This window comes from Theobroma cacao, chromosome 1, assembly GCF_000208745.1.
Source record: "Theobroma cacao cultivar B97-61/B2 chromosome 1, Criollo_cocoa_genome_V2, whole genome shotgun sequence".
In the NCBI taxonomy this organism is placed as follows: Eukaryota; Viridiplantae; Streptophyta; class Magnoliopsida; order Malvales; family Malvaceae; genus Theobroma; species Theobroma cacao.
In genome coordinates this window covers 28439113-28498517 of record NC_030850.1, presented here as the reverse complement: position 1 = coordinate 28498517, position 59405 = coordinate 28439113, and the positions used below count along the sequence as shown (strand labels likewise).

At 34.6% G+C, this 59405-nt stretch overlaps 5 protein-coding genes across 9 annotated transcripts; 2 read left to right on the top strand and 3 right to left on the bottom strand.

Annotated features, from left to right (window-relative positions):
- On the bottom strand, nucleotides 26842–30662 carry LOC18613209. The gene is made up of 2 exons (XM_018115198.1): nucleotides 30198–30662; nucleotides 26842–29467 (listed from the first exon to the last, which is right to left on the bottom strand). The coding sequence occupies exon 2, from the start codon at nucleotides 29358–29360 to the stop codon at nucleotides 27057–27059; it is 2304 nt and encodes a 767-aa protein (XP_017970687.1). The 5' UTR covers nucleotides 29361–29467; nucleotides 30198–30662; the 3' UTR covers nucleotides 26842–27056.
- On the bottom strand, nucleotides 31230–34807 carry LOC18613208 (fructokinase-1). The gene is made up of 5 exons (XM_007050323.2): nucleotides 34035–34807; nucleotides 33689–33939; nucleotides 33295–33586; nucleotides 32450–32602; nucleotides 31230–32036 (listed from the first exon to the last, which is right to left on the bottom strand). Exons 1-5 carry the CDS (start codon nucleotides 34401–34403, stop codon nucleotides 31650–31652), a joined length of 1452 nt encoding a protein of 483 aa, XP_007050385.2. The 5' UTR covers nucleotides 34404–34807; the 3' UTR covers nucleotides 31230–31649.
- On the bottom strand, nucleotides 34990–39720 carry LOC18613207 (iron-sulfur protein NUBPL). Of its 4 annotated transcripts, XR_001928645.1 has the most exons (9): nucleotides 39506–39720; nucleotides 39264–39381; nucleotides 39064–39186; nucleotides 38615–38712; nucleotides 38246–38372; nucleotides 37378–37463; nucleotides 36675–36800; nucleotides 36419–36493; nucleotides 34990–35616 (listed from the first exon to the last, which is right to left on the bottom strand). XR_001928645.1 is itself a non-coding variant. In XM_007050321.2 (8 exons), exons 1-8 carry the CDS (start codon nucleotides 39530–39532, stop codon nucleotides 35473–35475), a joined length of 849 nt encoding a protein of 282 aa, XP_007050383.2. In that variant the 5' UTR covers nucleotides 39533–39717; the 3' UTR covers nucleotides 34990–35472. The 4 variants fall into 4 exon arrangements, 3 of the variants coding, with proteins under 3 accessions (XP_007050383.2, XP_017979658.1, XP_017979665.1); XM_007050321.2 differs by lacking the exon at nucleotides 36419–36493 and having other exon boundaries at nucleotides 39506–39717; XM_018124169.1 differs by lacking the exon at nucleotides 36419–36493 and having other exon boundaries at nucleotides 39064–39145; nucleotides 39506–39711.
- LOC18613206 (probable myosin-binding protein 4) lies at nucleotides 39744–44894 on the top strand. Of its 2 annotated transcripts, none has more exons than XM_018124145.1 (4): nucleotides 39744–40197; nucleotides 41046–42234; nucleotides 42322–43860; nucleotides 44462–44894. In XM_018124145.1, exons 2-3 carry the CDS (start codon nucleotides 41085–41087, stop codon nucleotides 43836–43838), a joined length of 2667 nt encoding a protein of 888 aa, XP_017979634.1. In that variant the 5' UTR covers nucleotides 39744–40197; nucleotides 41046–41084; the 3' UTR covers nucleotides 43839–43860; nucleotides 44462–44894. The 2 variants fall into 2 exon arrangements, with proteins under 2 accessions (XP_017979634.1, XP_017979631.1); XM_018124142.1 differs by having other exon boundaries at nucleotides 40983–42234.
- On the top strand, nucleotides 45105–46930 carry LOC18613205 (cytochrome P450 94A1). Its single transcript, XM_007050319.2, has one exon. It carries the CDS (start codon nucleotides 45261–45263, stop codon nucleotides 46773–46775), a length of 1515 nt encoding a protein of 504 aa, XP_007050381.1. The 5' UTR covers nucleotides 45105–45260; the 3' UTR covers nucleotides 46776–46930.

The window sequence follows — 59405 nt, the reverse complement described above, 5'->3', positions numbered from 1 at the left end:
GGAAACAAAGTAGTAACCTATTGGGAATAAGAAGAACAGTGAATTTTCGTCAGCAGAATACCTGTTATACCTCAATGATTCCAAGAACAAGGAGGGATTTAGTAATATTTTCTTTCAATATGTAGAAAACGGTGTGCTTCTTCTTATGTTGTGTATCCTGGCCTTACCTCAATTGCATGTGCAGATTCAGGGATTAATTGAAAAGAATGAAGGCATCTTCTATATTATTATCAGTCTACAGATCATTTAAACAGTTACCATTTGCTCCTATTGATAAATAAGAGACAAGTTACAATTTATTAATAATTAATGATCAGAGCAAAGGAAATGAAGGGCAGAATCTCCCACCCTTTTTATTCCTTCCCATAAAGGTAGGAAAGTACATGGTGGTAAATGTCATATTAAATTGCAGTTGTAAATTTCCCTCTCCTAATCTACAGCTTACCAGATGCAAACAGCTTTATGCCCTTATCCAGTCACTGTAAAGGACTAAAATTCAGTAGACATGGCCGACTATCATGATAAACTCTACTTTTTGTTGGTACTAGCCCGCTGTTATACATCTGTTATTGAAGCTTTAGCTTATGATTGCATGCATGGACTAAGGTGAAGTAGCTAGCAAGCAAAAATATCGCTCTAAAATGCGTAGTCAAATGGCTCCAAAACCATTGCTCTCATGAAATCTGAAGACAGTGAATCTTATATGTAAATTTCAAAACATGCTCGACTGATACATCAATTTGCAGGTGTTTTCTCTTGTAGCCAAAAGAGAATTCAGTAGAATTGCCCGACACATCCAAGATTGCATACATGGAGGATACATGAAAGAGCCAGCTTTATTTAATGTCATCGATACTGTAAATTCCATGAATGTTAGTAGAAATGACTTTGTGTTTTTTTTTCTTTTCCAGTCCAAAGGTAGCTACACTTAGAAAAGGAAAAAGGCAGCTCTTTTACCACCTTCTTTTTCTGTGAGGAATCAGTGGAAACAAAAGCTTCCTTTTATCTTCTAATCCCAAAATGCAGCCCCGAATAAAAGGTTTATGATCCCAATAAGGCAAAGGCCTATACAAGTGACCTATGAAAGAAGATGGATTTTAACTGCAAATAATTGTGAAGCATCATTGTCAAAGGCGGTGTGTTGCTGTTTCAAATTTATTGACGTACTAAAGATATGATAGTGTTTAAACTGAATCCGCTGATTTAAAACATTTTGGCAGAAAACATGTCTTGGGTGCAGACTATTAGGCACACTTGATTAATTATTTACAGTGGAACATCAAAATGAATTCTGAACTACCATAAGGATGGGATGTATCAGATAAGAAAGCAAAGCAATCCGAGTTAAACAATTATGAGATCCAGCTAAGGAACTCTGTGTTATCACACCTCTGTGGACATTAGTCAGTGTGGATTTCCACCATAAGACATAACATCAAGAAAAGTTGAAGAATCTGCTAGGGACAGCACCGTAATACGGCCAAATCCTGCTTGGCCCAGAAATCTGCATTTTGTGAAGAAAAACTTGCACGATGATTTTTAGTCTCTAGTGGAAAATTTTGGAGTCCTTTCGGGGCCCCTTTGTTGTTTTGAAAAATGCTGGCAGAATAAAGTTCTCAATTTATTAGCTTCCAAAAATCAGTGGATTAATTAAATCTATCACCAATCAATTAAACTCGAAAGCAAAGGGAATCATCACCCCTATGCAGATTAAACATAACATGCATCCCACACTATCCAAAACCAGCCTTAAAGTCAAACCATCTTTTGGAATAGCATTCTGTTTCCACATTTCAAGCATGTTCTACTCAAAAAACTGTTGTCGTTCTGTATATTTTTTGTAGTTGAGCTTTATAATCAATAAGATTTCCATAAAGCATCCGTACCAGTCAAATTCGAAATTGAGCATCTTTTTCTCTTTTTGATTGCAGATCTTCTTCTTCTTCATACATATATATATATATATAGTTAAGCCAACTATCATCAGGAATGGACGCCTTTCACCGTTAACAAATAACCTAGTCTCTTTCTTTTCCATTCAGATATAGCTTTGTTACTAATGTCATGTCTGTACAGGGTTATAGAATCAACTTAGCTTAAACAACCAATCGGTGAAAAAGTATTTCTGGGGCTTTGCTGTCTCACCAAGGAATGGGAGAGTTGAGATAAGATGTCATATAATTGTAACGATCCTAAAGGTTGATATGATTAGACATGAGAAGATTTGCATAATTTTTAATAAATAAAAACCATTGAAGCAGTCCATGACATCCAGCCTATCTTCCCTGAAATGCCAAGATAGTTCCTGAATTTTGGTGATGGGACATGCTATACATACAGAGAAGCATTAAAACAAAACTTTGATATATCCTCATGCATCATGTTATCCAGCACACAAGTCTCTTGCAGGGCTTAGGGAACAAATGCTTGTTGTCCTGCTATGTTGCTACTAGCTAGCATTTACTCTTTAATTGGAAATGCATTGATGGCTGGTGGCTGCTGATACTTCCTTGGTTTCCTCATCTATTTATCCGTCCAAGCGGCAATACGGTTCTACTATTTTTTCGAAAGATCCCATGCCACGGGAGACAATGTCATGGGCTTCCGTGAATTCGCCCTGCCACAGACACGTCTTTGCAGGCCAAATTCACGGAAGTTTATCATATCTGCTGCCATTGATGTAAGATAAGTTTCTACGGCATGCTTTTTGTCCCAAACTTTAACATCGGGTTTATTGATTTTGTTGAACCATATTACTCTGACTAACTAATAATCCCTAGAAACAAAGTAGTGGCACTACAACTATTCTCGTCTTTTTGTTTGTTGTTTGACAATGTAAAGATTTTAATTTAAATAAATGAATCAAACGTTAACTAGATATGGTCAGGTTCGTTGGATTTACATGATGCATTAATATTTGTACTGTATAATATATCTATATCTATATATATATATATATGTATTCAGAGTCTAGCATGTGGTAGCTTGGCAAATTGATGAGAAATTGGGTTTCTTTGTTAGCCAACCAAAAAACAGTACCATAAAAGTATAGTGTACGTAAAAAAGAAAAAAAGAATAGAAGGTGAGGAAGGACTAGCTTGCTGAGTCAGTGGCACATCTCAATCGGGCAGCGTTGGCAAATTTATTGGAGTGGGAGGGAGGGGGGCAGTAACTCCTAACTAGTAAGCGTCTAAGTGAAGCAAACAAGAGGAAGAAATAATTTTGCTCCTCCGTCCTATAAAGCATTTGGAAGATAACACAGGACAAGCAGAATAAAATCTGTTAATGTCAGCTCAACACCTTTTTCAGCCTTTTCGCCATAAAAGCCATCAAGTATAGCAGGGAGTAAGGACGGACTGGATGGTAAACTGGCCCGTTCTCTACAGCTCTGCATGCTCCCTCCGCCTCACCTGCAGGAATTAATATAAAATATATTTGATATCATATGTTTTTTACTTTAATATTATAACAGTTACTATGTTGTTAATTAGTTCAAAAATGTATTCAATCTTTTAAGATATGATTTATATTAAATTGTAAATAAGTTTATATATGACATTCAAATATTGGGGTTGGGCCGGAAGTATCATTTTCCTCTTAATATAAAGGCATATATCCTGGAATTTAAACAAGTTGGAGATTACTTCTTTATACTTTGTTTGTTTGGTTGGGGAAATGGCTAAGTCATTCCCCTCTATTCCTAAGAAATATTTGTTTCTTCCTTTGGTTGTCAAGTGTTCCAAGAAACAGCCATTCCTTAATATCAACTAAGATTAAGGGATAACTAATACCAAGCCCCCATGGTATTTGCTACCATGAATGGGGAATAACTTCTAAAATTAATAAGACAAAAATGCTCCTTATAAGTGAAAATGAAAAAAAAAAATTTAAGACTTTAATTATATATTATAAAAAAACTAATATTTTAAAAATTAATTAAAATTATTAATATTTTAATCATAATAATATTTAAAAAATTAATAAAATATTAATATTTTAAAAATGTTAATGATTAAATTTTAAATAAAATATTAATATTTAAATTATCAATTATAAATATTTTAAAATAAATTATAAATTATAAATTATTGATATTTTAAAAAATAAAATAAATTATTAATAGATAATCATATATTATAATAAATATTTTTAGTTTCAATTATATATTATAAAAAATAATATTTTAAATTAAAAATTTAATTAAAATTATTAATATTTTACTCATAATAATATTTAAATTTTAAATAAAATATTAATATTTAAATTATCAATTATTAATATTTTAAAATAGATTATATGTTATTAATATTTAAAAAATAAAATAAAATAAAAATAGATAATTATACACTATAATAAATATTTTAAGTTTCAATTATAAATTACAAAAAATTAATATTTTAAATTTAAAAATTAATTAAAATTATTAATATTTTAATCATAATAATATTTAAATTATAAATAAAATGTTAATATTTAAATCATCAATTATTAATATTTTAAATAAATTATAAATTATCAATATTTTAAATAAATTATAAATTATTAATATTTTAAAAAATAAAATTAAAATAGATAATTATATATTATAATGAAAGATATTTTTATCTTTTTATCATCTATTCTTTTATTATTCTAAAATTATTTTTGCCAACCAAATATTACAATAAATCATAATAGCAATTCCTACCGTATTCCATTCCATCAATCAAACTACATAATAACATTTTCATTTCTACTTTATTCTATTCTCACAAAATACCTATTCTATTTTATGAACCAAATATGTTTGAGTTTAACTTTCTAGAAGAGATTGCGCTAGTTCTTCCATCTCCTTTCTTGTAGTACTAATAGTACGTTTGGTTCGTGGAATAGATAGGAATGGAATAGAATAACTATTACGTGGGAATAGAATGAGATGAAAATAGAATAGAATATGTATTACATAGTTTGGTATGATAAATGAAATAGAGCATGAATGATTATTATGACGTATTACAGTGTTTGGTTGGTAAAAATAACTTTGGAATAAGAAAAGAATAAAAATAAAAAGACAAAAATACCCTTTATTATATAATGATTATTTAATTTTTATTTTATTTTTTAAATATTAATATTTTATTTATAATCTAATCATTAATATTACAAAATACTAATATTTTATTTATAATTTAAATGTTATAATGATTATTTATTTTTAAACATTAATAATGTATAATTTATTTAAAATATTAAAAATTGATAGTTTAAATATTAATATTTTATTTATACTTTAATCATTAATATTAAATGTTATTGTGATTATTTATTTTTATTTTATTTTATCTTTTAAATATTAATAATTTATATTTTTAAATATTAATAGTTGATTATTTAAGTATTAATATTTTATTTGTAATTTAATCATTAATATTATAAAATACTACTATTTTATTTATAATTTAAATGTTATTATGATTATTTGTTTTTATTTTATTTTTTAAATATTAATAATTTATAATTGATTGAAAATATTAATAATTGGTAATTTAATTTATAATTTAAATATTATTATGATTAAAATATTAATACTTTTAATTAATTTTTAAATTCAAAATATTTTATAATATATAATTAATAACTTAACCTTTTTATTATAATAAGATTTATTTTTCTCTATTTTCATTTTTCATTTTTTAATTTAAATTTCACTTAATAATTTAAAAATTAATATTTTAAAATACTAATTTTTTATTTATAATTTAAATATGTTATAATTAAAATATAAAAATATTAATATTTTTAAATTTTAATTTAAAATATTAATTTTATAAATTTAAATTTGTAATTTTTAAAAATAAATAATGACATTTTAGTCCAAAATGTATAAATTTTATTCCCATAAGTGTGGAATAGCTAATACCATGGGGGATGGTGGTATTAGCTATTTCAAGCTTTTGCCTAATTTTAAAGAATAGCCATTCCTTTTGGAATGGCTATTCCTTCCCCAAGAACAAACCAAACAAGGGGATAAAATTTTGTAAGGAATAGAGGGGGAATGGCTTAGCCATTCCACCTACCAAACATGACCTAAGGGTTACAACTGTCTAAAATGTGTAAACAATTACAGACAAATAACTTGTTGGACATTTTCAACAACAATAATAGAAGAGTGAAAGGAAAAAAGTTCTTTAAACAATTATGATTGTTCAAGAGTTATATTTGTTCAAACAATTAAGTTTGTTCAAATAATTATGTTAAAAAGAAAAAAATTATATTTATTAGAAAATAGATAATTGTATCTATTGGAAATAAACAATTATCTCTGTTGGGAAGAGAAATCTTTACTTATATATAAGACTCTTTGGTTTCTTGAAGATATATGGAAGAAGATAAAAGAAAAACAATTCGCAATCATTTTTTCCACTTTTTTCACTTTTTTTTTTTTATATTGCTTCTATAGTGTTTGACTGTAGAAAAACTTTATAGGAGTTTAATAATCTTATTATATTTTGGTAAGTACTTAGTGGATTGATTTTGTTAGTGCAAAATGTAGCCAATCAATAAGTTTTATTATATTTTGGAGGTTTATACGTCGATAACTCTTTTAAATATTATAAATAGAGGTGAATAAAATTTTAAGGACAATAACATCAAAATACGCTTTTGAAGTCATTTTCTTATTTTTCAATTTGTGTTCCTATATAGCTAAGATATTTGCCTTTTTGGATAAAAAATAGATAGGTTTGGACCTCAAGCTCCCACAAAATTTGACTTTGCAATTATGCATTTCCAAAACCACATGGGATGTTGCATGTCAGCCTTTTCATTAGTCTCATTTGCATTCACCTCATTTTCATAGCAAGAAAATCCAAGAGGGCCTGGAGATGATAAGCAATTATTGCATTTGCATGGCAGCATCTGTTTCTTTCATTTTCTTTTACACTTGGGGGAAGCAATTAAAAAGGCAACAGAGATAGGAAATAGACAAAATCAATTTTTAGAAAAGTTTTACATGAAAGCTTTAATCAAACTGTGAATATCGATTTGACAAAATATACATCCAGAGAGGAAGAAGATAATTTTGCAGGAAATGCTCAAGAAAATGTTTCTTGTTATTATTACAAGTTTGTAGGAGGCGTTTCGGATGCCTAATATAATATAATATATATATATATATATATATATATTCATGCAAAGAGTATTTAAAAAAAGAACAAAATACTCAGTAGAAATAGGCAAATAAGGCACGAGTGCCGACAGCTTAATTTCCTGAAAATAGCTTAGTCAAGTAGTCTCTAAAAGGAAAAAAAGGCTTCCTGTGTCCGCTACATTTGTTTTATTTTTTGAAGGTAATACTATTTTGTTGGATATATAAATGACATGAAGCATATGAAGGTATAAATATATATATTGACATTTATTCTTTAGACAAAAGTTTTGATATTTCTGTTTTCTTTTCACTACAGCATGAAGCATTGTTAATTATTTATATGTATGAACACGTCACATAGTATTTATAAGTAAAAAAAAAAAGTAATTCTCATGATATCATAATTGTATGTGCCAATATTGTAAAAGTTTATTTAACTAATTATTAATCATGAAAAAGAAAACACCACAATTTACAATTGAAGAAGGTAAAACTGCCATTGATTGATGTTCTAATTAAGTAAAATGCTTCATTAGTTGACTGGGAACAAAGGCTTAGCAAATGAAGAAGTAGATATAAATGACTTTGGGTTCAAAGCCTGGCTTATATATATTAGTTGACTGGGAACAAAGGCTTAGCAAATGAAGTTATTTGAACTTCTATTGATTTTATTCAAAAGAATCTCTTTTTAACCTTTGTATGGCAAAGGGAGACATCTGATTATTTACATGTGAAATGGGAGGAATTTTGTCCATCGTCATGGCCCACTTAGTATACATCTTCTACACGTACTTGACCCAATTTGAAATGCCCCATGGTCATGTGATTGGCCTCCAACTAAAGCCCACCAACATTCCTTTCTTTTGTTTTCAATTTGGGCTTTTTTTTTTCACCCTATAAGATACAATGTTTTGAAAAATAATTTTTTAAAAATTTAATTATTTTTAATTAAGAGAAAATATTTTTAGACAAAATTTTGTCCATATTGAAGCACACGTATTGAAGAAAATGTTGTTATTCGTTAAGTTAAAAAACAAATTATTACACGCCATACTTAAAATGTTTAACTTCAAGAGTTTATGTTTTATTGAAATACAAAGATTGAAACCAAGTTACACGTCATGTTTAAAAAATAATATTATTACAAGTCATGTTCAAAAAAATGTTCTTAAATGTCATGTTTAAAGTGTTTAACTCCAAGAGTTTATGTCTTAGTGAAATATAAAGAATAAGACCAAGTTGCAAGCCATGTTGAAAGAAAAGTTATACATGTTGAAAAAAAAAGTTATTACACATCATGTTTAAGGTATTTAACTCTAAGAGTTTATATTTTAATGAAATACAAAGATAGATATCAAGTTATATGTTATATTTAAAAAATATCATTGTTACACATCATATTTAAAACAAATTATTACATGCTATTTTGAAAAAATAAAATTGTTACATGCCATGTTTAAGGTATTTAACTCCAAGAGTTTATGTCTTAATAAAATACAAAAATAGAAATCAAGTTACACGCCATATTTAAAGTATTTAACTCCGAGAGTTTATGTTCTAGTGAAACACAAAGATAGAAATTAAGTTACATACTATGTTTAAACCATGTCATATTCAATAGATTTGTTACACGCTAAGTGCATTAGAATTGTTATATATAGACATGGATTGTAACAACTTTGGATAGTATTCTAATTTACAGATTTTATTTATATAACTTCAACCCATCAACTTTAAGGTTCTTTAAATATAAACCAATAAACCCAAAAACATACATTGATGTCATATATGCTTTTTGGTCTGTAGATTGATAACGATATGACGAGAAATAGATAGAGAGATGGTGATGGTGGTAAAATTAGAGAGAGTTAGATGACGGGAGAGAGAAATCGGGAGCATAATAGATAGATGTGGAAGAGAAAAATTGATAAAATTAAAGAGAGCTGAATGGTGAAAGAGATAAATTGGAAGCACCACAGATGGATGCTAGAGAGAGAAATCAGGAGGGAAAATTATGGTAAATGATTTAATTTGTTTGAAATGGCGTTAAAGGAATTTTTGTCAAGTCATGGTAAAATTAGGTAAAACCAGTTAACTTTATATTAAGGGTTATTTTTGAAATGGCTTTATGAGGTTGATCATTTCTCACAATTTCTTCTTTTAATTTTTTTATTATGAGCACATTTTTAATATACACTTCGATGAAATTTCTAAAGCTTTTTCATAAGTTCAATTAATCTCTATTAAAATTATTTACTTTATGTTTTTATTTGTCTCCAGGCCATGTAAATCAAGGAAAAAAAAGTTAATTTTAATTCTTGCTTAATTAATTAGAGAGAAGGAGAATCAAGTATTCCTTACTATTATGTTCCTAATTTTATTTTGTTATAAATAAAATCTATTTAATTGCATTGAAATATATTAAATCTTATGTCAAAAAGAAAAAAAATTAAATAAATCGAATCAGAAAGAGCTTAGAAAAAGAAGCCAGTTTGGGAAGTTTCCAATTAATTTTAAAGTATATTGTGCAAAATTTTAAAAAGAAATGTAATAACATGATTTTTATCATTAATCTACTACATAATGAATCTTATGTACATGAAGGTGTTGAGTCTTGACACCTCTCTTGGTCTTTTAATGTTTTGAGAGGGGTATTTTTGGTTTTACACATAAAAACTACATGAATACTCCCTCTTTTCTTTCTTTCTTTCTCATGAATCCCAATGAATGGTTTTGGAATCATCGATTACATTGGCAATAGCTAAGCGGTAGCTAGCAAAATAGTCCCATTTTGATGACGACGTTCCCTACAGGTCCATGATTTGGAGATATATGGACATATAGCCCAACAGAGCTTGGAAGTCCCATTTTAGATACACCAACAAACAATAATCGTAACCTCCTACCTCAAAATACTTGTTCCACAATGCCCTAGCTTTGATATTTTTTCCTAGGGTTAGGTATTTCACTTACAGTTTGTTGGTTGATTTTTCCATTCATTTTATGCTTTGATTTTTTCATTTCTTTGCTGGATTGTTGGTGTTCATTCTTTACTTGATTCTCTATTTTCGTTGTTTGGGTTTTTACATTCCTGCATGCTTTACTGGGTATCATAATAGTGTAGCTAGGTTATTGGTTTTCATTCTTTGCTTCATTCTTGATTTTCGTCCTTTGGGAATTTACGTACTTGCATGCTTTACTGGGTATGATAATAGTGTAGTCAATAGTGTAATTAATTAACATATTTAAGATATGATATCTAAGTTTTAATTATATTATTTTTTCTTTGGTTTTGCATGTAAACAACTATTCAATCAGATCCTGATCGCATTAGATTCACAAGAAAAATGACTTTTGCGCGTAGGCATATGAATTCATGTGCAGAGACATCAATCCTTTTGTGGATTGTAAGTCAATTTTCTTTACTTTTTGCATTTTTATTATTTTTTTATTCACAATGAGAAAAATATGTTTCCTTAATAAATTAATTTGGTTGGTGTAGAAATGCTTCTTTCAATAGTTCTTCACCTTTGTGGCAAAAGTTGACTACCTTACCCTACGCCATAGTTTCATCTCTGTTGGTACATCATTACTTTATTCTAATTAATCATTTTTCCATAGCTTTTGTTGGTTTTCTTTTTTTTTTTAAAATGAATATATTCTTTTTTAATGCAAATGGGTAAATCGAATCACAATTTTAGTTTCTAGAAACATCTATCAACGGCCAAAGCTCACCAACTTATTCATCGGCTCGAAGCAAGCCATAATTTTTTTACTCTGAAAATTTGCATTTGGATGTTGAGTGATTGACAAGGAATGTTATCGTCATGGTTAGGTTTTGTCCTCTCATGTACATTATTTTGTTTTGGCTCTCTATCAGTACTTTGTTTCATTTATTTGTTGATGAAAGCTTATAAATTTGAGTGGGTTTTATGGTTGTAATTCGAGGGAAATTTGTCAACGTGAGGAGATTGGTTAGCATGTAGATGGGGAGACTCCTATGAGAAATGAACATAATCCATCCATAGCATATGCATATGGTTACTTTTGTAGATTTTGTTAGCTTATTGTTTTTTATAAAAGAGAACTTATATGATCTTGTAAAATGATGCACTTGATGGAAGGAATCCTTGGGTTTTACTCAGAGTTATTTTTACTAGACATTGACTAATGAAAAATGTAGAACAAAAATTTGTTGAGGAAATTTAGGTGGCAAAGAGCTAGAAATATTTGAAACCTCATCTCATAAGTTGGTATCGCTTTTTAGGTTGATTGTAGCTCCTAAAATTGTTTTAAATTTTATCTCTCAATGTCAGCTTTTGAGGATTCTAATTTTTATGTTTTTATGAGATATTTCTCCCTCGACTATTTATATGTGAACTTTACATTCTTAGGTTGAGCGCGTTTTATTTTTGTTTTGTCATTTAGTAGGTTTTAGTTAAATTATTTAAATTAATTAATTTAAGTGAGTTAATCTAATCATAGTTAATTTTATACTTAATTTGGTGTTACTGTGATTAAGATAGGTTTTTATTGATTTATTCGTACTTTTGTAGGTGTTTAATGAAGGAAAACTTATAATGAAAGAATGAGAGTAATTTTGAGGTGCAGGCTTTTATTGTACATGTCTCGATATTTTGATCATAACTCTCTCTACATAGCTCCAAATGAGATGATTCTTAAACCATTGGAAAGTTAAGAGAACAATATAAAACTTTCATGTTTACCACGTTTCCCATTTTGACCTGAAAGATAGTCAAAAATCTTTTTGAATTTGAAGCATTGTAGCAATCCTAAAGCAATTACGATTTCTCCTAATTAATTGGTCGAGTCCACGCCCTTGGTGGAGGTAGGTAGCGTCTCACGTAGTCTGATGAGGAAATCCTTATTGGAATTGACTTCTTTCTTCACCAACTTGGTTTAACTTCAAAGCCCTATAAAAACAACCTTTCGGAAGACTTTTAAAAGAAGAGAAAAAAACACCAGATTAAGAGCTAAGAATCAAGTCACAAAGTCATTGAAGCTAAGAAGAAATCAAGGGTATCAAGAAGATTTGGAAGATCAAGATTACAATTCTTGGGTTCTTTTTATCTTTTGTTATTCTTTTATTTTCTTTGTTTGATTTTATTGTTTAAATCTAATTTGATGATGATGTGTGGCTTGATGAGGAACTAACTTATTTATCTAAGATTATGATTGAACTCAATACGTAATCTGATTTATTTATCTTTCTTTTGCTTATGTTTAATGATTTTAAGTTATTTATTTTATTGTGTTCCTAATACTTCTAATTACCTGATCACCAATTAGATTGAATTAGAAATCTAAATTAAACCTTGACGAAGGAGATTTAGGTAGACATTGAATAGAATAGCGTATGATTGAATACACTTAGTTGATTAGGTGGTTTGATTCGCATATAGGGTAAACATACACCTATAAGCCATAAGTAGCTAGGATTAGAGCCTGAATTTAATGAATCTTTTTTTAATTTAATTTGCATAAACATAAAGTAAATTAATTGAGAAAGATATTTTTATGAGAAACTCGACAGAGACTTGTAAATAATCTAGGACTCTAAGTTAGCAACTTAATCTATTAAACTGAGTTAAGAGAGAGAGAGAGAGAGAATATTTAGATAAAGTATTAAGGGATATCATAATTTTAGGTCTAGTAGTCACTCAAATTTAATAAAATAATTTTGCTAATAGATTTTATATTAGTTTTAGTTATTAGTTTTAATTTTTCTTAGTAATTAGGTTATTTGGATAAGATTAGGGTGTTATAATTTTAGTAGTTAGCAATTAAGAATTAATTCAATTCTCCGTGAGAACGAATTCTACTTTCTAGTATATTTCTTATTAACGATACGTGAACTTGCATGAGAAATCAACAATAGTCAAATGGTCCAACTAATGAAGAGATGAAGAATCGTATCCATCATAGATAATCTCATGCATGAATCATGAGCTTCAACATTGTGAGCAAATAACTCCCTTTCTAATGCTTGCACCATCAAATCATCACTTTTGTAAGTCATAGAATTAGGTGCACAATGGAGTCCTAAAAAATTCTTACTTAATTGAGTGGTGATCTCAAACATTCAACCCATCACATATGTACTAAATGCTCCGTCATATGTCCTAAGCTTATTTGATCACCTCTATAGTTCACACTAGCATTGCAATAGAAAACTCTAACAAGCCTTTCATACACGGGTATCTTCAAACGACAATAATCATACCATCCAATTGCTCTAAAATTATCTAAGTGTGGATGTTGATTAGTATGAATTTTCTAGAATGAAGATCAACTTTAAGGAGTAGGAAATCGACTATGAAAAACTAGAGTCGAATATGAGACTTAGAAAATCGACTATTGCACTGTTCAGAGGATTTTCTAGGTTTTGAAGTGATTTTGAATTTGAAGTAATCCAATTTATAGTGAAGAAAAATTGAGGGATTTTAATTGGCACAATGAACTTTGAAAAATCAGAGAGAATGAACTTGAAAAAGATTCGATGAATTTTGAATTGAATGTTCGGTTCAAAGAAATTAAATCATGCCTCTTAAAGTCGACTATATATGAATTATACTCAACTATGGAGATATTATTAAATGCTTTGAAACTTTTAAACCCAAGGGTAGTTGCCTTTTTAAATGAAGTACTTGACTATGGCTTGTTTAAGACATTAAAGCATGACTCGACTTTTTGAAGAAGCTTTGAAAATGTTGAAACTTCTTCAATACTTGACTATTGATGAACAATACTCGATCCTTAAGCCTACAAAACATTTAATTTTGATGTATACTCGACTATGAATGAGTGATACTCGACCTTTAAGTCCAGAGAACTTCAATATGCTCACATAATCAAGTCATAGTTGAACTTTAACCAATAAAAGTCGTTCATTGCACTTCCAAAGCTGAAAAATCTTGAATTTTTTATTTTGAGAACATGTGAAAATGTCCAAGAATCAATTTTCAAAAAAATTTAACAAAACTCAAGGCTTATTTTTTAAGATTCAAAAGCATATTGTTGAACTTGTGCAAGTGTATTTTTAAAATCATGAGGAATGATTGGGAGGTTTAGTATTGGATGACTTTTGTGTGAATAATGTATGCATGTAAGATATGAACAATGGATAATACAACATGATTTAATATAGTAACATACACACACACACACACACATTCAATCAATCAAAGAACATATCAAGTCAATATCAACAAATAAAAGAATTAATCGAATAATCAAATAAATCAATAAAATATACATGTAAATCAATCCAGGCATGTTCATAATTCCTAGTTCTCCCTTAATCTTATAAAAAGCTTTCTTATTTAATGGTTTGGTAAAAATATTAGCTATTTGATCTTGTGTACTAATATATTCAATCACTACATCTTTTTTTCTTAGACATGATCCCTAACAAAGTGATGTCTAATTTCGATGTGCTTAGTCCTAAAATGATAAATAGGATTTTTGGTGAGATTTATAGCACTAGTGTTATCACATTTAATGGGAATCTTTTTAATTGAAACTCCATAATCCTCTAATTGTTGTTTCATCCAAAGGATTTGAGCATAACAACTACCGACAACTGCATATTCAGCTTCCGCTGTGGATTGTGCTATACTATTTTACTTTTTAAAGAATCGTGATATTAACATCTTACCTAAGAATTGACAAGTATTAGATGTGCTTTATCTATCTACTTTACATCCTCTAAAGTCGACATTCAAATATGAATGTAAGTCAAATGAGGAGTTCTTTGGATACCAAATTCCTAAGTTAGGTATATCTTTAAGATATCTAAATATTCTGTTGACTGCACTTACATGGGATTCCTTAAAGGATGATCGAAATCTAGCACAAAGTCTTACACTAAAGTTAATATTCGGCCTACTTGTTGTAAGATAAAGTAAAGAGCCTATCATAGATCTACAAAGTTTAAAGTCAATAGGCTTACCTTTTTCATCCTATCAAGCTTTGTAGACGTGCTCATTAAAGTTGAATATGATCTATTTCCCTCCATCTCAAATTTCTTAAGCATTTTTGTTTGTGTATTTAGCTTGATTGATGGAAGTTTCATCTTTCTTTTGCTTTATTTGTAACCTTGAAAAGTAGTTTAGCTCACACATCATACTCATCTCAAATTCTCCTTGCATCACTTTGGCGAACTCTTGACATAAAGATTCATTAGTAGCACAAAAAAATATATCATCAACATATACTTGTATCTTTACCTCTACTCCTAATAAAAAGTGTTCTGTCTACTTTACCTCTATCAGAGCCCTTAGCAATCAAGAATTTAGATAAGGTTTCATACCAAGCTCTAGAAGCTTGTTTTAAATCATACAAAGCCTTTTTAAGTTTAAACACATGATTAGAAGAATTTGGACTATCAAAATCGGGTGGTTGTTTAATATAGACCTCTTCATTAATAGTTCCACTTAAGAAAGCACTTTTGACATCCATTTGAAATAATTTGAAATCCATATAACATGCAAAAGCTAATAAGGTCTTAATGGCTTCTAACCTAGCTATGGGAGGATAAGTTTCATCATAGTTTATACTTTCCTCTTAACTATACCCCTTAGCTACCAACGTAGCTTTATTCTTAGTTATATTGCCATATTCATCCATCTTATTTCTAAATATCAATTTGGTATTTACAATGGGATAATTTTGTGGTCTAGGCACTGTTAGTGTAAGCCTTGCAAGCCAATCGATTTTATGCTTGTAAAACACTAAATTAATTAGTCATATTTCATGTTAAATACATTATGGATATTTTATATAATATATGAAGTATTTCTTTATCCATGAGTTTATCTATAAAGAGTTATGAAAGACTTATGTGGATAAAGTCTTTGGAACATAATGGCCTTGCAAAGAAATTATAAAGGTTATAATCCTGAGATTCTTATGCATCAAGTCCTTGTTCCTAAATATGTTCTTGGTCATTGTATTGTCAAGAATAAGAACATTGACAATGCTCAAAGACTGATACATACTAAACCTTTTTACTTTGGAAGTAAGCAATTGATCTCATTGGTTGAAGTATGTGAGATACTTGAGGATAGTATGTGGGTACTTGTTAATGAACAAGTTCACTGAACATGACCTGCTATGAGAGTTCCATTTGGTATTTCACTCAAATGTCTATGAAAATACTCTCATGTGTCAGCAGTGTAAGTAATCTTGAGACTTGTGATACCAGGTTATCCTGTATATGAATTGTTATGCTTTGATTTCATTTCTATGGGTCTGGAGGTGACTAAATGCCTAAACAAAGTATTTTTGGGTGTGGCATGAAGCATGCGAAGATGAATAAGTAGTTTAGAGAGGATTCATCACCATAAGTGATTTGAAGAGAGCATATCTCATTTGTTCTTGGCTTATATTGATTAAAAGTCCTTATCCAAGGTAATCTTGATAAGTCAATATGGAAGTTGTAGGACTAATATGGATGAATTAGAAAGTAGACATCGAGCTAAGCTCTCTATCTATCTAGGATATGTAATGAAAGGATCGAATTACTCTGAGATATTGTGCATTGAAAGATTAGTCAAACCATATTAACTTTCATAACATTTGGATGGTCATAATGCATTGTTAGATACGACTTATGATCTATAAATATAAATATAAATTCTTAATTGACTTAATTTATATTGATTACCAACATGTTGAGCACTCAATAGGTCATACACATAAGGTGAATTGTCGAAATTAATTTGAGGTCAATTGGATGTGATCTAATTGATTTTATAGAGGCTCAATTCAATTAAGTATTGGGCTAAATCAAATATGATTTGATGAAGTATTAAACAAAGGCCCAATTAGCCCAAGACATTTTTGAATCCTTGTTGGATATGAAGTAGGTCAATTCACTCTATAAAAGAATCCTTTGTCCGCCTCTTGAACGTATAGAAGAGTTTTGTTTTTATTTTTTCATGTGTTGAGATAAGATCACATCCAAAAGAAGAAAAACATAAGACAACTCAAAGTTGAAAGTTTGCTAGCACAAACTTTGGCTTAGGGATTCACACACTCTTAGTGAAGAGATTTCAGCCAATCACTATGTGGATGACCATTAAAGGTAGGACAATTGTGCTACTATGGTTTGATAAGTCTTAATTGGTGTACAAAAGTCAAAAATGAAAACCCAAGGAGGACTCCACCAAAGAAAGAAAACATCAAACTTTCAAGTATATTGAAATCTTTCTCTTGTAATTTTTCTAGATTAGTTTCAATGAAAGTGATCCATGGCTTAAGGGATTAAAATTTTAATATTTCGTTGCGTATGATCCAACTTAACATGATTCGAATCTCCTTAAAGCACTAAATCCCATACCTCACTTCTCTCAAATTGATTTAAATCTTCTTACATTGCCAAAATCCAATTATCATCATTTAATGCATCATCAATAGTTTTAGGCTCAAATTGAGAAATGAAGACAACATACTCAAATACATGTTTAGCTTTAGCTTTAGTTCTTACCCCTTGAGTAAAATCACTAATAATATTACCTTCATCAACATATTTCTTTACCCATGGGTGGCTAGGCTCTTTTTCTTCAATGATTTGTTCAATTTGTTGCGCTTCTTCATGCGATGTCTCATTTTGTTCTTTGGATCCTTCATTATTGAGATCAAGCTCTTCAATTTGCTCTTGAAAGATGCCTACACTGTCACTAAAGTCTTACTTTATAAGAGAAGGATTATAATCATCAAATAGAACATGAATTGACTCTTCAACCATTAATTTTTTTTGTTGAATACTATATATGCTTTAAAGGTTAAAGAGTTTCGTAGAAAGATACTTTTATCACTTTTGGCATCTAGATTATCTTTCCTATTATTTAACACATAGCATTTACAACAAAATGGATGAAAATATGTAATATTAGGTTTCTTGCCTTTATAAAGTTTATAAGGTGTGTTCTTTAATATTAGTCTAACCATTACCCTATTCACAATGTAGCATAAGGTGTTAATGGCTTTGGCCGAAAAATACCTAGGCAAATTATATTCATACAACATGGTTCTAGCCATTTCCTTTAGAGTTCTATTTTTCCTCTCAACTACATTTGTTATGGAGTTTTAAGGGCTGAAGAATATGAACATAACCATTTTCATCACATAATTGTTCGAAGTCTAAGTTTTCAAATTCTTTGCCATGGTTACTTTTAACATTTGAAATTGTATACTTTTTCTTATTTTTAACTCTCTTGCAAAATGATGTGAAGACCTTTAAAGCTTCACCTTTGTGAGCAAAGAAATAAACCTAAGAAAACTTTGTGTAGCCATCTATAATTACTAAGCCATAACTTTTTTCACCTAAGCTTGTTGTTTTAGTTGGTCCAATAAATTTATATGAAGAAGTTGTAGTGCTCTAATAGTAGTCACATGTGAAACCTCGACCTTCATAGAGCGCAACTCAAGGTGGAACTTATGTTTAAAGGTTTAATTGAGCTAATGATGCTAGTTTTGTGTTACTTATAATTATCTTATGTCGTTATAGGAGTAGGATCAAAATAATTTAAATTGGTGAAGAAAGGTGCATAATGAACAATAACCTAATTTGCATATGTTTNAATAATTTTAATTGGTGAAGAAAGGTGCATAATGAACAGTAGCCCTATTTGCATATGTTTCGATTTTTTAGGTATCTACCACTACAAAAGTTCAAATAACATGATTTATATACCATTAAAAAGCTAAGAGGTAGGGCTACAACTTTGATGTTTACCACTTTGCTCAATTTTGACAAGAAGGTGGTCAAAATCTTTGTTGAAGTGAAAGGATTGCGCTAGAAAAACAAAAATTGGCAGAATGTTTGAGCGCCGCGGCGCTGAAAATTGAGAGTCGTGGCCCTCACCGTAAATTCCATAAATAACAAGATTTTGGGGTTTTTGAAGCTAGGACTTTTGGAAGCTACTTAAGGGACCTCTTTCAGAGGATTTTGGACCTTTTCCTAGTGTTAAAAGAGTAAAAGATTGCACAAGAACAAGAGGAAGATAAATGGCATAGCTAAAGGCATTATTGTAATTTCATGAACAATTGGATAAGTTTTAACTATAAATATCTTCATTCTCCAGCAACTTCCTCAGATTTCCAACACTTCATCTTCTTCTTCTTCTTCTCACCCCACATTTCTTCACCTTCCATGGGAGTACTCTTTAAGCTTCCATACCTCTCTGAAGTTAGCCTTCATTTTCATGCTTTTGTGCATTTTTTTATAGAACCTCTTACGCTCTTTCACTCTTTCACCTTAAAACTCTTGAAATGTCTTAGATCAATACTTTCTTTCACTAACTAGGGTTTTAGAGAGAGAAAGAAAGACTTTCTATAATAGTTTGAAAATTCTTGAGGAGATATTCAATTGCAATGAGATTTTAAATTGAGTTGATATTTTAGTTGTTGAGAATGATTAATAGTTAGATTTACGAGTGTTTTGTAGTTGAGGTAATTTATTCATTTTGGTGTGCTTATAATAGCGCAAATAAATAGCCACTTGATGGTAGTTGGAAGCTAGTTAGGAATAACTAGTGGAACATGATTTAGGAGATAGCTTTTAGAATTATGGTTATGTGATTGAGTTGATTGTGATGCTAATGTTTGATAGGTTCCACCGAAACCCCATATCACCCTTCGGGGCATTAGTGGAATTTGGAGCTACTTTAAGAATCAACAAAGACAGGTGAGTGAGCTTGCATTTCAAAATGATTTTGAGAATGTGAATGTATTGTATAAAACATTGGTTGATTTTATCCAACTTTTCTTAAACAGGTGCCTTGGGAACAAGCTCTTGAAAATTTGTCCTTATATTGTGAAATGTGCTGTTATGGATTCATGAACTATTACATTATGTTGATATATATATATATTTGTTGTGCATGATAGTTGTTATTGTGTGATAATTATAACCCTTGTGTGTGCACGATGTGGGGGGAATGCACATGCCAGTGATGGCGGTGGTGAGGGAGATGGATGATCATAGTGCCCGTGTGCACGATGTGGGGGGATGTACATGATGGCACTGACTGTGCACGATGTAGGGGAATGCACACAATGACTTCAACTATGTGCACGATGTAGGGAGATGCACATGAGCTAGGGAGGCGGTGGATATATATATATATATACATATATGTTTGCATATGTTCACATGTGTGACTATAATGTATGTGGAGTCCTGCTTACTGAACCTTTAGCTATTTTTTTAGTGTTCCATATTGATTTGCATTGCAGTGAAATGGTTTATTTGGGATGAAAATAAGTCTTTCTTGTTGCTTTGTTTCTCGCTGCAACGAGAATGAAACTTTTTGTTCCGCTTATTATTTGGCGGGTTTTTGCCATATTTTCCACTTCTCCAATTTCATGTTGAATATGAATTCTCTATCATCCCATGATTTATCAACCAAGGGTTCAATTGAGGGTTTTAATAAGGATTTAAGCTAAAGTGCATCGTTTTCAAATAAGTGTATTATGATTTCAAACTTTTCTCTATTATATTGCTTGTTCCCTTCCTTGTTAACTCACTGGGTTTATACTCACCATTTTCAACTTCATGTTTTCAGATCAAGAGGCAGTTGGTAACTAGATCGAGGTGTCTTCGTATATTCAACCCTTGGTAGGTGTCTCAGCATTCAGTAGTTGTACATTTCTTCAAGTCTCTCTGTTGGAAGTTAAGTACTCTTTTTTTGTTGTGTATAGACAGACCCAATGTAAATTATTAAGATATATGTTTAGACAACACATGTATATTAGATTGGTAATGCCATTATGAGTTGGCAATGAATAACATTATCTTGATTCTAAATTATAAAATGTGACTTTAGTAATTTGATGGAATAATGAGCAAGATAATATAGCTAGGCTTGCTTGGGCTTAATGGACTATGTCCATTGAGCCCTTGCGCCGGTCATGGTCGGGATTTGGGTCGTGACATCACATCCTTTTTAGATTCAAATGAACTTTTTCTATGTTTTGGTTTGGCACAAGCATTACAAAGTTTGTTATTTTTAAAATCTAGCTTGGGTAGTCCTATTACAAGATTTAAAAATGACAAATTAGAGATTTTATTCATTCTAGCATGTCAAAGTTTCCTATGCCACAACCAACTATTCTCATTCTTTTTAGCCATGAAACAAATATTATTTGAAAACCATTCATCTAAGTAAACAACATATATATTAGCTTACTTATGACCAATAAAAAGAATTTCATTTGTTTTAATATCTACAATATGACAAATCAATGCTTCAAAAATGACTCGAAGACCTTTATCAAAAAGTTGACTAGCACTTAATAAGTTATGCTTAGGGTTATTCACAAATAAGACATTTTCAATTTGAGAAGAAAAGTTTATAGCAATTGTACAAATACATTTAATGTGATCTTTTAAGTCATCACCAAATGTCATATTACCTCTTTTCCTTGGCCTTAATTCTTTGAATGACTCTTTGCTACCAGTCATGTGTCTAGAGCATCCACTATCAAGATACCATTTTCTTTTTCCTTGTGCCCTTGACTTTAAGCAAGTGTTCTCTCATACAAAAAGAAATTCAAATTTTTTATTTTGGTACCCAAACCTTCTTGGGTCTTTTTGAGTTAATAACCTTGGTTTCTTTTGGAACCCACTCTAGTCTAATCACCTTACCATGTGGAATTTTGATTCCTTTTGAAGCCTATGCATTCCTAACAACTTTACTCTTTTGTGAAGGCATTCTCAATGGACAAGAATAAATGGAATGTCCAAGTCTAAGAGAACATATACATATAGAAAAACATTCATATTTTTTATTGTCTTTAACAAAGAAACTTTCAAGGTGTGTTTCATATTTAGTCCAATCATAGTCTAATCTTTCTTTGTAAAGAAAGCTCTTTACAATTCCAACATGTCATTTAATTTTTGTTGGCTATTTTGAAATTTAGAGAATGTATCATGCAAGTTCTTATCTTTTTTTTTTTTTCAATTCATTCATTTTATCTTGCATGCCTTTCACAATGTTTTCTAACTCAATGCTAGTTTTGACTAGGGTTTCATTCTCTTCTTTAAGTTTTGATATGATGCTTTTGTATTTCAAAGTCTTTTTTTCAAATTCAAACATAAAGTCATTATATGTATCTTGAAACTCATCAAATGAATTATCATTTTCATCAACAGTATATGAATCAAGGTAATAAGAAGTAGAACATACCTTGTAATTATTGAGTGTCATAAGGCAAAGGTTTAAAACCTCATCATCTCCCTCATCTAGGGAGTCATCACTATCACTCCAAGTTGCCATTATTGTTTTTTTCTTGAGGTTTCTTGAAATGTTCTTATTAGGGCATTCATATTTGGTTTGTCTCGGTTTCTTGTAATCTAAACATATCACATGGTTTTTTGTATGTTGTCCTTTGGGCATATCCTTCCTTACAAGTCTTCTACTTCTATAGTTTTTCTTCATGAACTTGATAAACCTTTTGGCTAGCATAGCCTTGTCTTCATCCTCCCCACTCTTACTCTTTGTGCTTCTTTCTTCTTCTTCAACTATAAACTTAAGGGTTATTCTCTTTTTCTTAGCATCTTCCTTCTTAGCTCTTTTTCTCTCACTTTCATATTTTAAGGTAATTTCATAAGTGAGTAACGATCCTACAAGCTCTTCAAGTTTAAAGTTGTTGTGGTTTCTAGCTTTCTTTATAACTGTTACTTTAGGTCTCCATGATTTGGGTAGGTTATAAAGTAATTTCATGACAAGTTGAGCATTGGGAAAGTCTGTAGTCAAGTATTGACAACCACGCTTGGTGAAAGGTAATTTATCATTTGTCAAGGTCTCCATTTTGATGAGTTGAGTATGGAGGCCTTGTAGTCAAGTATTGGCATCATTTTCTTTATCATTTGTACATGTATAGTCAAGTATGCCTTCCTCATAATCGAGTATTAAGTAATGAAATGTTTGCTTTTTATTTCTTCTAGTTGAAAACTCAATGTTTGAAACTCTTTGATAGTTTCTAAGTATGAATGACTTTTCAAACATTTTCTAAAGCTTTAGAAAGTTGAGATCAAAAAGAAACAAATATTTCAAATACTTCAAATGCTTGTGATCAATTTGTAAGTCATCATGCAATTTTGTCAAATCAAAACATAAATCCTTTTAAGGCTAACAAACAGATATAACACTTGTTAATACATGGGAAACAAGTGTAAAACATGATTATCTTAGCATGCATAGTTCCATGTAGTGGTCTTCAACATTGAGCAAGACATGTACTGATATGCATGATATCCAAGTTAATTTCCACTTGGCTTTCTATTCATTTGGTACATGCAAGTATTAGCTTCAGCATTCCCCCTTAATGCTTGCATTGAGAACTTTCAATTTGTTTCTGTGAAACTCAATCTTTGGCTTGTTTTTGTTTCCCTACAACATGATGCCACGGAGAGGTGTTCTTCTACTACTTCAACCTGATTTGCAGCTTTAGCATTCTTTTTTTGAGAATTTGATGTATTCTTACAAAAATTACCAATATGCTTGCGTCGATTACATGTCTTGCATTTTGCCTTGGAATTGAACCAACAATTTGGTTTTGCATGATTTTTTTTCTTGCAATAGAAGCAAGTTAGAAACTTAGCTTTTCTCTTAGAAAGCTTTGTAGAATAATCAGGCTTTTTGTCTCTCTCCTTAAACTCACTTGAAGTTTTCCTTAAGGTTGTACTGTCAATGCTGGCTTTGCCTTTAACCTTGGCACACAAAGCAGTTTCAGTGGCACTATCCATTCGAATGGTCGTTCTATGCTTAGATGCTTGAAAGGCATTCACAACTTCAATAAGTGTAAGTTTGGAGAAATCCTTGGATTCTTCCAAGGATGAGATTTTAGACTTGAATCTTTCAAGCACGTTGACTAGTACCTTCTCCACAACGCTTTTCTTTGTTATATTCTCACTTAAAAATCTCACCTAATTTGTTATACGCATGAGCATATCTCTGTAGTCTTTTCTAGCTTTGTATCATTCGTCTTCAAGACCTTAAACTCCCGTAATGTTGGTATTTGATGAGAGATGGCACTGCTAGTTGCCATGCTCAAAAGGTGGATTGTTGTTTGAAGGGTTTTGTAATGATATTCAGAGTTTTGGTCCCTTTAAAAACTCAAAACAGCTCTGATACCATGTTGTATTTTTGGTGAAAAAGGTGTTATATAGCTACTGAAAGTAACCTTTGTTTTGAGTAGGGAAAACAGGAATCAACAAAGACTTATGGTGGCTATTGCGACTACCACACTTAGTTTCTTTCATATTCAAATAAATTATATGCAATTTCATTAGCACACATCATCAACAAATATAACACTTGTTAATACATGAGAAACAAGTGTAAAACATGATTATCTTACTAACATGCATAATTCCACGTAGTGGTTTTCAACATTGAGCAAGACATGTACTGATATCCACAATATCCAAATGGATTGCTACTTGGCTTTTTGTCCACTTGGTACATGCAAGCATTAGTTTCAACAAGCTAATTAACTTGTGGAATGTTGCTACACTACTTTGGTTGAATTGCTTTATAATAATAAGGTAATTATTAACTTATTAACTTAATAATACAAGGCTCTCCTCATTAACCCGTTACCTTTTCGCTTTCAATGTTGTTTTACTGAAGTTTTTGAAATGTTAACTCTTGAACATAGTTGCTTTTCTCCTTACTTCAGTTGTTATATATTTCCTAATTTTTCTAGTCAAACAATAGAAGTTTTAGAATTTAATTATGGACTTGTGCTTATTTTGGATAGATTTCGCAACACATGCAAATTCCTCTATCACATGCATTTAAATTCACCTTTAAGAGAATAAAAGTATACCCATTAAATTAACGATACATAACAATAACTGAAATTACAATATTTTTTATAACTTCACATATAACTAATATAAAGCAAATGCAAAAGTTAAAACTGAATTGGGATTTGGGAATTAAAGAAGATTACTTATGAATTATGATAAATTAATAATAAATGTTAGGGATTTTAAATTTGTGTGAGTTAAAGGGTTTAGTATAATTATTTGGTTTGAAGAGAAAACAATTATTTGATTGATTTATGAAAAAAAAAGAAGAGAAAGAGTGAAAACCATGTATAAAGTAAAAACAGAAAAAAAAATGAAGAGCATTATCTATAAATTATGATGGATTAATAATAAATGTTAGGGATTTCGAAGTTTAAAAAAGAAAAAATCAAAGGCTAAAAGGGTTAAAAAAAAGAAAAAATGAGAAAAAAATTTCAAAAAATTGAATTAAATGACTTATCACTATTCCAGAATAATTTATTTAATTTAATTAGAAATGATAAAATTATACATTTCAATTTTATATACGTAAAAATAAAAAAATTAAAAATTGAAGGGCGGATGCCAATGCGGCAAATGGGACCTCTGGTGCAAGTATAAGCTATATGGGCTGCGCCAGTGGAGCTGCTTTAGCATTACTGGTACAAAAGATTTGCCTGGGTATATGACTATTGAAATCACTGGATCTGCTTTTGAAGTACAAGCAGCTCAGAAGTTGATACGGTTACCCTTGCGTTGATGAGTTGGGATTTGTATAACAGTGGCATCGAATATTACTATTCTTACTAGCTCTACTATTATGTTGAATTCCTTCTCCCTCTCTTTCTCTTTCAACGCTCCCCTCTCTACAACTTTTTGCTAGCATTTCAACCACAAACCTTTCAAATCTTTTATTTGACTACAACATATCATCAGTTTTGATCAGTATTTAAAACACAATAAATTGTTTGTTGCCCTTTTTTTTTTTTTGCCCCTTTTAAGCTCCTTCAGACAATCAGTTGTGATCACCAATGCTCTATCGTTCATCTTATGTATCTCTTTTTTGTTGAATGATACGGAACATTATGGCTGAGGCTGCAAGCTCCATGCGGTGCCCACCAGGTGCATCAATCAGTGAGGAGTGTAATCCTTTCCTGCCAAATGCTCCTGTTTATGCATCTGCATCCTCTGATCTGACGCCAGTGGTCATGTCAGCCATTCTCGAGCTAGAGACTATGATTCAGTCTATGGCACTGAGTACAGTAATTGGGATAATAACGTATGACTTTGGGGGTGGAAGTTTTGCAGTCCCAATCTGCTTTTAATTTGGTTTGACTCAATTTGTTCGCCAGTCCAGGGAGCTCTCATCTCCTATGCCAACCTGGTTTCTGTTGCTTTTCTAAAGTTTAGGATAAAATTGTAAATTTCAGGTGGGGCTTTTCCTAAAGATGATATGTTTTGTACTTGCAGAATGTAAATTGTTTTTGCGTTTTAGTTAAAAGTTTGGCAGTGCACCACGACCTAGTGTCGAGTGAATGCTTGAGGATCCACCCATTCGTCACACTTGTGTAAAGTCCCTTGCTACGTCCAATGTAGAAAGAATCTAATGCGGGAAAACGATGCAAATGAAAGGGCTGTTTATTAGTCATGAAGAGTCGTGCTGGGGGACCCAACATTTCTCGAATCCTTTACCTTTATTATTATTATTATTATTATTATTATTTTAAGCATAACATACTGCAGGTTCACATATTCGTGTTGGTAAAGGTAAGTTATACATTTAATTTGTTGATTTAATACTTGGATACGTTTTTTATCATTAAATAAGATATAAGGACTTGAGCTGAAATTGTTTGTTTGTTTTGCCAATCTGGAGCTGAAAGCGTGCTGAAAACTAAAAGGATTGAAAACCTGAAACAAGGAGCTAAACCTATAATTATCCATACAAAACTTACTAAGCTATTCACTTGTCCAAGGAAAACCTATGAACACAAACTCTATCTGTGCCTCCTAAAGGGTAGCGCTAACAATAGCAGCTCTAAAAAAAATTTGAAAGAAGAAAACTATTTTCTCTGTCTGCACAGTGAAAAAGACCTGAAAAATCTATATTGGTGCTGTACATGTACTTCTGAAATGCCCGGCTTGATTGCAGCGACTGCAATGCACCACCCGTTTTGCCCGACCAGCATTCTCTGCACGAGCTCGCCTCTTCCTAGGTCTCCCTGGCGGCTGAAGCGACTTGGGTGGCTTTAAGATGAACTCAACGTCTTTCTCCCCTTCCTTTAGAAATTGCTCAGACATCTCTTTCCAGAGGGCTTTATCAGGGACTGGGTGTATGGTCTGCGAGTATGCCTTACGGTAACTTGCCACTGTGAAATAACTTTCGGTGAACCTACGCACATTTTGTCGACAAGAGAGGAGAGCAGCCACAGCATGAGCACAGGGGAGCCCACGCAGCTGCCATCCACGACAATAACAGCTACGGGAACGAATATCTACTCCAAATGCTCCTTCATTATGGGATTTAACTTCAAATTGGGCTTCGTTTGCTTTGAACACTTGGTAAGTACGTGCACGCTCAACAGCCTCCAATACAAGCCTTTCCGCAGGAGGAACAAGAATGCCTGTCCACTGCATGCTTGTTTCACGCCGCTCGTTAAAACAAGTCATCAGTTGCCGTCGGATACACTCCATCATTTGAATTATTGGAAGGCCAGAGGCTTCTGCTATCCAAGAATTCAAACATTCCACTATGTTAGCCGTCAGGTGTCCCAGCCTTGTCCCTTCAAAATGTGCTGTGGCCCAAAAGCGAGGAGGAATATTTCGAATCCAAGTAGCAGCTTCAGGTGAGATTTCTTGAATCTCAATGATTTTCTTTTCAAAATCAAGGCCGGTGAGCGCCAAAGCAGCTTCCCAGAAAAGGTTGATAAGAATGGAACTGTTGAACTCCTTTTGGAAACTGTCAATGAGATGATGCATGCAGAACCCATGAAAAGCTGTTGGGAAGTTTGCTTCTACAGCATCTACAATACCCTTCTGTCTATCTGACAAGATGGTAAGTCTTGGCATGTTCTCTGCATTAATCTCAAGCAGGTAATGCAACTCAGAGAGGAACCACATCCAGTTGGCATCATTTTCCTCATCGACCACCCCAAATGCAAGAGGGAACACAGCACCATCTCCATCAAAACCACAGGCAAAAAGCAAGGTCCCCAAGTACTTGCTTTTCAATCTAGTATTATCAAGTCCAATAAGAGGTCGGCATGCATTCAGAAAACCATAGATGGATGCTTGAAAAGAAATGAAAAGGCGTTGAAAAAAGTTGTCAGTAGGATCCCCATATACCAGGGCAATACTTCCTGGATTTGTTTCTCTGATCATATCACAATACTGTGGAAGGAGGCGATAATCTTCCTCAAAAGAGCCACGTACAGCAGCCATGATGCGTTCCTTACCCCTCCACGCTTGCTTGTATGACAAAGTGATCCCATGAACACGGTGAATCTCTTCCAATATCTCCTTGGGTTTATAATGAGGATTTTCCTTGAGGCGTTCCGCTACAGCATCTGCAACCCACTGAACTGAGGCTTGTTGATGACCAAGATGGGTAATCCCTCCACAAGTATGTTCATCATGGATGGTCCTAATGGTAAAAGTAGGAACACCAGGGAGTTTTGCAGCATAAATTCTCCAAGGGCATCCCTCACTTGCACATTTGGCAGTAAAACGAGTCTTGTCAGACTTTATTGTTTGCATCTCAAAGCGAAGAGCAATGGCTGCATCTCTGAGAGCCCTCCTACAGCTCTGGACATTAGAAAACTCTTTTCCAACAGTTAATTCATAGTTAGGCACTGGAAACAAGGGACGGGATTGAAGCACAGGAGGCCCAACTACCAGCTGTTGCTGTTGAGAAAACATGTCTGATGCAGATAGAACACTCATCTCCTGATTTTGCTGCATATCTGAACTTAAGTTGTCCTGAAGATCCTGGTTCTCCACAAGAGTCAATTCATTACTATCACGCAAACCAAACTCATGATTCTGAGCAACAACAGGGAGTTGATGATCATGTTCCTCAACATTGGTATGGTCTTCCTTAGCATCAGGGTAGTTTATTTGATCCATATTCAATCCATTCTCTTCAAACTTATGAAGATTATCATGTTGCAGAGCTAGATCATTTGCTTGTATCTGACAAGTTGCCAATTCATGAATATGATGTCCTGAACCTAACTCATGATCATGAGAAGGCCCGATAAGCAAATCATAATCATGGATCTGTTCTGAACGTAGCAAGTCATGACTACTACCCAGAACAAAGCTGGCATTATGCCCTATTCCCACACATTGATTCTGCCGCACGGAGAAATCTTGATTTGGCCTAATCACCAACTCATGCTTCGCCATAACTTAAAACAACTGATAGCCCACACACCCTTCACAAATCCAAGTAAAATCTCAACTAACACCCAAAGGAATCTCTAATCTGACAGTGTTTTGGTCTCAAACAGGACCTGTCCATGTAAAAAGTAGTGGTAAATCAACAATTTATTTTTCATAACTTAAAAATTAAACATGATATAAAGTCATATTTATAGGAAGCTTGTTGCAGTAGCATTACAAAACACTTAGGTTGCTCAATAGTGATACTTCCTTGGGATATCAATAACTGATTCTAGTACAATTACAACAAAAACCAATCTCGCGTTTTCCTCTGTTTCATGGATTTCAAAGATTAAACACAAAAGGAGGGGGGGACAATCCACCCCAGTAAAACCATGATCATAGCAACAAAAGAGTTGAGCAGGGGTATTTTTTTTTTTTATAATCTGTCGAGTTACAAAAAAAAAAAGAACTCAACAATAGCAACTAGAACCCAATACAGCCTAAACTTTTAAAATAGAAACAAAGCGACATAAGAGAAACTTAACCGCAGTTTTTCTGCGCAACCAAACAAAAAAGTGCAAATTGTTTTCAGTTTGGTCTTTATATCCAACACAACAGAACTCAACACGTGGGGCACTCATAAACAATAAAATTTACACCCAACCAAATCCCAACTCTCTATTTTCTTTCTTTTTTTTTTTCAAAAAGAAAAAAGAAAGTAGTTCAAGTTTCCAACGCTGACAAAGTACCCAAAAGCAACATGGGAACATCAGTTTTAAAACGAGAAAGTCTCTCTTTCTCTTTTTTTTTTTTTTCAGCTAACCAAACAGACGAAAAACCAAAAAAAAAAAAACTCACCGGAAGATAAGTCATCAAGAGAACCTGCACAAAAAAAGTTAAAACCCCGAAAAGGGTAGAGTAGGTTCTAATAAAACAATGCGGTTATAAAAAGGAAAAAACAAAAAGGTGATTAGTGATTACATGTGAATTAAAATTGGAGAAGAAGGCAGGGCAGGGTATTGAGAAATTTGAAAGACAGAGAAGGGTTTACGAGTTGGCGGGGTTTGGGTTATAGGGGAAAACTGAGAAAGGGAAGGGCAAAGGAGGGGAAGAGCGAGTAATTGCAGGGGTAAAAGGGCAGCCGCGTTAGGTTGGGATGTTGAGAGAGAATTGAAGTAGGGTTAGCCAGTTTTAGAGGGTATTTAGGTCATCCTCCTGGCCCCCCGTCTCGCCCGCCCTTTTATAGAATTTTCTATTGCGGGCCCCTCATACCTTTCTTTGCCCCCACTGCCTCCCGATTGCCTCGCCGCCTTTGCAATTGGTGCGTCCTGCTTGTTTTTGGCTTTTCCTTTTTTTTTTTTGAAGAAAAAATTATTTATTTATTTATTTATATATCACGTTTATTTATCTCGTTTCTGTGCTGCTGTTACTTTAATTTTAGGGAATTCCTACATTTCTAATTTTTTTTTTTTAAATTGGAATGTAGTATAAACTTTGAAGACTTGATAGCCTTATAAAACCCAGAATCTTATTCGAATAAATATTTGATGTTCAAAGTATTCAATTTTCTATTCTATTTTATTGAAAGTTTGAAGTGTTCAATTTCGATTATAAGATATTAATCGAAAATATTCGACCACAAAATACTCATTTACATTTATAATTTGATTATAGAATATGAAAATAAGACTTTGAGTATATGTACTTCTTTCGTAGTTTCTTAAGCACCCCTCTTACATGGGAAGAAAGAAGAAAACATAACTTCGGTCAGGAAAGGATTATAAGGAAATCTCGATTATATTCTTCTTTTGCATTTTTTGTTAGGGAAAGCAATCCCTTGGTCCATCGTATCAAACGGACTTATTACCACAATCACAACTTTATAAATTTAATACTGCAAAATCCTTTTGTTTGTTCTTCATAGATGTGGTAAAAATTGCACTACAATCACAACATAAACACAAGAGACAACTGGGACCTGTTTCAGAAGCAATCATTTCGAACATCAAAAGATATTTAAAAAAGGTGGGGGAACATCTTTGCATAAGAATGTGAAAGCTGCTCTCAGCTTTGCACAAATAAATCTATCAAGGTATCGCTAAAAATGCTCATAACCGCAAATTATGCAATGGCATTATTTCTCACTTGAGGATCTTCTAGTAACTACTTCATCCTGATCTCAATCCATTGAGATGAGTCAACTCATAAACTTGTTCTGTACTGCCAGACAAACCACCCGCAGAGAATCCATACAAGGAATTGCTATGTAACTTGTACCATTGCTGAGAATCTACTTTCTATTGCAATGCATCAACATGACAGTTTTCCCTCTAATTGACTAGATTTAAGCTTAGGCAGCAATTCAGAAACCACCCTTTGCAATGGAACTTGGTTCATCCTGCCATTGCTTCCATTTAAAACCATTTTTGAGAGAACAGTAACATCTTGTGAGTCCAAATGTTCACTAAGTAGCTCATTCCAAAATTCATCATCCTCATTGAGGTCAGGTGCTTCCATGAGTTCTACTATTTGCTTCACTGCTGCTACATTCCTGCCAGCGCCACAACCCATGGCAGTAGCAGCACCCACAGCGTTTGCAAACGCTAATGTAGTAACCAAGGGTGTCTTATGTATAAAACCAAATGCAATAGCTGCAACAAAACTATCTCCACACCCGACAGTGTCCATGACTTCAACCTAATCACATTTCAAAATTAATTAGCATAAGCAAAGATATAAATACTGGAAAGAAGCCAGACAGGTTAGAACGACCAAATTCAATAGAGTGGTCAGATTTAACTTCTATAGGTAACGACTAGCAAGAAAATTTTCGCAGAGGTTTCATATTTTGAGAACTAGACACGTTAAAAGTGCATGGTCTAGATTAATAATGAGAAACATGCAAATGCGTCATCAATACCTAAAACTTTTGTCAATTATATTTTACAGTATCCATGAGCTAAAAAATTACATTCAAGAAATAGAAAGAAGCATCCTAGCTTAAAGCAAATTGAAAATACATTCAAGGGATTGCCATAAATTAACATTCAGTTTACAACTGCAACCTTTTACGTTTTTGGATATAAAATGAAGTTAAGGCTATAATTTACCTTAAACGCAGGTGCACAAGTAATACTTGACGTGGTTATCAGAATTGAACCCTTAGGGCCCATCTTTATCACCACCCATTTAGTGTGGACGCCTTGCCTCAGCAACTCCTGCCCTGCTAGTATTGGGTTTGCTATGCCCGTCAATGATTCGACCTGGAAGTTCATTAACGCAAGTATTACTATTTAGGTAAACAGCCAATAAAGCTACTAGATAGAAAGATATAATTCACATCAAATACAATAAAAGGCCAAACACTTTCAACAGGGATCCAAACCTCCATAGTTGCAGGAATATTAAACATTTGTCTAAGGATGAGGAGCACTGATGCCCAAGAATCTAAAAAAACTTGCACATTTCCAGGCAAAAAGCTATTGACAATATCACTATATATCAATGAATGAACTGTAGAACTCAATACTTTTCATCTTAAAAAGATGACAAATATTCTACAATTGTGGTTCAGTTATAGAACTAACTAATAAAGGAACAATCATTCCCAGTGATTACAAGAAAGTTGAGATGATCCAGGCATGTGAATCAAAATATGTGTGGTAAGGAGACTAGCAAGTTCAAATTGAAGGCGCTCAGATAATAAAAAGACAACCGAGTCACCAAGAAAAAAGAAATGCAGCAAGAAAAGACATAATGAAAGAGAAAAGATGGCCTAAACTTTAAGAAAGATCTAGTGAAGCAATTTCAGAAAGTTGAAATGATTACATCGATATCACTTGCAACATGATATATGACAGCATAGGAATAGATATAGAAGCAAGGAACAAATAAGAGAAAAAGGAAAAATAAAATAAAATATTCCAGTCATTCTTTGAAAAGCAATGCAACGAACCTCATCAGATGTTAGAAGAAGGACATCAGTCATCCTCAAGAAATGCCTGAGTGCTTTTTGCTCATCCACAGTCCCACGTAAAAGACTCTTCCCGCGTGGCCCCGGATCAAAAAACACTGATGTACCAACTTCAACCGCATAGTCCACAGCTGAGATTATCATACTAGGAGAAAACTCATCAAAGTCATAACCATTACAAAACAGGATCCTCGATTGCTTAATTGCTCTCTTTACTTCTTCAGAAAGTGTACTCATCCAGCTAAACGCAGGCTCCTTACTAAAATCTGCCCGACTAATAAAAGAAAACAGAATAGTACATAAAATTTCAGCAAACATTTTCTCAACCAAAATTGATGGCCTTTACTGAAAAACAAAGAAAAGACAATTTTTTTACCTGCAAAAGCCATGTTTTTGTAAAGGGTCAACAAGCACCCAGCACAAGAGGGTATCATAAGAAGCAATAGGACTATTAACAGGATCAGTTTCTTCACTCATTCCAACCATACCAATTCCTTCATCATGAAGCACATCTAGAAGAAAATTCCCATAAATTTCATTACCAACATGACCTATTGTTATACAGTTAAGTCCCAGCCTTGCAGCTGCTATAGCCATGTTACAGTTCCCACCAGCTTCCCAATATTGCTGTAACCCAAAAACCCATAAATAAAAATTAGAGCTTTTACCATAAAACCCCAAAAATTAGAAAACCCATTTTAAAAAAGAGTAACGTTTTTTACCTTATCAGGAGGAGAAGAGGATAACTGTTCCATGAAGGCTTTGCGAGCGTCTGGGGAAGGCGGGGGTAGTTTAGGAACATTGAGGACAATATCGACGCAGAGGTTGCCGAGAGTGGCGACATCGACAGTTTTGACGGCGGCGGGTTTGGTGGCGTTTGAGGAGGGGAGAGAGCGAGGGGGGGGATTGGGAACTGGGATATGGAAATTTCGACAGCAGAAGACAGAGCGAGGAGAGTTGATGGTGGTGTTGGGATGGAGGGGAAAGGAAATGGGGGCGAAAACGAGGCGAGAAGGGATAGGGTTGGGAGGATGGAGGTGGGGCGGGAAAGGGTATTGGGGGGATTTTAAGGCTATGGATTGGTGATGCATTCAGCTGATGAGTAGTAAAAATAAGATGAAGGAAGAAGAAGAAGAAGATGATGATGATGATGAATGGGGGAGCTGAGAGAGGAACGAATAATGGTATAGTGTTATTTTAAAATAAAAATATAAAATGAAAAATATGCTTAAAGAGGGAAGGCTGGTTTCAGGAAAAGTAAGGAAGAAATGAATGGATGGCCAACGATGTTATTTCCCCTTGTTGACGACGTGACCTTATGGTTCAGCTTTCAACTTGTTTCATCAATGTGTGCGATTCCTGGAATTCTTTATCCATCACTCTACTTCCCAATAAACAAACAAAAGCTTGCATAGAAAGTTGGTGCAGAGGGGTGAATTCAACGATACTTCTCTTTTCTCCTTTGAAAAAAGATTCAGACTCAGTTAATCTTTTGTTTCTTTTTCTTGGCCAGTGTGCTCTTAGGAACCTTAGAATAACAAACTTTGCAGTGATTTTCATTGGTAGAGTGGCCATTATGACAGAATATATGCTCACATTAGGCGAGAAAGAAGATTCAACACAAGAGTGGACTACCGTATCCAACGGATCATCAATTTCTACCTCAACAACTTTGCATGTTTGTCCAATTCAAAGCTCATGTACAAGAATTTCTACAAATGCCAATCTCCATGTTTTTGATTGTAAGATTCTTAGATTAATTTCAAAGCTTTAAGTCATTTTAGCATCAGCTAATTTCCACATGGAACAACTACAAGAAAAAATGAACAAATGTGCCCGGTATTACTAGAAAACTTGGGACAGATGAAGGACTTAACATTTCCATCCCTCGCGCAAAAGAGCAATCTAATGACAAACTCAACTGGTTTGAGTGTGTAACATCCAAATTAGTTTCTTAATCAGTATGCTTCCACGCTTTTGATATTCGATCAGAAAACCTCAAACTGAAATCCTTGATATACAATATGGTTCTCCGGAGAATCTCAAAAGCACCACCAAGTAAATGTGGCCAACAAACCATGACAATGGAGGTGGTTTACCTTACCTAAGTGAACTAACCACCTGAATAAACTCCACTGGTCCAGTCCCTTGAGGTAGTTTTCATTTTTTTGCTAAATCCTCAAGTCTCACGACAACATTTTGAGCTACATCATGGTAAGCTTTGGAGATAACAGAACCAGGTGCTGATACCACTATTGGTATGCCTTCATCACAACCTTTCCTAATGTCCACTTCAATGGGTATCTGAGAAAATAAAGTATCACATATAGTTGCAGCATTAAACATTTATGGAGTAGCTAAATTTCACAATAGCCTGAAGTTTGAATTTGGTCCTTCTACAATTATAATTCAGCAGTTTTAATCCTTCTATTCCAATTTTAATGAATTCAGTCCCTGCCCTTTTTTGAAAGTCCATTTAAGAAAAAATGATAATATCAATGTTAAAATTTACCTTTAAATTGGATGATGTAGCATTTTGGTCTGACTTGGCATTGTTGAAGTGGATCAATTTTTTTGGCTAGACACAGATCAATCTAAAAAAAATCATATTTTATTTTAATTAAATAATCCTTTATATTTTTTAAAATTTAAACCAAATAAGTTTTAGTATTTTTGTTTAAAATAAGTTTTTTACAATATTTTTTAAAATTCCAAAAAAAATTCTAATATTTTTTTATCAAAATTATAATATTTTTTTATCAAAATTAAAATCTTCTGTACTAATGTTTGCCACATGTTAAAAAAAGTTTAGGTTAACATGTCATGTCATCAACAAAACCAGTGTTAACAATTATCCTTAATCAACATTTAATAAAAGTCTGGAGATTAAATTCGTTTAAATTAGGGCAAAGGGACTAAATCCGCAAATTTGAGAGAGTTAGGAGGACCAAATTCAGACTTCAACCTTTTATACTATACATTAGCTATCAGGAAGGCCAAAGAAAGTGCTCAACTGACTACAAGCAAGTAAAAAGCACAAAATTCTTTTTCTTTCCCTCAAATAATCAGTAAAGAAAGCAATAATGTTAATAAGCCCCTCCCTAACTGTTGTGGCCTGACTTTCATCCATTCACATATAAAGTTCCACATCATCATTCATTATCTGCCTCTTCTAGTAATCCTGAAAAGGGAAAAAAATCGCTAGGAACATTTAACTACCATGACCTTAGAACATATCTAAAACGATTCTCTAGTGCTAACAAGCCTAACAAGTATGGTGATTTGAAGCATCATAGGGACCAGCTTTAAAAAATTGACAATCAGTAATTTTATAGCAGAACAATCACAAATCAACAACTTACCTCACCAAGAAGTTGCAAACCCATCTCAGCTGCTGTTTTACGAGCTCCACCCATCCCAAAAATGAATGAAGGTTCACCACAGTGTGGACATTTGAAGCAGCTCATGTTCTCTACTAATCCCAAAATCTATAAAAGCAGTCAGAATTTCAAAACAATCAGGAGAAAACGAGTTGAACTCTGGAAAAAGTAGATAGGGCAGAGGTACCACCATAAATTTCTAGTAATAGCAAAACAACTATACTGCAGTACGAGGAAGATGTGTGAACTGAAAGGGACACATGCAAGAACAGTATTAACAAGCCCAACGAGCTTAGGAATTATGCTTAATGCAGTCATGGCCTTTCATGCAGCAGTTCCATTATGATGTACACCTGCCAAAAAGAATTTCACAAAACCACTAGCTGTCACCATAGGCAGCAACATTTCTAACCTACACGCTGATTTATACTTAAACTACTAAGTAATAATTATTAAATTCTATTAACCCATCAATAAAGAAGGCAAGTTTAACTGACATCTAATACGTTATATCACATGCAGTTGAGGCATCAGTCCTAGGTATTAGGGCAATCATAGTAAAAACCCTTCATATCATCTAGCCCTTCAAAGAATATAGAACAATGCTAAATTTAGGCACCATACAAAATTTTTCAACAAGCTTTGCAGGCATGATAAGAGAATACATGCAAAAGTAATGACTTACAGGAACTTGAACTTTAGAGAACATTCTAACTCCTCTACGAGCATCAATCAAGGCAACATCTTGCGGGGTTGAAACTATCAAAGCACCTAAAAGAAAACCAACAATGATAACAAAGCATCAAAAAGAAGTTTTTGAAGTAAAACAATATACAAAAAATGGAACTCAAAATGTTTTATTTTCCTTTCTTTTTCTCTCTTTTGGAGTGTTGGGTGGTTGGCTAGTTGGGAAGGAAAGAGAGTTGACGAGATGTGATAACCTAAAATTTACACCAGGTCTACATCTTATAGAAATTAAGTTGTTTACGCCTTATATATAGATTAAGCTGCTTATATCTTATAAAAATTTGAGCTGATTATTTCTTATAAAATGTAAACAGCTCATCTATAAGAGGTAAACCTTGTATAAATTTTAGGTTATCACAGGGGATGAGAGAAATTATGATATAGTTTTCCTTTTGAAACTTGATCTTGAAAAACAAAAGTAATTATGATTTTAGCCTCCATTATCCTCATCCCACTCTTATCTCCAGAAAAAAGAATTGAGACAACGTGATGTCTGAAAGCAATAGTAACTGTTCTCATTCAAGTTACTGTTATGTCAAAACAATTCCAACCTTATCAAAGAAATCAAATAAAAAGCATAATACAAGCACAATGCTCTAAGTCATCTAAATGAGGCCTGAGAGAACGAGCACAGGTGAGACTGCTAAACACCAGAACACCTATGAAGCCATTGGGGTACTTTATGTTTTATGACAAGTCCAAGTTCACATTTATCTTGATATGAGGCCAATTTTCAAGCATAGCACCAAATGCCCCTTTCTTCCCAAAAGGGAAAATATAACAAAAACTAAAAGTTAATTATCTACCTGACAACTGAAGCTTCTGGGACATAGTTAGTTGTGCATCACCTGTGCCAGGTGGCATATCCACCACAAGAATATCAAGACTTCCCCAATCGACTTCCCTTGACATTTTCTGAAGAGCACTCATCACCTGAAAGAAACATAAGAACTCATAAAATGCAGAAGTGTCAAAGTCAGCTGAGCTTCAATTTGAAGCTAAGAAGGAGGCGACAAAATCCTTTTTCTCTACTCTGCTGAATTTATGATGACATAGATGAAGGACTGGATCCTAAAATCAAGCCACTTTGTAAGCAGAAGATATTGCGAAAGAGAAGCATAAACCATCATGAATGAAAGAAAATAAGAACAGACAACTAATATAATGTAACATACCATGGGACCTCTCCACACAATCGGTGCATCCTTATCCACCAGAAATCCCATTGACATGCACTTCACTCCATAGTTCTCAATAGGAATCATCTTCAAATCTGTGGAAGATAAAGAGGAGGAAGTTCCATAGTTTATGACTAAAGAATGCAAACATCCTATATCACAATAAATAAATAAATAAAGGAAATGAGCCTCAACCATATGTTAGTTGATCAGTGAAGACCCGATTTATTTTATCAGATTTGTACAAATGAAATCTGCAATGAAACACTTTTAAAACACTCTCAGGTAACACTTTATATTACTTAAAACATTTTGTAACTAAATGGATAAGCAACTGATATACAACTAGACATTTTCGTGTCATCCAACAAAGCAAAAGGGACATTTTCTACGATTGACTAAAGATGTACACTATACTAATTTGTCCTTAGAAGATGGAAAATTACCTCTAGTAACTTCTGGCTTTTGGTTGATTTTCATCATGGTTGGAACTGATGGTCCGTACACATCAGCATCAAGCAAGCCCACCTTCAATTGACACTTGTTAGCTAGTGCAACCGCCAAATTAACTGCAAGGATTGAAAATTCAACTAACATGAATGCATATCCTAAAGACAAGGCTCGTGTATCTGAAAAAATAGATTACCTGCAGTGGTAGACTTGCCAACACCGCCTTTACCAGACGCAACGGCAATAACATCTTTAACCCCATTAATTCTCAGCTGATCATAGCCTAAAACCGAATAACTCCTAACGCCAAGCCTCTGCAAAAAGAGAAAGGAAAACAAAATGAACAACCCATTTTTTGAATCAACCCAAAACAACACTCACTGAATTTCTAAATGAAACTAGTAAAAGCCATATGGAGCACAAAAGGCTTCATCTTACAGCAAAGGGTCGCCAGAAGCCTTTCATTAGGAAACAACCCACAAGTCTTAACTAGCACTTCACTGGGTGTCAGAAACTTGAATAGAAAACCAAATATTCCATCATCACCGAGACATGTAGGTTTATTGTGTATGGTTATTGATCCACACCGCGCAGAATGTGGCGAGTGGGAGGAAGGACTTATAAAATATAAATCAGGGTGTGCGTTTAAACTCACTTGCCAGGACGGGGCGTATAGGCGATGAAGAAGGCCCGTGGCCTAGGTTGGCGGCCCACATTGCACTTGGTGGGTTCGCCAGCTTAACATCTCCCTAAGTGGGAGATTGTACGTCACAATTTGTGGCAGCGGGGGCCTTCGTTCGCGCGCCCCCTGTCGAATCTAGAAATCCGAAGTTTCTTATTGTGGTCTCTTCATCTTAATAAGATAATTTCACTTTGATGTTAAAAATATTTAGCATCTCTCTGTATAATCAATAGAGTAAAAGAAGGCAAAAAAATGAAAAGGAGTATGATTTGTGCGAAAGCTTATTATAGTGAAACCAAAACGTAAAATGTTAAAGCTACCCTTTATTTGGGAAGCAAACAAATCACAACAATTGGTTTCAACGGTCAGTCCTTTTCCCGGACAAAGTACTTTCCATTTTCCTTTTTTTCTTCTTCTTCTTCTTAATCATCGTTCATCTCAATTCACCGTAAGTTATTCTTTTTCTTCTAGTCTCGTTTAAATCAAATGCGCATGTGTTTTTGTATTGAATTCAAGTTTTCAACATGAACCCAATATTTGGAATGGCATTTGTGAATTTGTTCTTAATATTTGGTGATCGATTATAGGGCTTTTTACGGTCATGTTTTGGCTGTGTCTACGGATCTGATGATTGGATTCTCTTTCATTTCATGTGGGTTTTTTTTATTACATGAATGGGTTAGGTCCTTGGTCCTTAATTTCAATTTAATTGAAAAGCTGTCAGCCTATCATTGTTGGTTGATCCCAATCATTGCACTGCATAGTTGGGTTGGTTACAGTTTCCTATCTGATTGAATTCTAAACTGTCGACAGGTCCTCTTTAATTATTTGTTATTAAGAAATTCTCCATTTTTATTTCTTCCTTTGAGTATGATTATTTTTTGAACCATTCAAAGGATTTTAAGAATTTCACTTGATTGCTAGCGTGCAAGAGGGTTTGCTCTGGTTGCAATTTCTTACATTTTAAAAATGGCTTCTGTTTGTTATTGTTATCTTTCTTCGTGTCCAATGAGTTAAAAAGAAGAACACCATCTTGGTGATGGTCTTTGTGCGTGTGAGTTTGGGCACGCGTTTCTGTCAATTTTAATACCTTATGCATTTTTGGTAGCTTAAAAAGTTCGCTTAGCTCTGCATTTATTTATTTTTCATGTGGGCTATTGCTGACTTGATTGATTGTTTCATTTAACCGTGTAATGGAAGCTTACCTTATTGAATTGGGGATGGGATTATCAGCTTTGTATTGCAAGGTTAGGAACTACTTTATGCATCAATTAAGGCTTTTTGGTATTCATCCAGTTCTGAAACTTATGGGATCCTAGAGCAGTTGTTGTGGAAATGGCTACAAACGGTACCTCTCCTCCCAAAGTACAAAGGAACTTGAAGGGGTTTACAACAGTTTTAAGGACTGCTGCTTGTGAATGGCTCCTGATCTTTTTGCTGTTAATTGATGCTGTGTTATCTTACCTGCTGACAAGATTTGCACATTACTGTGAATTGCAAATACCTTGCATTTTGTGCTCTCGGCTTGATCATATTTTCGGAAATGAAAAACCTGGATCTTATCGGAATCTACTCTGCGGCAATCATAGATCAGAGATATCATCGTTGATTTCCTGCAACATTCATGGCAAGCTTGTTGATGGCCAAGGTATGTGCGAGATTTGTCTCTCATCACACATTGAGGAAAACAAATCCAACTCAGATAGGCAGAGGCTCTTTCTAGGAAAATTGGGGTTTGATCTTACAGGTTGTGGAAATTGTAGTTCCCAGAGCTCATATTTCAACCAGGATCTTACTCCTGCTTCTAAAGGCACAAGGTTGTGTCTATGTTGTAATAAACCTTTGATTCCAAGAGCAAATGCCCAAAGATTACTCTCCCTAAAATCACCAGGTATTGTGGTTGCAAAGCCAAATATTCCTTTGCCACGTCGCTTAAGCCGTCGAAATGGCTTGAAGAAGATAAGGGATAAGTTTTCTTCACCAGCAGCATCTCATCTTCTTGGAAAAACTGGATTTGATCCCTTGTCTCATGTAGGATACACTGAGCTGGAAATCACTTCTGGATCAGAGTCTGAGGTTCCTATTTCTGATGATGAGAATGGCAATACTATAGTTTGTGATATAAATGAGAATAGGAATGAATCTGTAGTTCTTTCTGCTCCTGAAGCTCCAGCTAAAAGACTATACAATGTTTTGGCTACAATAAAACAGCCTGATGCTAATGAACCACATGATGTTAGATGTCTGGCTTCAGATGTCCCTGGTGAGAATGATGTCTGTGAGCGTAAAGAGCAGGTGGCTGATCAGAAAGCCAATCCTCCTGTAATGCCTGAGCTTATTTCTCTAGATGATAGTTCTCCATCATCCTGTGTTGTGGAAGTTCCAAGCTTCAGTGCTTCGTTACTGTCTGATCTTATTTCTCTAGTTGATTCTCCCCTATCAGTTGATGTTACTGAAGTTCCTCTTGAAGCATCGTCAGAAAAATGTAAGCTCTCTCTCTCTTTCTCTCTCTTGTATGTGTGTGTGTATTGGTCTTATTCTTATATGACTTAATATCTGAAACCATTGGCAGTGGCAAATGTTTTTGAAGCAAGTAATAGTGAAAATATTTCTATCAACAAGAATGATGAAATTTTGAAGTTGATAAGCACATCAACTGGTTCTGGTTTGAGAACTGATCAAGTTGTAGATGATATTGCCATGGTAAATTCAACTGATGGGGATAGTGCTGTGCATAAGTCACCTGTATGTGGTGAAGAAAATGACACATCTCGGTTTGTCATGAAAGAACCTATGCTGACATGCAGTAATGGAGTTAATGAAGATCTTAAGTCATTGCCTGTGCAGAATTCCTCTGGACAAGGGATTCATTTATCATTGAACAATTTTAGTCCAAGATTACAAGGTCATAGTATTGAGTTGCAAAGAACTAATGAATCCAACCCTGACGAGGCTCAGAATCATCAGAACCCAGTCTTTATGGAAAGAAGTGAATCTGCTGGCCTTGAATCTTTTGACGGAAGCAGCGTCAATGAAATTGAAGGTGAAAATCTAGTTGATAGGCTGAAGCGGCAAGTTGCATATGATAGGAAGTGCATGAATGCATTGTATAGGGAATTAGAGGAAGAAAGAAGTGCTTCTGCAATTGCTGCAAACCAGGCAATGGCTATGATTACAAGGTTGCAAGAAGAGAAGGCAGCGCTCCACATGGAGGCCTTGCAGTACCTAAGGATGATGGAAGAGCAAGCAGAATACGATGTAGATGCGTTGGAGAAAGCTAATGATCTTCTGGCTGAGAAGGAGAAAGAATTACAAGATCTGGAAGCAGAGCTTGAATATTACAGATTAAACTTCCCAGATGAAACATTGGTAGAGACAGTACCTGAGGCAAGCATCAACTTAAAGGAACAGCATGTTTCTGTGGAGAATACAAGTACGTCCTTCCTAAAAGATGATTTAAAATTTCCCTCAAAAACAATGTTTCATGAGGCTTCTGAAGTCAATAATAATCTTGCAGTCATAGCTGCATGGTCGGAATTTGAAGATGAGAAGTTGTACATCTCTCATTGTCTGCACAATTTGGAGAGCAAACTTAAAAGGTTTGCTCATCATGGGAATTCGCCATGCATATCTGATGGTGAATACTTTGATGAAGCAGCAGATGGAGGCCAACATCAACAAGAGTTCCTCGATGAAAAGTATAAACAAGTACCTTGTCAGGTGGAAGGTAATGATTTGTCAGTGCAAAAAGCTTCATCAGTGTCTAATGGAAGCGCTCCTTCTCAGGAAAGGTTGCATACTTCAATAAGCAGAGATCAAGTTGTTAGTAAGGGAAATAGTCATATGGTTTCCAATGGGCAAAAGGATTCTATGGATTGTAGAGAAACTGGTTTGGCTGCTCTTGAAAATGAAATTTCAGACCTTAATGAGAGGTTGGAAGCACTTGAGGCTGATTGTAATTTTCTTGAGCATTCTCTAAATTCTCTTCAAAATGGAAATGAGGGGATGCTTTTTATTCAAGAGATACTTCATCACTTACGAGAATTGAGGAAACTTGGAATAAGGAGTAGGAACATGTCTGTTTCATGAGCTTTATGCGTGTCATTGCAAGGTAAGCATTCTAAAGATATGGTTGCAATTGAAATTAATTCTTTTACTATTAACGTATAAATATCGCTTCCAAAAAGTAGTCTCTTCTTGGTGGAGATTCTGCACATCTAGTATAAACTTGTTACATGTCTTGATTGACTGTCACTGGAAATTGATATTAGGTCTCTCGATTATTAATGATGCTGCATGTATGTTTAGTTTCATGTGAGATGCTCCACCTCAAGCTGATCATTTATTTTGCTTCTGTAAAAATCAGGGTTGTATGGTAATATATCTGCATATATAATCAGGTTAACAAATAAAAATGCCAAATATGTGGAATGTGATTTTTGCTTGACTAGGAATAGACGATAGGAATCAGTGAAAGTAGGTGCCTGACAGATAACTCGAAGTGAAAGTAGGTATCTGTATCTATTTACCGTCTGTAAGAAATTAGGGTTTGTAGTATCATGTCTGAATGTGCTTCAGATGTTCACAACATTTGCCATCTCTGTTCTGAGACTTGCAAGTGATTATGTAATATCCTGTATTCTTTGGCATTTATCAATTTTCCTTTTGGTGAAATCCTAAAGCTTATCATTCACAAATATACATATTTCCAGATACATCCCGGATTGAGGGTAACAAGCTGGAAGCAAAAGTAAAGTATTTCGGCTTGAAATTTGATACAAGAATTGCAGGAGTCAAACTAGTATCTCTTGGCTTACCACGAAATTGTGAATTATCAAAGATCAGGTTTTACAAACTAGGAACCACCTCATGTGATCAGGTATGGGAGTAAAACTGTAAAAGCAATTACTTCCCTGTTCCTTTACTCTCCTGGTGGGTTTCATTCTTTGATCGGTTGGCAGGGGTTACATTTGTGGTATTTTTGGAGCACTGTGCGACTAGGTTGTAAAGTTGATAATTTTTTTTTTTAATCTTATTTACAATTTTTTGAAGCTTTGTTCACGCTTCACGGTAGCCAATCTACATCAATTGTAAATTCAGAGGATCCCAATATAGGTAGCTGGAGGAGTTTACTATTGTTTTTCAGTCACTTGGTGCCATACCCTTTTCTTTGTTTTTTTTTTTTTTTTTTTTTTCATGATAAAGATTAGTTAAGAGAAGATAATTAATAAATCCCTCTATTCCCCTGTTTTATGAAAAGTTGAAAATCTCAGGGCGGGGTGATAATGGTAGTTTGGTGACGACTTTGCTTACGTTATAACACCAAATGTCCTTTCCTGGCCTTTATAATAATAACACATCTAGAAGGAGATGAAGGCTATTGTTCACACATGTGCCTTTGAGACATGAAAGCAAAAAAGAAGCCTGAAACCTTATATAACAGATAAGATTTTAAGAATACTGTCAACCCCTCCTAGCCCTTTGCCAAGTTAAGTTAAAAACATTTTTACAATGTTTATTCAGCTATTGACCTCATTGTTTCTCCTCACTCTCCCGTTTTTCTTCTTAATCATCTCCAAATCCAAGAAACCATCGACACCCCCGTCTCCCTCCATTTTTCCCAAGTCTTATCCGATAATCGGTTCCTATTTAGCCGTCAAATCCAATCGAAGCAATCGCATGCAATGGATGACTCAAATCCTCCAGACCTCTCCCTCTGCAACTTTCACTCTCCACCACTTGTTTGGTCATCGCCAGATCCTGACTGCAAACCCTGCCAACGTCCAGCACATGCTCAAGACCCACTTCAACAACTACCAAAAAGGCCCTTTCTCCATAAGTGTTCTCTTCGATTTTCTTGGCAACGGCATCTTCAACGTCGATGGGGAGTCCTGGAAGTTCCAGAGACAAGTTTCTAGCCACGAGTTCAACACCAAATCTCTTCGTAAGTTTGTCCAAACTGTTGTCGATACCGAGCTTCATGACCGTTTGATTCCGATGTTTTCTGAAGCTGCTTCCGATAAGACCGTGCTTGACTTGCAAGAGATTCTTCAGAGGTTCGCTTTTGATAACGTGTGCAAGATAGCTTTCGGGTTTGACCCTGCCTGCTTGTTGCCTTCTTTACCACAGTCACGGTTTGCAGAGGCTTTTGAAGATGCTACTAACTTAAGTAGCGAGAGGTTCCGTACTTTTCATAATATAGCCTGGAAAATCAAGCGATTTTTCAATATTGGTTCCGAGAAAAGACTCAAAATTGCAGTCTCTCAAGTCCGTGACTTTGCAAAGAAGATTGTAAGAGAAAAGAAACAAGAACTAGCTGACAAGTCCTCTTTGGAATCCGTTGATCTCTTATCAAGGTTCTTGCAATCAGGCCATTCAGACGAGAATTTCGTTACGGATATAGTAATCAGCTTCATACTTGCTGGCCGTGACACGACATCCGCGGCTTTGACATGGTTTTTCTGGCTAGTGTATAAACACCCTGAAGTTGAAAAAGAAATTCTCAAAGAAATCAAAGACAAATCGGCCATGCCAGTGTTTGAGGAAGTTAAAGAGATGGTCTACACTCATGCTTCTCTTTGTGAGTGCATGAGACTGTACCCTCCAGTCCCTGCGGATAGCAAACTGGCAATGGACGACGACGTTTTACCGGACGGGACGGTGGTGAAGAAAGGAACGTTAATGACGTATCATCCTTACGCGATGGGAAGGATGGAGAAAATATGGGGATCGGATTGGGAAGACTTTAAGCCAGAGAGATGGTTGGAGAGAGATGAGGCAGGGAAGTGGAGCTTTGTTGGGAGAGATCCTTATACTTATCCAGTGTTCCAGGCAGGACCAAGGATTTGCATGGGGAAGGAGATGGCTTTTTTGCAGATGAAAAGGGTGGTGGCTGGTGTTCTAAGGCGGTTCAAGGTGGTGCCCGCGGTGGAGGATGGGCTTCAGCCGGAGTTTCTTGTTTATCTGACTTCTAAGATGAAAGGCGGGTTCCCAGTCAGGGTTGAGGACAGGGGACAGCTCGATTAGATGAAAGAGGTCAAAGGAATATATTAATTCTTGATGCGTAGTTCTAGATGATTATTTCATGTCAACGTGGCATTTTACTTTCAAACATTAATATATTTGATTAAATTTGTAAAGTCCAATGATTACTGTTGGATTATATGTTTTATTCGTAGACACGGCTTGGTTGAATAGGATTCATTTCAAATAAGCAAAATAAGTTAGTGTCATTTATTAAAGTTAATTAAAAATTTTTTATTTTCTAAAAATTGTTTTTTTTTATACAAAAGTATTATACTACTCTCAAAGACAAAAGTAAAGGGGAAAAGAGTATAATTAATTAATCATACTGTTTTTAATGTAATGGAAAAGTGGATATTTAAGTTGCGAAAAAGGAGATGTGCTATTACGTTTTTTAATTATAATTAGATGCGCTGAGGGTTATTTATAGTAGAGTTTCTTTTTTTAATTTATATTTAAAAATTATCGTATTATACATTAACGAGGATTTTAAACTTTATGAATAATATAAAATAAAAAAATTATGAAAAATAATTCTCTTTATATGATTTTATTTGATGAATAAAATAATAATTTATAAATAAATTATATTATATTATATTTATCTGTCTAATTATTAGCTTTTATTGAAGTTGAAGACATTTGTAAGACGATTTGCGGGATTAGATGCTTTGCATATGGCCTTGCACATGCCATTATGACTCAAACGTGGATTTCTCCCATTGGCAGATGCACATGACGAGAACATTCTATTTTACATAAAAAATGTCAATTCTTTAAACGAAGATTAAGAGTTTACATCATAATTCATAAAAACTATTAAAAGGTAAAGAACTACAATTAATGATGAATCTTGTTGAGAGTTAACATAATGTATAGGAAATCTTGTAATATTTTCTCGCAACATGATATATAAGCACAATAAACTGAAAATTTGCCATTAGGAAAATCGTGCCAAACCAGCAAACCTGAAGGAGACCTTTTGCTTAAAGGAATTTGGAAATTTTTAACATCATATCATCCTCAACAAATAATTGACTAATCTCATCTTGTTGCTTCCATCTCTTTATAGTATGACTTTTTAAATAAAAAATATATATGCATTTTCACATTTATATTAATAATGGGTTAAAATTGGTAATTCACACTTTGTCGAACAAAATTAACAAGAAACTTAAAATACTAGCACCCTCCTAATACCAACATGTGAGATTTAGACGAAGAAAGTTGTATTGAAGTTGGGAAGAACTTTGTTTTTTCCTTACCTGAAGGTCAATGAAATTTACTTAATTAGTAAAGTCAACTAATGTAAAATCCGACCCTATAAATACATGTTATGACATACATGCATTGAGTAGCATGTTATTACGCTAAAAAAGCACCTAAGAATAGACGAAACCTGATATTGTACCTAACGGTACACTTAAATTGATTTAACCTCGAACTAGTTCAAATAGGAATTGTAGGATAAAATTTAATATTTTATAGTCCAAGAATGACTAAAAATGATTGTTCGGAGTCGAGGGTTCATTTGGGATAAAATTAGAAATTTTGATATTCAATGGTAAAATCGTCATTTTGCCACCTAAGATAATAATTTGATCATGGGGTGAAATTTTTGACCAAGATTAACTATTTGGAGTATAATTTAATGATACGAAGTGAAAAAGTTTAATTCTGGTGATTTTTGGAGTGTAGGGGCAAAATCGTAATTTTATCATCCACAGACAAAATTTGAGATTTTGAGAGAATTTAGATCAAATTTGACAAATTGGAGAATGATATGAGTATAAGGGATGAAAAACATGTCTATGGGCAATTTTTCAATTTTTGGGGTAAAAATGTAATTTTTGACTTTTACGGGGGCAAAAGTGTAAATTTCAAAAATTACTCCACCGAGACTTTGGATGAGTCTGAGAATTTTATCTAAGCTATGAATATATGAGACAAGTGTATGGTGAAAATTTGGAAACAAATGGATGAAATTTTAAAAATGGGCCAATGGGAAAGTGACACGTGGCATTTTTTAATGAAATAATATTATTTTAATGAAAAGTCAGCCATTTAAACCCAAATTTTGAGTGCTGGCCGGCCATAAGGAAGAAAAAGAGAGGAAATAGAGAGGAAAGGAAGAAAAAAAGAAAAACCAAAGAGAAACAAGAAAATTCAAAGGGAAATTCGCGGTTTTCGACCGTTTACGCGTCTAACGGTAAGATTTTTCGATTTTAGCTTGATTTCTACCTTTCCTATGCCTTTATTTCCATTTAGCATGCTTGAGGAGAGAGATCAAAAAGTGATATCAAGGGCTGGACGAAATTCTAGGGGAGAGAAATTGAAATTTTTAGGTTTTGATTTTTAGTTAAATTGATAGTTTTAGTTAGTTAAATGTGTTTAGAAATTAAATTGGGCAAGAAATCATTAAATTTTCACAATACCCACTCTTGGCTGGATGCTCAATGCTGTACAATGATGATGAATTGATTTTATTCTAAGGAAAATGAAGAGAAAATGATGAAAAACGATTAAACGTGATAGAAAAACAAAGTAGAAAATTAACCGAGTTAATGTCCCATTTTTGGCCGAATTTTCCAAGGAAGGGAGTGAGCTGATTTTGTTGTTTTTAGAAGGTTATTGGCTGATATTTAATGGTTAGAAATGTTGGAGAGAGAATGGGATGATTTAGAGCTAAAATGGAGCGCGTTAGCAATTTATCGGGCAAAGTGCCAAAAATAGGTTAATACCGCGTTTAAGCCGTTTTAGGCTATTGCATTTCATACCATGCATTAGTATAGGATTTAAGTTAATTATATAGTGATTTAGCATCAATGTGATGAATTGTGTAAATTTTTGTAATGTGTCTAGGAGGAGAGCCTTCCGGAAAAGGCAAAGAAGTCGTACCCGACGAGTAGTGATCGGGGCGCTTAGAAAGCTTTTAGTTTGTACAAACGGTGAGTAAACTTATTATTATTGTAAATTATCTAGAGTTTATTTTTAAATGCCCTTTATGTATTTTATGAAATGAAAACGAGATTAAAACGGGATTTTTGATGTTTTAGGAATAAATGTGACAAATAAAAATATATTGTATTGATTATGAAATTGAGTAATTGGAGGCTACAAATTGACTTGAAAAATATATATTTTCCTAGGAATGGCTTATGAGAAATGAGTATATGTGGCTATATTTTGTGAATGCATTGGGAAATTTATGTAAGTTGTTTTACTATGCAGGCTGGATAAATAAATAAAAGCCACGTTATACTGTCGAAATTTTATTAAAATTGGTGGGTTAGTCACTGCAGTGACGGGTTTCCGTGGACTGCCTATTAGAGGGGCACGGTAAACCCAGTTATATAGTTACTCCGGTTGTAGAGGCGAGGAGGGTAACTCCTGGGGTAGTATTAGAGCTCACTTCACGTCGAACCCCCACGTGAATGTGTAACTCGGCCAACGCCAAGGAACGGCTGGTTTTAAAAATAAAAATGTGTTTCACGTGTGAATATTTTAACACCCTTGGCGGACTCGGTTAGATGCCTCGGCCAAGGTATCCCCGAGGATTAGTTTTGGCTTGAGCCTTGTTTTAATAAAAGACATAAGCCTTAACAACTGTTTTGGTAAATTACAAATATTTTATGGTTTAAGAAATAAATTGAAAACATTATGAAATGGGTTGAAATTTGTTGTTTAAACTTGCCTCCATTTTACTCGCCTTTAGATATTTATGATAATGTCTGTTTACTCATTGGGATTGCAAAATCTCACCCAACTCCTTTCCACCCATTTCAGGTTCAGTATAGACTGTAGATAGCTGATCTCATCGAGGACTACCATTGGATCTGCATTTTCCAAACCGTAGGTTCACAGTCCTCTTTACTTTTGTTTATTCGGGGGCCCTCTTGTTATTGTAAATTAAATTAAATATTTTGGCTTACTGTATTTCAGTATGTATAAATTTATTTAGCTTTTACGCTATAAAAATTATTCACGTATAACTCTATAAATATTGTTTTATAAGAAAATAGAATATTTTCCTTAATATTTCTTTTATTTTCTTATTATATTCAAATAACCGTAATTTCGTTTTAAATGAAGATTTTAGACTTTTAAACTCATTTTGAATATGAATTATGTGTTTTGTACTTGTATATTACGTTTTAGCCAGTTTCGAAATTTTTGAGAAAAAAATGACCAAAATACCCCTGTGTGGCGAAAATTTTATTTTGATTGTTTTTGATCTAAAATAGTATATATTCTCTAAAAACTCGATATTTAACAATGATTGCTCACAGGAAAGGAAAGAAACTGATATGTAAGCCTTGCGGGGTTCCGGTTGGCATTCCGGATAATGAGTGTCAATCGGGACGTCGCGGCGATTGTCATGGGCCTGAGGGAGGTTCCGGGTCGTGACAATTATATTGGTATCAGAGCTTTTGGTTTTAAAGATAAGAGTTTTTGGTTTTAAAGTGGTTTTAAAAAATTACAATATCAGTGTGGCCCCGGATTAAGTTAAGTTAGGTTGAATAGAATGCATGCATTTTCATATAGAGCCTAAGGTTCCCTAAGCTTGCTCGTTTTCTCTTATAGATTATTATGCCTCCTCGACGCGGACGCCCACCTCTCACTAGATCGGTTGGGAGGGGAAAAGGTCGTTCCCAACGTCGTCAGCTAGATGCAGTAGGGGAAGAATCGGCTGCGTCTACCATTCGGGCAGCACCTACTGCTGAGCAGGCCGATAGTCCTCCACATCCTCCACCTCCTCCGCCACCTACGGGTATTCCCACCATGCCTACTGAGGCAGCACAGGCATTGGCAGCTTTCTTTACCGCAATGGCTGGTGGAGCTCCGACTGGTCAAGTTCCACCTATAGTACCACCAGTTACTCCTTTAGTTCCACCACCGGTACAAGATGTATCCATTTCCAAGAAGCTAAAGGAGGCTAGACAGCTCGGTTGTGTGTCTTTCACGGGTGAGTTGGATGCCACTGTGGCAAAGGACTGGATTAATCAGGTTTCAGAGACTCTCTCTGATATGAGATTAGACGACGACATGAAGCTGATGGTGGCTACGAGATTATTAGAGAAGAGGGCTCGTACTTGGTGGAATTCAGTGAAGTCCCGTTCCACTACTCCTCAGACGTGGTCCGATTTTCTCAGGGAATTCGATGGTCAGTATTTCACTTATTTTCATCAGAAAGAAAAGAAGAGAGAATTTTTGAGTTTGAAACAGGGGAATCTAACTGTAGAGGAGTACGAGACTCGTTTTAACGAGTTGATGTTATATGTGCCGGATCTGGTGAAATCTGAGCAGGATCAGGCCAGTTATTTCGAGGAAGGGCTCCGTAATGAGATTAGAGAGCGGATGACAGTGACTGGTAGGGAGCCGCATAAGGAGGTGGTACAGATGGCTTTACGAGCTGAGAAGCTCGCGACTGAGAATAGGAGGATTCGGACTGAGTTTGCAAAAAGGAGGAATCCTGGTATGTCTTCTAGTCAGCCAGTAAAAAGAGGCAAGGACTCAGCGATTTCAGGGAGTACTACTTCTGTTTCCGTGACATCTCCTCGACCTCCATTTCCACCATCACAACAGAGACCTTCGAGGTTTAGCAGATCTGCTATGACTGGTTCTGGGAAGAGTTTCGGAGGTTCTGACAGATGCAGAAATTGTGGGAATTATCATAGTGGGCTATGTAGAGAGCCAACAAGATGTTTCCAATGTGGACAGACGGGTCATATTAGGAGTAATTGCCCACGGTTAGGACGAGCCACGGTAGTTGCATCATCTTCACCAGCTCGCACTGATATACAGAGGAGAGATTCTTCTGGGTTGCCACCGAGACAGGGAGTGGCCATACGGTCCGGTGTGGAGAGTAATACCCCGGCACATCCACCTTCGAGACCACAGACTCGTACCTCGACAAGAGTTTTCGCTGTGACGGAAGATGAGGCACAGGTCCGACCTGGAGCAGTGACAGGTACTATGTCTTTATTTGATAAAGATGCTTATGTTTTGATAGATTCTGGCTCAGATAGGTCTTATGTGAGCACCACATTTGCATCAATTGCTGATAGAAACTTGTCACCATTAGAGGAAGAAATTGTAATTCACACCCCTTTAGGAGAAAAGCTAGTTAGAAACAGTTGTTATAGAGACTGTGGGGTAAGGGTAGGCGAGGAAGAATTTAGGGGTGACTTAATTCCTCTAGAGATCCTGGATTTTGATCTAATATTGGGTATGGACTGGTTAACTGCACATCGGGCGAACGTGGATTGTTTCCGAAAGGAAGTTGTTCTTCGAAATTCGGAGGGAGCAGAGATTGTGTTTGTAGGGAAACGTCGAGTATTACCGTCCTGTGTAATCTCGGCCATCAAAGCTTCGAAATTAGTGCAGAAAGGGTATCCGACTTATTTGGCATACGTAATTGATACTTCAAAGGGGGAACCTAAGTTAGAGGATGTCCCGATAGTAAGTGAGTTTCCTGATGTATTTCCTGATGATTTACCGGGACTGCCTCCTGATCGAGAGCTTGAGTTCCCTATTGATTTACTTCCGGGTACCGCACCTATTTCTATCCCTCCATATAGAATGGCTCCGGCAGAGTTGAAGGAGTTGAAAGTACAATTGCAAGAGTTGGTGGACAAGGGTTTTATACGCCCTAGTATATCTCCATGGGGAGCACCGGTTTTATTTGTGAAAAAGAAAGACGGTACACTTCGGTTATGTATCGATTACCGACAGCTTAACAGAATGACCATTAAGAACAAGTATCCGTTACCGAGGATTGATGATCTTTTCGATCAATTACAGGGAGCTACAGTGTTTTCCAAGGTTGATCTAAGGTCTGGGTATCATCAGTTGAGGATTAAAGAACAGGATGTACCCAAGACAGCGTTCAGGACTCGGTACGGTCATTATGAGTTCTTGGTCATGCCTTTCGGGTTAACTAACGCACCGGCAGCTTTTATGGATCTCATGAATAGGGTGTTCCACCCTTACTTGGACAAGTTTGTTATTGTGTTCATTGATGACATACTGGTTTACTCGAGAGATAATGATGAGCACGCTGCCCACTTGCGTATAGTATTACAAACTTTGAGGGAAAGACAGTTGTATGCAAAGTTTTCGAAGTGTGAGTTTTGGTTACAGGAAGTGGTATTCTTGGGACACGTAGTATCGAGAACTGGAATATATGTTGATCCTAAGAAAGTAGAGGCAATTTTACAATGGGAGCAACCTAAGACAGTGACGGAGATTCGTAGTTTCCTCGGATTAGCCGGTTATTATCGGAGGTTTGTTCAGGGGTTTTCCTTAATAGCAGCTCCTTTGACCCGTCTAACTCGTAAGGGAGTTAAGTTTGTGTGGGATGATGTTTGTGAGAATCGATTTCAGGAGCTAAAGAACCGGTTAACCTCCGCTCCCGTTTTAACACTTCCTGTTAATGGTAAGGGATTTGTAGTATATAGTGATGCCTCAAAGTTGGGGTTGGGGTGCGTATTGATGCAGGATGAAAAAGTTGTGGCTTATGCTTCTAGACAGCTAAAGAGGCATGAAGCAAATTACCCTACCCATGATTTAGAGTTAGCAGCAGTGGTGTTTGCTTTAAAAATCTGGAGGCATTACTTGTATGGTGAGCATTGTCGGATATTTACGGATCACAAGAGTTTAAAATATTTGCTCACCCAAAAGGAGCTTAATTTGAGGCAAAGGCGATGGTTGGAGTTGATAAAAGATTATGACTTGGTGATAGACTATCATCCGGGAAAGGCGAACGTTGTAGCTGATGCCTTAAGTCGTAAGTCTTCATCGTCTTTAGCAGCACTTCAGAGTTGTTATTTTCCAGCATTAATAGAGATGAAATCTCTTGGGGTCCAGTTGAGAAATGGTGAGGATGGATCCTTATTGGCAAACTTCATTGTGCGACCTTCGTTACTTAATCAGATCAAGGACATTCAGAGGTCTGATGATGAGTTAAGAAAAGAAATTCAAAAACTGACCGATGGGGGAGTCAGTGAGTTCAGATTTGGAGAGGATAACGTCTTGATGTTTAAAGATCGAGTTTGTGTTCCTGAGGGAAACCAGTTGAGACAGGCGATCATGGAAGAAGCCCATTCATCTGCCTATGCATTACATCCCGGAAGCACCAAGATGTATAGGACTATCAGGGAGAATTATTGGTGGCCGGGTATGAAGCGAGACGTAGCAGAATTCGTAGCAAAGTGTCTCGTATGTCAGCAAGTTAAGGCGGAGCATCAGAGGCCAGCAGGTACACTTCAGTCTTTACCTGTTCCCGAGTGGAAATGGGAGCATGTAACTATGGATTTTGTTTTGGGATTGCCGCGGACACAGAGGGGAAAGGATGCGATCTGGGTGATCGTAGATCGGTTGACTAAGTCCGCTCACTTTTTAGCTGTCCATAGTACATACTCTATTGAGAAGCTGGCTCAGCTCTATATAGATGAGATTGTGAGGCTACATGGAGTTCCCGTTTCTATAGTGTCAGACCGAGATCCTCGATTCACTTCTCGATTCTGGCCGAAATTTCAAGAAGCTCTCGGAACCAAATTGAAATTTAGCACTGCTTTTCACCCACAGACGGATGGTCAGTCAGAGAGGACTATCCAGACCTTGGAGGATATGTTACGGGCTTGTGTCATTGACTTTATTGGGAGTTGGGACAGACATTTGCCATTGGTGGAATTTGCTTACAACAATAGCTTTCAGTCTAGCATTGGTATGGCACCATACGAAGCTTTATATGGAAGGAAATGTCGTACTCCACTTTGTTGGGATGAAGTGGGTGAAAGAAAGTTAGTGAGTGTGGAATTGATCGAGCTAACTAATGACAAGATCAAGGTTATACGAGAGAGGCTAAAGGTAGCCCAGGATAGGCAGAAGAGCTATGCAGATAAACGGAGAAAAGACTTGGAGTTTGAGATCGATGATAAAGTTTTTCTTAAGGTTTCTCCTTGGAAAGGTAATAATTTGAATACTTTGAAGTATTAAATCTTATTGATTATACTATCATGATAAATTATGGTGTTTTATTGGATAATGAAAGGTGTGATTCGATTTGCGAAGAGGGGAAAGCTCAACCCGAGATATATTGGACCATTCCGAATCATTGAAAGGATTGGACCAGTGGCTTATCGGTTAGAATTACCTCCGGAGTTAGATCGGATCCACAACGTTTTCCATGTCTCCATGCTTAAGAAATATGTACCAGATCCCTCTCACGTCCTCGAAGCACCTCCGATCGAGTTGCATGACGATTTGAAGTTCGAGGTACAACCTGTGAGTATCTTGGATCGAAAGGATCGAGTACTGAGAAACAAGAGTATTTCAATGGTCAAAGTGTTGTGGAAAAGTGCTCGAATGGAGGAAATGACATGGGAAGTAGAGCATCAGATGAGGAACCAATACCCGCATCTATTTGTCGAATCTGGTAAGTGAAATTTTGAGGTCAAAATTTTATTTTAAGGGGGGTAGAATTGTAAAACCCGACCCTATAAATACATGTCATGACATACATGCATTGAGTAGCATGTTATTACGCTAGAAAAGCACCTAAGAATAGACGAAACCTGATATTGTACCTAACGGTACACTTAAATTGATTTAACCTCGAACTAGTTCAAATAGGAATTGTAGGATGAAATTTAATATTTTATAGTCCAGGAATGACTAAAAATGATTGTTCGGAGTTCGAGGGTTCATTTGGGGTAAAATTAGAAATTTTGATATTCAAGGGCAAAATCGTCATTTTGCCACCTAAGATAATAATTTGATCATGGAGTGAAATTTTTGACCAAGATTAACTATTTGGAGTATAATTTAATGATAGGAAGTGAAAAAGTTTAATTCTGGTGATTTTTGGAGTGTAGGGGCAAAATCGTAATTTTGCCACCCACGGACAAAATTTGAGATTTTGAGAGAATTTAGATCAAATTTGACAAATTGGAGAATGGTATGAGTATAAGGGATGAAAAATATGTCTATGGGCAATTTTTCAATTTTTGGGGCAAAAATGTAATTTTTGACTTTTACGGGGGCAAAAGTGTAAATTTCAAAAATTACTCCACCGAGACTTTGGATGAGTCTGAGAATTTTATCTAAGCTATGAATATATGAGACAAGTGTATGGTGAAAATTTGGAAACAAATGGATGAAATTTTAAAAATGGGCCAATGGGAAAGTGACACGTGGCATTTTTTAATGAAATAATATTATTTTAATGAAAAGTCAGCCATTTAAACCCAAATTTTGAGTGCTGGCCGGCCATAAGGAAGAAAAAGAGAGGAAATAGAGAGGAAAGGAAGAAAAAAAGAAAAACCAAAGAGAAACAAGAAAATTCAAAGGGAAATTCGCGGTTTTCGACCGTTTACGCGTCTAACGGTAAGATTTTTCGATTTTAGCTTGATTTCTACCTTTCCTATGCCTTTATTTCCATTTAGCATGCTTGAGGAGAGAGATCAAAAAGTGATATCAAGGGCTGGACGAAATTCTAGGGGAGAGAAATTGAAATTTTTAGGTTTTGATTTTTAGTTAAATTGATAGTTTTAGTTAGTTAAATGTGTTTAGAAATTAAATTGGGCAAGAAATCATTAAATTTTCACAATACCCACTCTTGGCTGGATGCTCAATGCTGTACAATGATGATGAATTGATTTTATTCTAAGGAAAATGAAGAGAAAATGATGAAAAACGATTAAACGTGATAGAAAAACAAAGTAGAAAATTAACCGAGTTAATGTCCCATTTTTGGCCGAATTTTCCAAGGAAGGGAGTGAGCTGATTTTGTTGTTTTTAGAAGGTTATTGGCTGATATTTAATGGTTAGAAATGTTGGAGAGAGAATGGGATGATTTAGAGCTAAAATGGAGCGCGTTAGCAATTTATCGGGCAAAGTGCCAAAAATAGGTTAATACCGCGTTTAAGCCGTTTTAGGCTATTGCATTTCATACCATGCATTAGTATAGGATTTAAGTTAATTATATAGTGATTTAGCATCAATGTGATGAATTGTGTAAATTTTTGTAATGTGTCTAGGAGGAGAGCCTTCCGGAAAAGGCAAAGAAGTCGTACCCGACGAGTAGTGATCGGGGCGCTTAGAAAGCTTTTAGTTTGTACAAACGGTGAGTAAACTTATTATTATTGTAAATTATCTAGAGTTTATTTTTAAATGCCCTTTATGTATTTTATGAAATGAAAACGAGATTAAAACGGGATTTTTGATGTTTTAGGAATAAATGTGACAAATAAAAATATATTGTATTGATTATGAAATTGAGTAATTGGAGGCTACAAATTGACTTGAAAAATATATATTTTCCTAGGAATGGCTTATGAGAAATGAGTATATGTGGCTATATTTTGTGAATGCATTGGGAAATTTATGTAAGTTGTTTTACTATGCAGGCTGGATAAATAAATAAAAGCCACGTTATACTGTCGAAATTTTATTAAAATTGGTGGGTTAGTCACTGCAGTGACGGGTTTCCGTGGACTGCCTATTAGAGGGGCACGGTAAACCCAGTTATATAGTTACTCCGGTTGTAGAGGCGAGGAGGGTAACTCCTGGGGTAGTATTAGAGCTCACTTCACGTCGAACCCCCACGTGAATGTGTAACTCGGCCAACGCCAAGGAACGGCTGGTTTTAAAAATAAAAATGTGTTTCACGTGTGAATATTTTAACACCCTTGGCGGACTCGGTTAGATGCCTCGGCCAAGGTATCCCCGAGGATTAGTTTTGGCTTGAGCCTTGTTTTAATAAAAGACATAAGCCTTAACAATTGTTTTGGTAAATTACAAATATTTTATGGTTTAAGAAATAAATTGAAAACATTATGAAATGGGTTGAAATTTGTTGTTTAAACTTGCCTCCATTTTACTCGCCTTTAGATATTTATGATAATGTCTGTTTACTCATTGGGATTGCAAAATCTCACCCAACTCCTTTCCACCCATTTCAGGTTCAGTATAGACTGTAGATAGCTGATCTCATCGAGGACTACCATTGGATCTGCATTTTCCAAACCGTAGGTTCACAGTCCTCTTTACTTTTGTTTATTCGGGGGCCCTCTTGTTATTGTAAATTAAATTAAATATTTTGGCTTACTGTATTTCAGTATGTATAAATTTATTTAGCTTTTACGCAATAAAAATTATTCACGTATAACTCTATAAATATTGTTTTATAAGAAAATAGAATATTTTTCTTAATATTTTTTTTATTTTCTTATATATTCAAATAACCATAATTTCTTTTTAAATGAAGATTTTAGACTTTTAAACTCATTTTGAATACGAATTATGTGTTTGTACTTGTATATTACGTTTTAGCCATTTTCGAAATTTTTGAGAAAAAATGACCAAAATACCCTTGGGTGGCGAAAATTTTATTTTGATTGTTTTGATCTAAAATAGTATATATATTCTCTAAAAACTCGATATTTAACACTGATTGCTCACAGGAAAGGAAAGAAACTGATATGTAAGCCTTGCGGGGTTCCGGTTGGGCATTCCGGATAATGAGTGTCATTCGGGACGTCGCGGCGATTTTCATGGGCCTGAGGGAGGTTCCCGGGTCGTGACAACTAATGTACCAACTAAACATATTGCCTGCAAGGTGTCATGGTC

Coding starts and splice junctions, on each gene's coding strand:
- LOC18613209 (XM_018115198.1), bottom strand. CDS start 29,360: ATGGCGAAGCATGAGTTGGTGATTAGGCCAAATCAAGATTTCTCCGTG.
- LOC18613206 (XM_018124145.1), top strand. CDS start 41,085: ATGGCTACAAACGGTACCTCTCCTCCCAAAGTACAAAGGAACTTGAAG. Junction 42,235..42,321: donor TGAAGCATCGTCAGAAAAAT/GTAAGCTCTCTC, acceptor AACCATTGGCAG/TGGCAAATGTTTTTGAAGCA.
- LOC18613207 (XM_007050321.2), bottom strand. CDS start 39,532: ATGAAAGGCTTCTGGCGACCCTTTGCT. Junction 39,187..39,263: donor TGGCAAGTCTACCACTGCAG/GTAATCTATTTT, acceptor CAATCCTTGCAG/TTAATTTGGCGGTTGCACTA. Junction 38,713..39,063: donor AAAGCCAGAAGTTACTAGAG/GTAATTTTCCAT, acceptor TATCTTCCACAG/ATTTGAAGATGATTCCTATT.
- LOC18613208 (XM_007050323.2), bottom strand. CDS start 34,403: ATGCATCACCAATCCATAGCCTTAAAATCCCCCCAATACCCTTTCCCG. Junction 33,940..34,034: donor CCTCTTCTCCTCCTGATAAG/GTAAAAAACGTT, acceptor TTTGGGTTACAG/CAATATTGGGAAGCTGGTGG. Junction 33,587..33,688: donor CAAAAACATGGCTTTTGCAG/GTAAAAAAATTG, acceptor TTCTTTTATTAG/TCGGGCAGATTTTAGTAAGG.
- LOC18613205 (XM_007050319.2), top strand. CDS start 45,261: ATGTTTATTCAGCTATTGACCTCATTGTTTCTCCTCACTCTCCCGTTT.